This window comes from Oncorhynchus gorbuscha, linkage group LG24 (assembly GCF_021184085.1).
Source record: "Oncorhynchus gorbuscha isolate QuinsamMale2020 ecotype Even-year linkage group LG24, OgorEven_v1.0, whole genome shotgun sequence".
NCBI classification, from domain to species: domain Eukaryota; kingdom Metazoa; phylum Chordata; class Actinopteri; order Salmoniformes; family Salmonidae; genus Oncorhynchus; species Oncorhynchus gorbuscha.
Genome location: NC_060196.1, coordinates 48,839,062 through 48,911,150, shown reverse-complemented (window position 1 = coordinate 48,911,150; position 72,089 = coordinate 48,839,062). Strand labels below are relative to the sequence as shown.

At 43.7% G+C, this 72,089-nt stretch overlaps 3 protein-coding genes across 4 annotated transcripts in view; 1 reads left to right on the top strand and 2 right to left on the bottom strand.

The window, feature by feature from the left end:
- LOC124012938 (protein QNR-71-like) overlaps window positions 1-9,586 on the top strand; it is a 32,075-nt gene extending 22,489 nt beyond the window's left edge. The window contains exons 11-12 of the mRNA XM_046327014.1: window positions 8,734-8,824; window positions 8,948-9,586. Coding sequence (XP_046182970.1) covers window positions 8,734-8,824; window positions 8,948-9,101 — 245 coding nt within the window. The 3' untranslated portion in view covers window positions 9,102-9,586. The remainder of the gene's footprint in view (window positions 1-8,733; window positions 8,825-8,947) is intronic.
- Window positions 9,587-17,902: 8,316 nt separating this feature from the next.
- LOC124012939 (insulin-like growth factor 2 mRNA-binding protein 3) lies at window positions 17,903-55,461 on the bottom strand. Of its 2 annotated transcripts, XM_046327015.1 has the most exons (17): window positions 54,703-55,461; window positions 53,685-53,745; window positions 47,495-47,543; window positions 43,014-43,065; window positions 42,737-42,800; window positions 41,906-42,187; window positions 40,981-41,115; window positions 28,655-28,777; window positions 25,389-25,524; window positions 24,919-25,050; window positions 24,605-24,673; window positions 22,968-23,093; window positions 22,819-22,857; window positions 22,525-22,599; window positions 22,100-22,231; window positions 21,807-21,920; window positions 17,903-21,067 (listed from the first exon to the last, which is right to left on the bottom strand). In XM_046327015.1, the coding sequence occupies exons 1-17, from the start codon at window positions 54,875-54,877 to the stop codon at window positions 20,957-20,959; spliced, it is 1,875 nt and encodes a 624-aa protein (XP_046182971.1). In that variant the 5' UTR covers window positions 54,878-55,461; the 3' UTR covers window positions 17,903-20,956. The 2 variants fall into 2 exon arrangements, with proteins under 2 accessions (XP_046182971.1, XP_046182972.1); XM_046327016.1 differs by lacking the exon at window positions 24,605-24,673 and having other exon boundaries at window positions 54,703-55,460.
- A 9,737-nt stretch (window positions 55,462-65,198) lies between these two features.
- On the bottom strand, window positions 65,199-71,314 carry LOC124012951 (transformer-2 protein homolog alpha-like). Its single transcript, XM_046327047.1, has 9 exons — window positions 71,151-71,314; window positions 69,406-69,533; window positions 69,096-69,240; window positions 68,562-68,621; window positions 68,102-68,290; window positions 66,707-66,822; window positions 66,224-66,418; window positions 65,909-65,979; window positions 65,199-65,795 (listed from the first exon to the last, which is right to left on the bottom strand). The coding sequence occupies exons 1-9, from the start codon at window positions 71,184-71,186 to the stop codon at window positions 65,785-65,787; spliced, it is 951 nt and encodes a 316-aa protein (XP_046183003.1). The 5' UTR covers window positions 71,187-71,314; the 3' UTR covers window positions 65,199-65,784.
- Window positions 71,315-72,089: the final 775 nt, after the last annotated feature.

Sequence of the window (72,089 nt, the reverse complement as noted above, 5' to 3'; positions counted from 1 at the left end):
GGATTTATCAGTGGTGACAGTGTTACCTAGCCTCAGTGCAGTGCAATACGGTTCTTAAATCTCTTTTTAGTGAGCTTTCTAACCACCAATGTAACATTGTGGTCAGTTATGCCAGTTAGTAAGTTACAGTTCTGTTAGTAAACACCAGATACATTTGAGTCTGGGATGACTGTCACTCTGGTTGGACCTTGTATTATTTGATTGAGTCAGGTTGAAATAATCTGTGATTTCTGAGTTTCTTCCTGCAAGTTTTGTTTTCCCAGTTTATATTGAAATTTCCCATGAAGATGATCTCCTTCTTATGATCACATTCTTTAAGCATGGCACTTAGATGGTCATTAAACAAGATATCAGATGTTGGTGGTTGATATGATCCAATAATAGTGATATATATACATATATATATATATATATATATATATATATATACACACAGTGGGGCAAAAAAACTATTTAGTCAGCCACCAATTGTGCAAGTTCTCCCACTTAAAAAATGAGAGAGGCCTGTAATTTTAATCATAGGTACACTTCAACCATGACAGACAAAATGAGAAAAAAATCGCATTGTAGGATTTTTAATGAATTTATTTGCAAATTATGGTGGAAAATAAGTATTTGGTCATCTACACGAAGCAAGATTTCTGGCTCTCACAGACCTGTAACTTCTTCTTTAAGAGGCTCCTCTGTCATCCACTCATTACCTGTATTAATGGCACCTGTTTGAACTTGTTATCAGTATAAAAGACACCTGTCCACAAGCTCAAACAGTCACACTCCAAACTCCACTATGGCCAAGACCAAAGAGCTGTCAAAGTACACCAGAAACAAAATTGTAGACCTGCACCAGGCTGGGAAGACTGAATCTGCAATAGGCAAGCAGCTTGGTTTGAAGAAATCAACTGTGGGAGCAATTATTAGGAAATGGAAGACATACAAGACCTCTGATAATCTCCCTCGATCTGGGACTCCATGCAAGATCTCACCCCGTGGGGTCAAAATCATCACAAGAACGGAGAGCAAAAATCCCAGAACCACACGGGGGGACCTAGTGAATGACCTGCAGAGAGCTGGGACAAAAGTAACAAAGCCTACCATCAGTAACACACTACGTCGCCAGGGACTCAAATCCTGCAGTGCCAGACGTGTCCCCCTGCTTAGGCCAGTACATGTCCAGGCCCGTCTGAAGATTGCTAGAGAGCATTTGGATGATCCAGAAGAAGATTGGGAGAATGTCATATGGTCAGATGAAACCAAAATATAACTTTGGTAAAAACTCAACTCGTCGTGTTTGGAGGAAAAAGAATGCTCAGTTGCATCCAAAGAACACCATGCCTACTGTGAAGCTTGGGGGTGGAAACATCATGCTTTGGGGCTGTTTTTATGCAAAGGGGCCAGAACGACTGATCCGTGTAAAGGAAAGAATGAATGGGGCCATGTATCGTGAGATTTTGAGTGAAAACCTCCTTCCATCAGCAAGGGCATTGAAGATGAAACATGGCTGGGTCTTTCAGCATGACAATGATCCCAAACACACCGCCCGGGCAACGAAGGAGTGGCTTCGTAAGAAGCATTTCAAGGTCCTGGAGTGGCCTAGCCAGTCTCCAGATCTCAACACCATAGAACATCTTTGGAGGGAGTTGAAAGTCAGTGTTGCCCAGCAACAGCCCCAAAACATCACTGCTCTAAAGGAGATCTGCATGGAGGAATGGGCCAAAATACCAGCAACAGTGTGTGAAAACCTTGTGAAGACTTAGAGAAAACGTTTGACCTCTGTCATTGCCAACAAAGGGTATATAACAAAATATTGAGATAAACTTTTGTTATTGACCAAATACTTATTTTCCACCATAATTTGCAAATAAATTCATTGAAAATCCTACAATTTGATTTTATGGATTTTTCTCATTTTGTCTGTCATAGTTGAAGTGTACCTATGAGGAAAATTACAGGCCTCTCTCATCTTTTTAAGTAGGAGAACTTGCACAATTGGTGGCTGACTAAATACTTTTTTGCCCCACTGTATATGAGGGGAGAGGATGACATTCAGCCCCATACATTCAATGTCATTGGCATGTTTCCATATGATACGATTGCATTTAAAGTTTTATTTTTGAAATTATTATTTATAAATGTATTTTTTACCCCTTTTTTTCTCCCCAATTTTGTGGTATTCAATTGGTAGTAGTTACAGTCTTGTCTCATTGCTGCAACTCCTGTACGGACTCGGGAGAGGCGAAGGTCGAGAGCCATGCTTCCTCCGAAACACAACCCAACCAAGCCGCACTGCCTCTTGACACAACGCACATCCAACCCGGAAGCCAGCCGCCCCAATGTGTCAGAGGAAACACCGTACACCTAGTGACCTGCCCGGCCCGCCACAGGAGTCGCTAGTCCGCGATGAGACAAGGATATTCCTGCCGCCCAAACCCTCCCTAACCCGGACGACGCTGGGCCAATTGTGCGACGCCCCATGGACCTCCCGGTCGCGGTTGGCTGCGACAGAGCCTGGGCTCCAACCCAGAATCTCTGGCGATGCAGTGCCTTAGACCACTGCGCCACCCGGGAGTCTTAAAGTTATCTTTCATGTACATAAGCAATCCACCCCCTCTGCCCTCTCCCCTGTCCCTCCTGAATATGGAATATCCAAGGACATTAAAGGCAGAAATAGAAGATTTTTCAGCCATGTCTCAGAGAAACAGAAAAAATCTAGATTAGTCGTTCAATAAATGTTCTACCTGTTCACTCTTAGAAATGTTTTTATTTATTTTTTATTTCACCTTTATTTAACCAGGTAGGCTAGTTGAGAACAAGTTCTCATTTGCAACTGCGACCTGGCCAAGATAAAGCAAAGCAGTGTGACCTGGCCAAGATAAAGCAAAGCAGTGTGACACAGACAACAACAGTTACACATGGAGTAAACCATAAACAAGCCAATAACACAAACAACCTGGCCAAGATAAAGCAAAGCAGTGTGACACAGACCACAACAGTTACACATGGAGTAAACCATAAACAAGCCAATAACACAAACAACCTGGCCAAGATAAAGCAAAGCAGTGTGACACAGACAACAACAGTTACACATGGAGTAAACCATAAACAAGCCAATAACACAAACAACCTGGCCAAGATAAAGCAAAGCAGTGTGACACAGACAACAACAGTTACACATGGAGTAAACCATAAACAAGCCAATAACACAAACAACCTGGCCAAGATAAAGCAAAGCAGTGTGACACAGACAACAACACAGAGTTACACATGGAGTAAACCATAAACAAGCCAATAACACTAACAACCTGGCCAAGATAAAGCAAAGCAGTGTGACACAGACAACAACACAGAGTTACACATGGAGTAAACCATAAACAAGCCAATAACACAAACAACCTGGCCAAGATAAAGCAAGATAAAAGCAGTGTGACACAGACAACAACACAGAGTTACACATGGAGTAAACCATAAACAAGCCAATAACACTAACAACCTGGCCAAGATAAAGCAAAGCAGTGTGACACAGACAACAACACAGAGTTACACATGGAGTAAACCATAAACAAGCCAATAACACAAACAACCTGGCCAAGATAAAGCAAAGCAGTGTGACACAGACAACAACACAGAGTTACACATGGAGTAAACCATAAACAAGCCAATAACACAAACAACCTGGCCAAGATAAAGCAAAGCAGTGTGACACAGACAACAACACAGAGTTACACATGGAGTAAACCATAAACAAGCCAATAACACAAACAACCTGGTCAAGATAAAGCAAAGCAGTGTGACACAGACAACAACAGTTACACATGGAGTAAACCATAAACAAGCCAATAACACAAACAACCTGGCCAAGATAAAGCAAAGCAGTGTGACACAGACAACAACAGTTACACATGGAGTAAACCATAAACAAGCCAATAACACAAACAACCTGGCCAAGATAAAGCAAAGCAGTGTGACACAGACAACAACACAGAGTTACACATGGAGTAAACAATAAACAAGCCAATAACACAAACAAGTCAATGACACAGTAGAGAAAATAAAGTCTACATACAGTTTGTGCAAAAGGCATGAGGAGGTAGGCAATAAATAGGCCATAGGAGCGAATAATTACAATATAGCAGATTAACACTGGAGTGATAAATGAGCTGATGATGATGTGCAAGTAGAGATACTTGTGTGCAAAAGAGCAGAAAAGTAAATAAAATAAAAACAATATGAGGTAGGTAAATTGGGTGGGCTATTTACAGATGGACTATGTACAGCTGCAGTGATCGGTTAGCTGCTCAGATAGTTGATGTTTAAAGTTGGTGAGGGAAATAAAAGTCTCCAACTTCAGCTATTTTGCAATTCGTTCCAGTCACTGGCAGCAGAGAACTGGAAGAAAAGGCGGCCAAATTGGGTGTTGGCTTTGGGGATGACCTGTGAGATATACCTGCTGGAACGTGTGCTACGGGTGGATGTTGTTATCGTGACCAGTGAACTGAGATAAGGCGGAGGTTTACCTAGCATAGACTTATAGATGACCTGGAGCCAGTGGGTCTGGCGACGAATATGTAGCGAGGGCCAGCCGACAAGAGCAACGTTTGCAACATCTGAATATTCGTAAAGCTACGAATATTCAGATGACCTCCCAATATTCCTCTAGGCTTGGAACGAGGGTCCCAGAGCATTTTAGCCTGATTAACGCTTTGACAAAGTTTCATGGTACAATGTTTTCTAATCCCTGGGTTAAGGGAACTGAGCATCTGACTCGAATGTGGGTTTTGTTTGGGACATGTATCAAGAGTTGGCATTCAAATGAAATTATCAGCAGATTGCTCATTCTCTTGAAAAGCCATGTTAGCGACAGAAGTTATGCTCACATACACAGAACGACCTTCTCTGACTCAGATAATATAGGTTACTCAAATATACATTATTTCAATTCTTCATCAATGATTTTGTTCTGGACGGCTAATTAGGGGGACTTTTTTCCACTTCTCCCAGAATGACATCCTCCATATCAGGCTTTTTTCCACTTCTCCCAGAATGACATCCTCCATATTAGGCTTTTTTCCACTTCTCCCAGAATGACATCCTCCATATCAGGCTTTTTTCCACTTCTCCCAGAATGGCATCCTCCATATCAGGCTTTTTGTCTGCAGGTGACCTAACTCCAGACTCTGATGGGGAGCTTGGTACCCCGGGCCGCTTTGGTGTATGTTGATTCCGGTTTGTTTGAATGAAGGCCAGCATCGATGTTTGGCCGCCTACTTTTGTTTTCCCCAGAGAATTGCACCGCCTTTGGGGTCCCCTATTAACCTCCAGGTTTTCTATTGGGTTATGATATTCATTGGTCTCAGTAGCCACTTTCCCAGCTTCATTTTTAATTTACATTTGTAATTTTCTCCCTTTTTCTCCACAATTTCATGGTATCCAATTGTTTTAGTAGCTACTAACTTGTCTCATCGCTACAACTCCTGTACGGGTTCGGGAGAGACGAAGGTTGAAAGTCATGTGTCCTCCGATACACAACCCAACCAAGCCGCACTGCTTCTTAACACAGCGCGCATCCAACCCGGAAGCCAGCAGCACCAATGTGTCGGAGGAAACACCGTGCACCTGGCAACCTTGGTTAGCGCGCACTGCACCCGGCCCGCCACAGGAGTCATTCCTACCGGCCAAGCCCTCCCTAAACCGGACGATTCTAGGCCAATTGTGCGTCGCCCCACGGACCTCCCGGTCGCGGCCGGTTACGACAGAGCCTGGGCGCGAACCCAGAGTCTCTGATGGCACAGCTGGTGCTGCTGTACACTGCCCTTAACCACTGCGCCACCCGGGAGGCCTTCCCAGCTTCATTTTGAGCATTTTCCCTCTTATTATTTTTCTTGGAATGAGAGGTCACTGTTGCAGACTCTAGCTCACCAGGTACCAACTCCAATGTTTCATTCACTCTGTCTTTGTCCTTGGGAGCCGAAAAATTACCATCTTCAACCTCAGTCTCACGTTCAGTCATTTCAGCTGAGATATGTGATATGTCTGCCCTACTCATGGGGACAGGATTGTTCTCCTGCACATAGTGTGAAAAAGTTTCCTCTATGCACCTTATGTTGTCCAGTGTAGTAGGACTGTACTGTACCAGCTCCTTACCCCCTCTAGTGTGGGATTGTGTCAGCCAGTCCTGTCTACACACAGGACCTTGTTCATCATAAAATGTGTGTGAGGGCCCATCCTTACAGACAGTGTTATAGGAATGATGGGTGCTGCTACAACATATACAAAACGATCTCCATTGGTGCTGTTTGTAAATTGACCCTTGTATCTTATCATGCGCCTCATCACTCTCCACATCACCTTACATCCAGCTTTAGCCAGAAACTCAGTCATAACACTATCATCTGCTGATTCAGGTAGTTCTTTAATGTTGACTTGAATGGAGTTCTGGTCAGCCATGCGTGACTTCAAACTGAACAAATTATTCTTTTTGAACAAAAACGTTGCTCTTGCTTCCTTACTGAGAATATACAGTGGGGAGAACAAGTATTTGATACACTGTCGATGTTGCAGGTTTTCCTACTTTCAGAGCATGTAGAGGTCTGTAATTTTTATCATAGGTACACTTCAACTGTGAGAGATGGAACCTAAAACAAAAATCCAGAAAGTCACATTGTATGATTTTTAAGTAATTAATTTGCATTTTATTGCATGACATAAGTATTTGATCACCTACCAACCAGTAAGAATTCCAGCTCTCACAGACCTGTTAGTTTTTCTTTAAGAAGCCCTCCTGTTCTCCACTCATTACCTGTATTAAATGCACCTGTTTGAACTCGTTACCGGTATAAAAGACACCTGACCACACACTCAATCAAACAGACTCCAACCTCTCCACAATGGCCAAGACCAGAGAGCTGTGTAAGGACAGCAGGGATAAAATTGTAGACCTGCACAAGGCTGGGATGGGCTACAGGACAATAGGCAAGAAGCTTGGTGAAAAGGCAACAACTGATGGTGCAATTATTCGAAAATGGAAGAAGTTCAAGATGACGGTCAATCACCCTCGGTCTGGGGCTCCATGCAAGATATCACCTCGTGGGGCATCAATTATGACGAGGAAGGTGAGGGATCAGCCCAGAACTACACGGCAGGACCTGGTCAATGACCTGAAGAGAGCTGGGACCACAGTCTCAAAGAAAACCTTTAGTAACACACTACGCCGCCATGGATTAAAATCCTGCAGCGCACGCAAGGTCCCCCTGCTCAAGCCAGCGCATGTTCAGGCCCGTCTGAAGTTTGTCAATGACCATCTGGATGATCCAGAGGAGGAATGGTAGAAGGTCATGTGGTCTGATGAGACAAAAATAGAGCTTTTTGGTCTAAACTCCACTCGCCGTGTTTGGAGGAAGAAGGATGAATAATATCCGACCAATACCTTTTTTTTTAAATTAAAAATAAAATTTATTTTACCTTTATTTAACTAGGCAAGTCAGTTAAGAACAAATTCTTATTTTCAATGACGGTCTTGGAACTGTGGGTTAACTGCCTGTTCAGGGGCAGAACGGCAGATTTGTACCTTGTCAGCTCGGGGATTTGAACTTGCAACCTGCTCTAACCACGAGGCTACCCTGCCACCCCATGATGAGTACAACCCCAAGAACATAATCCCAACCGTGAAGCATGGAGGTGGAAACATCATTCTTTGGGGATGCTTTTCTGCAAAGGGGACAGGACGACTGCACCGTATTGAGGGGAGGATGGATGGGGCCATGTATCGCGAGATCTTGGCCAACAACCACCTTCCCTCAGTAAGAGCATTGAAGATGGGTCATGGCTAGGTCTTCCAGCATGACAACGACCCGAAACACACAGCCAGGGCAACAAAGGAGTGGCTCCGTAAGAAGCATCTCAAGGTCCTGGAGTGGCCTAGCCAGTCTCCAGTCCTGAACCCAATAGAACATATTTGGAGGGAGCTGAAAGTCCATATTGCCCAGCGACAGCCCCGAAACCTGAAGGATCTGGAGAAGGTCTGTATGGAGGAGTGGGCCAAAATCCCTGCTGCAGTGTGTGCAAACCTGGTCAAGAACTACAGGAAACGTTTAATCTCTGTAATTGAAAACAAAGGTTTCTGTACCTAATATTAAGTTCTGCTTTTCTGATGTATCAAATACTTATGTCATGCAAATGAATTACTTAAAAATCATACAATGTGATTTTCTGGATTTTTGTTTTAGATTCCGTTTCTCACAGTTGAAGTGTACCTATGATACAAATTACAGACCTCTACATGCTTTGTATGTCGGAAAACCTGCAAAATCGGCAGTGTATCAAATACTTGTTTTCCTCACTCTATATACCCCAGAGTGCACATACTCATTTACATTTACATTTACATGTACTGTACTGACCTCAAGTGGTTTGGATGAATTTCCTGTATGAGAGTGTGGTAGAGCTCCTCTTCCTTATGGGGTTGGCTATATCCTCCTCCTTTGTCAGGATTTCTCTCTCCATGATAAAACAGGTAAAACAGTCTCCTCTGGGGCATTTCGACCCAAAGGAGTCTGTCTAGGTTTTGTTTAATAGTACTTGTGCTAAGTTTGCACCTGATACTAAAGTACTTTCCTTCTCTCCTGGTCTCATACCTACATCTCTTCTTTGCACTCCTTTCTACTTTCCCTTCCTCTCCTCGATCCAACTCTCTATCACTGTCCATTTTCCTTTTTTTTCTTACCACCCTCCCTTTTGTAGTGTCTAAAGCTCCTCATGCTGCAGAGGTTGTCCTCTCCTCCAGTGCTATCCTGGTAGCCATCTTTGCCTTCATCGCCTTCATAGTCTACAAGTAAGTCAAGCCACAGTGTTACACACACTCACGTCTATCACCAAGCTTCCCTTACTCATGATCTCTCTCCTCCCTCTCTATGCCATTTCTCTGTCCTCCTCATTCCCTCCCTCTCCCCCCTAGGCGCTATAAGGTCTACAGACCTGTGACGAGGTCCCTGGTGGAGGATGCCAGTGTCCATGTTGAGATTGGGGGTCGTATGGGCCGGCTGAGGGAGATCATATTCCCCACCAACGAGGAGAGTCGCCGCCTGCTGACAGACAGACGCCCCGTTTAGACCCACCGTCCCCGTCGGTACTACAGAAGGGAAGCAGAACGAAATAAAACAAGTAGAACTTACACTCGTCTGTCAGTTAGGATATTGAGTATCTGTTCTACACCATACATTTCTATCTGAATGTTCTGTAACGTTATATAATCCTGAACAGGCGCAAGTGTTTTTACTTAGAGGTTCTTTAGTAACAAATTATACATTTAGCACATTTATAAATGCATCACAAAGAGTATATATATACCAATAACCAAGAGAACTTCTTTACATTTTAGTTTGTCAAAGTAACACTGTTAAAAGGTAAGATGTGCTGAAAAATATGAAAATATGAATCTGTTTAGTTCACTTTGTAGTAGAAAAGTACAAGTACCGTAATTTCCGGACTATAATCCGCTACTTTATTCCCACGCTTTGAACCTCGCGGTTTATACAATGACGCGGCTAATTTATGGATTTTTCCTGCTTTCACAAGATTCATGCCGCCAAAAAACTGAGCACCGTCACATAATGTGATGTAAATCGAGCGCGCTCAAACTTCCCATTATTCTGATTACGGTAGTAATTTTGTCACCCTCATCATGGCAAAGACACAGAGAAATGCATATGATGCAGCTTTCAAGTTGAAGGCGATCGATCTGGCTGTTGGAAAAGGAAATAGAGCTGCTGCATGGTAGCTTGGCCTTAATGAGTCGATGATAAGACGTTGGAAAGCAGCGTGAGGAACTGACTCAGTGCAAAAAGACAACAACAGCTTTCAGAGGGAAGAAAAGCAGATGGCCCAAAGTATTTGCAGCCACTCGACATCAGTGTAAATCGTGCATTTAAGGTGGCGCTCCATGTTCAGTGGGAGGCTTGGATGACAAGTGGGGAGAAATCCTTCACTAAAACGGGCCGCATGCGAAGAGCAACTTATGGTCAAGTCTGCCAGTGGATCCTGACAGGGTGGAGCATTGTAAAAAAATCCACTATCATCAACGGGTTTCGAAAGGCTGGACTGCTGCGTGTTGAAGGGGCAGCATGAGCTCAGCGGGGTATTTGCCTCCGGATGAAAGTGACGAGAGCGAAAATGAAAACGATCCAACATCGGATGAAGCAATTCTGAGAATATTCAACTCCGACACCGAAGGAGATGACTTCAGTGGTTTCAGTGCACAGGAGGAGGAAGATAGTGACCAATGACTTTCTTGGTAGGCCACTGTTGAATTTGTTACAAGCCGTGTTTCGTTTAAAGGCTGTGTAAAGTTAATTTGTTTCAATGTACCGGTAGGCACCTGCGGCTTATAGACATGTGCGACTTATTTATGTACAAAATCCATATTTTTTTTTTAAATAATTCAGTGGGTGCGGTTTATATTCAGGTGCGCTTAATAGTCCAGCAATTACGGTATGTGGAAAATAGCAAGAATTAAGAAAAGTTTGCAATAAAGCTCCGTTTTTTTAAGTTGGGGCAGGGCAGTGTTTAAGGCAGTGCTGGGGTGTATTCATTCCACCGATTCTGTTGCAAAACGTTTCTTAAACAGAACAAAACGGGGCTGGACCTACCTGAATTTGTCCAATAGACACTCGTTTTGCTCTGTTTGCTTCCATTTGGTTCTTAAACTGTAAACAGTTTCTGTAATGAATACACCCCTGGTGTGAGCGTGATAGTAAGGTCCTTTCCCATTTCAATCCCTAGCTTCTTCCCCTAGTCTTTTCAGATCTGTGAACTCCAAAGAGAAATGGGGCTAGGAACTAAAATGGAACTGGGCCAAATGGAACTGCTTTGAAGTTAAACGGGTCTAATGGTTTTGGAAATCAAATTTAGTAAATATCTTTGCAGACTTTCACAAGCCTAACAATGTGTTACTTTTAGAAAATGTTCAAATATGAGATTTATCAGTGTTTAACTGTACATCCCACTGCCCATTCTCTAATGTGCACATTTGTTGCACGAATGTACTGAATTGTAGTCATTTAGTTATTATAAAAGCCATCATTTCAAACCAATCTAAAAATGGAATTTTGTTCTGGAAAGATTCAAATGAAGATTGTGAACTAACCACTCTTTGTGAATATACTGGTAATGTCTGTAGCCTACCGATCTGCATGTGTCTTGGGAGTAGAGGGGGTTACAAGTGATGAAACAAGTAACCCGATTTAAATATAATTTAAAGTTGGATTTTGACACTACTACACTGTTGCAGTAACTGACCACCGAACACAGTTGCACTGGGGCTAAAGTTAGCTGAAGTTTGTACTGGCTTTAGAGAACCGAACTACAGATTCCAGTTCATCATGCTCCATAGACACATGACCAAAAGTATGTGGACACCAGATATGATACAACACTCCAAAGATGGACATGAGGCTGCTGCTCAATCAGTCCAAAATAAACATGCTCCATCCCCCAACGGTGCATACCTTATTCCAGGCATGTGTGGCAGTAGTACGGTGCAGGTGAAGCTCATTATTGTGTGTACTATGTACATACCTTCTTCTAGATTTGTGTGCCTGTAGTATCCTCTGAAGTGAGGTGTGTGACTCGAGTGTACCTGTAGTTTGTGGCGAAGTAACACTCATCGGTGTTGGCGGGGGGCACGGGATCTTGATCGCCACCTCCACCATCAGCTTCACGTTAACTTCGCCGACCGCGCTGTAGGCATGCGTGGCCACGTTGCTATGGGTGACCAGCTGGTTGCCGTTCTTGAAGTCCCAGATGTAGTCGACGGCATCGGCAGTCTTCAGGTAGTTACTGGGGTCATGAACAGACACTGAACACCATGTCCTCGCCACGCACAAACACGCTTTCCGACAGGTTGGCTGCTGCCTTCTGGGAAATAGTCACTGCCAAAGGGATCTTGTCTGTGAAGAGGTAAGGGTCAGTGGTGCTTTTAGCATGTGAACTCTTGGTGGGGCATACTCCCAAAATATGTTTTTATGCATGCCAGCAAAGCCACTACACTAAACAATACAGTGGGGCAAAACAGTATTTTGTCAGCCACCAATTGTGCAAGTTCTCCCACTTAAAACGATGAGAGAGGCCTGTAATTTTCATCATAGGTACACTTCAACTATGACAGACAAAATTAGAAGAGAAAAATCCAGAAAATCACATTGTAGGATTTTTAATGAATTTATTTGCAAATTATGGTGGAAAATAAGTATTTGGTCACCTACAAACAAGCAAGATTTCTGGCTCTCACAGACCTGTAACGTTACCTGTATTAATGGAACCTGTTTGAACTTGTTATCAGTATAAAAGACACCTGTCCACAACCTCAAACAGTCACACTCCAAACTCCAATATGGCCAAGACCAAAGAGCTGTCAAAGGACACCAGAAACAAAATTGTAGACCTGCACCAGGCTGGGAAGACTGAATCTGCAATAAGTAAGCAGCTTGGTTTGAAGAAATCAACTGTGGGAGCAATTATTAGGAAATGGAAGACATACAAGACCGCTGATAATCTCCCTCGATCTGGGGCTCCACGCAAGATCTCACTCCGTGTAAAGGAAAGAATGAATGGGGCCATGTATCGTGAGATTTTGAGTGAAAACCTCCTTCCATCAGCAAGGGCATTGAAGATGAAATGTGGCTGGGTCTTTCAGCATGACAGTGATCCCAAACACATCGCCCGGGCAACGAAGGAGTGGCTTTGTAAGAAGCATTTCAAGGTCCTGGAGTGGCCTAGCCAGTCTCCAGATCTCAACCCCATAGAAAATCTTTGGAGAGAGTTGAAAGTCCGTGTTGCCATCAACAGCCCCAAAACATCACTGCTCTTGAGGAGATCTGCATGGAGGAATGGGCCAAAATACCAGCAACAGTGTGTGAAAACCTTGTGAAGACTTACAGAAAACGTTTGACCTCTGTCATTGCCAACAAAGGGTATATAACAAAGTATTGAGATAAACTTTTGTTGTTAACCAAATACTTATTTTCCACCATAATTTGCAAATAAATTAATTAAAAATCCTACAATGTGATTTTCTGGATTTTTTTTCTCATTTTGTCTGTCATGGTTGAAGTGTACCTATGATGAAAATTACAGGCCTCTCTCATCTTTTTAAGTGGGAGAACGTCCACAATTGGTGGCTGACTAAATACTTTTTTGCTCCACTGTATATTCATTGCACCGTAACGGTGACAAATGGTGCCCACAAACTGTTAGGGCCTACATAAAGCTGTCCCAATTGCAGTTCCAACACCTTACCACTGCTACAGCTAGCTATCAGCGGAGCATTGTCTGGCAGGGAAACAGTTCATTCAGCCTCATTTACTGCCTTTAAAAAATCATAGCTGATATGGCTGACTACCTTAAACAAATATGGTTTCTACTGACAATTGAGATGTAGAAACTATGGCAAAGGGGACGACGAGCGGGTAAGAGGCAATCCGTGATTTCGATTAAGAAATTAATGAACGAGCTCGGATGGACGTAGTAAATAGAACTATTTCTTCAGCACTTCTGAAATGTACAGTGAGAGAATTCAGAACATGGGCCGTTCTTACAGTATTCTCCCTGTATACCAAGTCAGAACCATAGGATAAATGAAGGGGGCATATAAGCAGACAATGAAAGCTCTTACAATATTCAATGAAATTTCTCTAAAACAGGCTTTATAGGCTAAATGTGCACCACCAAGTCAGAACAATAGGCTTACTTATGGGACCAAATTATTAGGGTGAGGCACATGGGCTACTAACAACTTACTACAAAACATACACTTAGTATTACTTTCTTAGCTACAGTAAACATATCTTCCTGTTATATTACGTAATTTATGCAGCAGAATACAATACATTTTTGGACTCACCTTGTTTTGTTGTGCTCACTTGAACAGGAAGGTGGTGTGGCCATCCTTCATGGGCAAATTTTGTCATCAAACTTCGTCATCAAAGTCTGGCATTCTCTGGATTTATGGTGCTTTCAAGACAACTGGGAACTCAGAAAAAAACAGGGTCTAATCGTGATGTCAGTGATCTTCAGGTCGGAGCTCTAGAAAGCGGTCAGAGTTCCCGATTTGGAATTCCGAATTGGATGATAATTTAAAACATATTTTCCCAGTTGGAGCTCATAAAAATAAAATAAAAATATCCGTGCGGCAAACACAGACTCCACTGAATAGCAGTCTAGTGATTGCTTTGTAATGTGACACCAATTCCTTCCAAACCACTCATGGTTGAATCTGCGCTTTTCCACTTTTTATTTTACATTTATTTAACTAGGCAAGTCAGTTAAGAACAACTTCTTATTTTCAATGACAGCTTAGGAACAGTGGGTTAACTGCCTGTTCAGGGGCAGAACAACAGATTTGTACCTTGTCAGCTCGGGGGTTTGAACTTGCAACCTTGTGGTTACTAGTCCAACGCTCTCACCACTAGGCTACCCTGCCGCCCAACACTTTTTGTGTAATGTTTATGTCCAATGACCACCGATACATTTTATCTATAATTTCTCTTCATATGACAAGGATTGAAAATGATTTGCCAGTAGATTGTCGAGATCAAACGACACCGCTGGTTCTGCTCACACTGCACTACCCTGTGCTCTGACCTCTTTCTCCCCTCTCTCTCCAGATGAAATCTCGCGTCTTGTGACGGCCGGCCGCCCAACAACCTGCCCGCTTGACCCTATCCCCTCCTCTCTTCTCCAGACCATTTCCGGAGACCTTCTCCCTTACCTCACCTCGCTCATCAACTCATCCCTGACCGCTGGCTACGTCCCTTCCGTCTTCAAGAGAGCGAGAGTTGCACCCCTTCTGAAAAAACCTACACTCGATCCCTCCGATGTCAACAATTACAGACCAGTATCCCTTCTTTCTTTTCTCTCCAAAACTCTTGAACGTGCCGTCCTTGGCCAGCTCTCCCGCTATCTCTCTCTGAATGACCTTCTTGATCCAAATCAGTCAGGTTTCAAGACTAGTCATTCAACTGAGACTGCTCTCCTCTGTATCACGGAGGCGCTCCGCACTGCTAAAGCTAACTCTCTCTCCTCTGCTCTCATCCTTCTAGATCTATCGGCTGCCTTCGATACTGTGAACCATCAGATCCTCCTCTCCACCCTCTCCGAGTTGGGCATCTCCGGCGCGGCCCACGCTTGGATTGCGTCCTACCTGACAGGTCGCTCCTACCAGGTGGCGTGGCGAGAATCTGTCTCCTCACCACGCGCTCTCACCACTGGTGTCCCCCAGGGCTCTGTTCTTGGCCCTCTCCTATTCTCGCTATACACCAAGTCACTTGGCTCTGTCATAACCTCACATGGTCTCTCTTATCATTGCTATGCAGACGACACACAATTAATCTTCTCCTTTCCCCCTTCTGATGACCAGGTGGCGAATCGCATCTCTGCATGTCTGGCAGACATATCAGTGTGGATGACGGATCACCACCTCAAGCTGAACCTCGGCAAGACGGAGCTGCTCTTCCTCCCGGGGAAGGACTGCCCGTTCCATGATCTCGCCATCACGGTTGACAACTCCATTGTGTCCTCCTCCCAGAGCGCCAAGAACCTTGGCGTGATCCTGGACAACACCCTGTCGTTCTCAACTAACATCAAGGCGGTGGCCCGTTCCTGTAGGTTCATGCTCTACAACATCCGCAGAGTACGACCCTGCCTCACACAGGAAGCGGCGCAGGTCCTAATCCAGGCACTTGTCATCTCCCGTCTGGATTACTGCAACTCGCTGTTGGCTGGGCTCCCTGCCTGTGCCATTAAACCCCTTCAACTCATCCAGAACGCCGCAGCCCGTCTGGTGTTCAACCTTCCCAAGTTCTCTCACGTCACCCCGCTCCTCCGTTCTCTCCACTGGCTTCCAGTTGAAGCTCGCATCCGCTACAAGACCATGGTGCTTGCCTACGGAGCTGTGAGGGGAACGGCACCTCAGTACCTCCAGGCTCTGATCAGGCCCTACACCCAAACAAGGGCACTGCGTTCATCCACCTCTGGCCTGCTCGCCTCCCTACCACTGAGGAAGTACAGCTCCCGCTCAGCCCAGTCAAAACTGTTCGCTGCCCTGGCCCCCCCAATGGTGGAACAAACTCCCTCACGACGCCAGGACAGCGGAGTCAATCACCACCTTCCGGAGACACCTGAAACCCCACCTCTTTAAGGAATACCTAGGATAGGTTAAGTAATCCCTCTCACCCCACCCCCCCCCTAAGTTTTAGATGCACTATTGTTAAGTGACTGTCCCACTGGATGTCATAAGGTGAATGCACCAATTTGTAAGTCGCTCTGGATAAGAGCGTCTGCTAAATGACCTAAATGTAAATGTAATGTAAATGACTTGATTCATGATGACTGCTAGCGAACCCTAACATTTTGAAAGTATGTCGACATCAGTTCAATCAAAGCTAACGTGATTTGACATAATTTTATCTGTGACCTATGACCTTGAGCCTTATTGGATGGGCACTTTAATGTTAATCTATTGCAGCCCCCAAGGGGCTTGCATTTTCAAGCTCTCCCCATAGATTTTGCAGCAATGTTTTGTCCCCATGAGTGACAGAACAATGCAACAATCATGGCGCAACTAGAGTACATTAACCCCTATCCTCCGTATTTTCCACTGGCTGCCCCACCACCACAGAAAGCACTGAGCTAGGCTGAAACGCTTGCATTTTGGAGCTGCCTTACTCCAGAAAGCAAAAGAAGAATGTTTGTATGCCGCTTTATTAACTCAATGATAGTTTTTTTTACATTGTTTGCAAACTGATGTATGGCAAAATAACATGCAAAACAGGCTAACTCCTATTTATTTGTTAAACAGCTGGAGCAGAGCCACTGGTAAAGGTTAATGAGAAACACTCAGACAGGATGCATCCGTTAAGCTTTACATTCTCTTCTGTGTCCCTCTGAGGAAGGACTTGATGTACAAGAGACAGAGATTGCTTCCCTAATAGCACCCTTTTCGCTACTTACACTTTTACTGTGGGGGGAGGAGCTACACATCCACAAGCGCATTAGTGAGGTCGATGACTGATGTTGGACAATTAGGCCTGGCTCAGTCAGCATTCCAATTCATCCCAAAGGTGTTCGATTGGATTGAGGTCAGGGCTCTGTGCAGACTATTCAAGTTCTTCCACTCCAAACTCAACCATTTTTTTGTATCAATCTCGCTTTGTTCACAGAGGCGTTGTCATGCTGCTTACTCCTGGCATCCGCCAAACCCAGATTCGTCTGTCAGCCTGAGAGACAGTGAAATGTGATTAGTTACTCCAGAGAAGGCTTTTCTACTGCTTCAGAGTCCAATGGCGGCGAGCTTTACACCCCTTCAGTCTATGCTTTGCATTGCGCATGGGGATCTTAGACTTGTGCGGCTGCTAGGCCATGAAAACCCATTTCATGAAGCTCCCGAAGAACAGTTGTGCTGATGTTGCTTCCAGAGCCAGTTTGGAACGCTGTAGTGAGTGTTGCAGAAGACAGAATTATGGGAGCTTGTGTGGACTACCACTTCGCAGCTGAGCCGTTGTTGCTCCTAGAGGTTTCCACTTTACAATAACAGCACTTACAGCTGACCGGGTCAGCTCCAGGAGGGCAGAAGTGTGAAGAACTGACTTGTTGAAAAGGTGGCATCCTATGAAGGTGCCATGTTGGAAGTCACTGTGCTCTTCAGTATGGGCTAATCTGCCAAGTTGTGTGGCAGAAATAGCTGAATCCACTCATTTAACTTTTGTATATAGTGTTCTTTCAGGCTGAGGAACCAACTAGCATCAAGTTGTAGAATCCTGAACTTCCCCTTTAACAAAATGTTAAGTTACATTTTATGGCATCTTACAGTAGATTGAAAAACCACGAGGGAAAAAAAAGACGAGTGCAAGACGTGGGAGCCAATTTCATTTTTTGGATTTATTCAGAGGCATTTGACAAGTTGAGCTGTGAGGGGGGTGAAGGGGCAGAAGCATGGTCGCAGGGAGGGGGGGCATCATGCTTAAACCAGAACACTTTTCCAAAAACTGACTCCCAAACCCAGTCCCTCTTTCCCACACAAACATGATTTTCCACATTACACATCCAGGAAATGCTAACCGAACAAATCGTTATCAAATCAGCAGGCCAATGTAGCATCCGTAAAGACATAAAAAGGTAAGAAAGAAGACTGGCTTAGTATTTATTTTTAGTCTCAAACCAGAAACAAAAAGGCAGGTCTTTTTTTAAAACATTTGTTTGTTACTTATTGTCCAGTCATTGAATCCAAAAACTTCAAACCGGTGAATTTGACCTTTTTCTTTTTCACAAAAACCCAGGCAAGAAAGTTGAATACATGGAAGCCACACCATCAAAAAGAAAAGCAGAAAGAAAAGCAAAATCTTGAGGATTTACAATCAATTAAGCTAGAAGAGTGTATATATATATATACACATATACACACACACTGGCAAAGGAAGCATCTGATAACTTTTCCATTATTCGTTCAAATTCTAAAGAGTACATGATTTATTTATTTTCATTAATATCTTGGAAATCAGAAAGGGGACAGTGGGAGAATAACCCTAAATCTAACAAAGAAGTTTGCCTCTAATTCAAATGTATCTAAAGAGGTAGATAAAAAAAATTAACGGGTGGAGAAAGGGAGGGGGAATAATAATTGTCACTTATGCCCCTCGTGGACATCAGCGCGAGGTTGAACCGCGTGAGCACGCACGAGTCCATGCAGAGAAGTGTTCCTGGGGGGGACTGAGGTATCGCAGCGAGCGCGTGGGCACTAGGCGGGGTGAGGGTGCGTGCCACCACAAACCCCCCTCAGCTGAGGTAGACAGCGTTCTACTGTGGAAGCATGGATACACACGAGCACTTTTACCACAATCAAAACATATTTACATTCTGCATGAAAAAAAAGGAAAAACTTGGGTATTTTGTTATCGGTTTTTTAAAACTATTTCTTTTTTTTCTTATGTTTCCCATCCCAATCAAGGTAAATTTAGCACATTTTCTTGTGTGCATCTTGGATTTTAGTGATGAATAACAATTGAAACTCACTTCAAATCAAGATTACAGCTGCTGGTTAAACAAAACTCAACCTTTCGTTAACGTAGCTTCTATAGCAAAATAAGCATCCATCGGTGTGACTCCCCTTACTTTCACCATGCAGTGAATGACACTAACGTAGACCAACTGCAGCTACTGGGGCCACCGCACATGGCCAAGCTTCCTCGATGAAAAAACCCTAGTCAGGCTGTGGACTGCACTTCAGCCTGTCACAAACCTGGGATGACTTCCAAATGGCACCCTATTTCCCCATGTAGTATACAACTTGGAGCACTATAAGGGAAATGGGGTGCCATTTGAGACTAGGATGATGTAATAAAGCAGGTAAGGCCTAAGCAGGTAAAAGAAATACAACAGAACAGACAGTGCTACTCTAACATGTCCATTTCTATGGCGGCTAGAGAGAGAACTCAGTGTTCAAGCCCCTCCATTTGTGTGCTACCCATTGCACTTCCAGGAAGGCAAAAGGAAAAATCATTGTGTGAAAAATGTAACGTACCGTCAACAATAAGAATGTCAGAATCCCAAAACTAAACGGCATTGCTGCAATATGTACGTTTGGCATTATTCAGCATTACTCTAATATATTCGTTGTTTGTAGTTTTCATTAGATGGTGGATACACCTCAGGAAAACTGAGGCAATTTCTTTCTCGATACTCCCGTCAGCAGCCAACAGTTTGGTGCCAACTCTGCCCTGGGCTCTATGTACAGAGACTTTATGAACAGGGCCACCGTCGACATTGTACACGTTGCCGCCGCCGGAGAGCGCTAGAGTTGAAGGCAAGGTCAGTTGGCAGCTGACCAAATTTTTAATTTTCTTAAAAAAATAAAAATGTTCAATAACCATTAGCTTTATAAAGTATACAAAATACCACAAAGCAAAATAAAAAAGAAAGGAACATTTTTTTCATATATATAATTATTTTCTTTTTCTCTTCATCTTCTTGAGGTACTAGAGATCCTGAGGTAGTTCAGTACAATGCATATTAAATTGGTTTTCCTGGCCAACACCATTCAACACGTCCCTTAAGTGTTAATGACAGTGTTATCCTCGCCTCTAAATATATTTTATATATCTATAAAATGCATCCGAATTTATAAAATGCCACTATCAATAGCAGGACAGGGGTGCCCTGTTAGACCACCACCGGGGCCCCTGTCCAATCAAACACCAGAGTATTACCCCGAGCCCCGCCCCTCCATCTAAACCCCTCCCCCTAACCTTTCTCCATCCTACAAGGACTCAGAGCAATGCCTTTTTCTTTCCAAAGAAAATTCAGGAGAGAAAGTTTCAACCAACTAAACAAACTTCATCCAGGGCAAAAAAAAAGGTAAAATAAAAAGGTAAAAACAAAATTAACAGCCGTCATCAACATGTGAGGTGGTTGAGTGTGTTACCACACCAGGGAGGTGACAGGAGGGAGTTCATTATTATTTCTTCTTTGTGTTTTCTAGTGTACCAAAAAAACAACATTAAAACAAATAAGGAACCAATCAGGACCGAGGTGAGGGTGAGTGACAACATTGGAACCCTCAAGTACATTCTCACAGAGATGCAGACAGGTGTGGCGATGGGTTGGGGGGGGGTGTAAGGTCTCTTATCCACGCTGTGGTGTCGGCCGGGGGGGGGGGGTTAGTGTCGGTCGAGGAGGTCGTCGAGAGGGGGTGTAAGGTCGAGAGGGGGTGTAAGGTCGAGGGGGTCGTCGAGAGGGGGTGAGTGTGTAAGGTCGAGGAGGTCGTCGAGAGTGGAGGTGTACAGTTGGGTACCCATGACCCTTATCCCCTGAGATGAGCGCCTTGTCCCTGCCTGTGTTTCCCCTCCGGTCTCTGCTCTGGTCTGTCTTCGGGGGCGGTTCCGTCACTGGCCCCCCTGGGCCACCTGGACGCCCCCCTCTACTTCCGGGAAGGGCGGGGGAGGGGTGGTCCCTCCCCGCGGGGTGAGGGTTTGGGTTGCTGTTGCCGTCTCACCTGGGACAAGATCTCCTGGATCTTCCTCTGGGCCAGCTGGGGAGGGGTAAGAGGGCAGAGGTCAGGACATGTCATCTGACAATGACATGCACACATCCATTGCTTCTAAGGTGATGAGTAGAATTAAGAATTCATCAAGCAGCAAGGTTAACAACGGCTGCAACTGAAATAGCACCCCATTCCCTTTATTACAGAATGGCACCCTATTACTTATAAATACACAGGGTCCTGGTCAAAAGTAGTGCCCTATATAAGGAATAGGGTGCCCCTTCAGATGCAGCCATTGATTAATGCTACAATGAAGTGAAGCAGTATGGTGGACAATCCTTACATAGCAAGCAGACATTGTATACATTTTACACCCCCATTCACCCTACAGTCCACAACCTTACACTCAGCTTCATTCATAATGTGCCTATAGCATGAACCAGCCTTTTGGCTCACTAATCAGAGCTGACTGGGATGAATATGGACTCATTCTCTCTCCGTCAGATAGAACACGGCCTTGCCCAGTGGCAGAGGGGGAGGAACATCCCGTAATCATAGCTCCTCCCATCTGATCCCTTCAGAACCACATGAAGTGCAGAGGGGTAGATATGGAATTGTGCAACAGTATTAGTAGTGTAGTGAAATTATTCCAGACACACATTTTAATTAGTTTTACGCTCCGTTATTTAATTTCCTCATGTTTGTTTTTGATCTACTTACTTTATTGTTTTACTGTAAAGTGAGTTGCAATTTAATTGCACTTTAAAGTTTGATTTGTGTAACATACCTGGCTTGCATAGAAGTGTCCAGTGATTTTGACAATGACCTGGTCGTTCTCGTCAGGTGTCTGGTCTCTGGGGACCACCACCTCAGCACTGGTCAAGTTCTGCAACTCATTCACCTGAGGGGGAGGGAGAGACGGAAGGAAAGCGAGAAACGGAGTACGCGAGCGAGAAATTAACAAATACGTTTTTTATATTATGGCTAAAGTAATAAGTGTTGTTTTTAAACATTCTGCAGTAGAACTTGTACATTTTGCAATAGCAAATTGATCACACACACAGACCGGCCTCTGCGTACCGTTTTGCCTCCCTTGCCGATGACACGTCCAGCAGCGAAAGAGGGCACCTTGATGTGAGCCTCTAGCTTCACCTCCTCCTTCGGCCCAAAGAAGTTCTCTTCCTTTAGCTTCCCAAAGATGCGACCCTGAGCCTGGAACAGGGCAAACATCACACACTGGAGTCAGAGGAAATGACAACCCTTGACTGAAGCTGCAGAAGCATCTTTATCCAACTGTAAATATATGCTTTATTTGAGGTTATTTACTTGACAGGGATGGACAATCAATCAACATTTCTGCAACTGTACCAGAATTTGCCAGATAGCTATATTTTCAATTGTATAGACTACTGTGTTTTTGGGAAAAAGGACAACACTTTTCTCTGGTGCAGTGGGCATTGGACATAAATAGCATGGCTGGAGAGCACAGTCCTGAGGGCTCCTACCTTGAACTGGGCCTCTGGTGGGCCAGCAATGATCACCATCCTCTGCTTGGTGTCCATACCTTCTGGAGGGGCTCCCTGGCGGGAGGAAAATGACACGTGTTAACACATCTGCACACACATTTTACTTGCTCTAATTACTGCCCACTTTCACTTCACCCTGTCAAGGACGCATCACAACAGCCTGAAGGAGGCGCCACCCAATCCCAATCTCAACCCAATTTGCACTGCTGAGATGATTGATGGTATAAGCAACAAGACAAACTCATCTGAATGTTTGAAACAAAAATAAAATACCTGGTTTGCATCTACGACACTGACTTCATCTGCACTGATCTGAAATGTAGGGGGTGGGTGGGGGGGGGTGAAGGAGAACAAATAAGACGAGAAGCTACTTTAAGTTATTGAGATGCAGCTCAAACCCTCCTGTGAGTTAAGTTCCTCACCTTGATGGAGGCTCCGGCGTAGCGCGACAGCTGCTTGATGTGTTGACCCTGTTTTCCGATGATTGCTCCGACCGCCAGCGCCGGGATGAACAGATGGACAGTCTCAGACTCCGGCTGCCCCTGGCCCTGTGGAACAGTAGAGGCCACAAGACAGTAATGAGATCCCAGTCAGACCACAACAGAGCAGTTCTGACCGCAGGGATACCACAATCAGGCCTGGCAAACCGCGATAGCAGCCCAGATAGTGACCAAGCAACAGATGCAGCGGCACAGGAAGAAGGATCTCACAGTGGCTCGCATCCCAAATGGAACCCCATTCCTTATTTAGTGCACTACTTTTGACTATAGCCCTATAAGCCCTGGTCAAAAGTAGTGCACTACACAGGGATTTGGGAGCCATTTGGGGACACAGTCAGGGAGACTAGAAGCAGAGCTGATGGGAAGTTTCCTAAGTGCTTTATTAACAAAGTTGTACCTCATATTTACCAATCAAATCTAGGCCAATTCAAATCCCCTCAGTAGCATAGAGAATCACAATAGCACTGCATAACCATGAAAGAACCGAACATACAGTAATGAAGAGGTTGAACACAACTAATCAAATCGCAACTTCCAATGGAGTGTGTCCCAATTATCTCTCCTTTCTCACCAAGTGAGAACTTGTTCACTTCCTGTTATAAATTAGAAAGAAAAAGACTGATATGGAAATTCCCTCCTGCCCATGACAATACCAATTCAATACTTTTACATTTGTGGGAAGTAGTGATCGAGTGCACATTTCAGGAGGAATGACAGATTATTGGGATGCACCCCGGGCATAAGAGAACCACCCCGACTAGACAGATGCCCAAATCTGTAGCATCCAGTGCCTAGTTCAGGTAAACACAGCATTCCCAGAGGGTTCTCCATTTCTCTGCAGCAACTGAGCACATTAACTAATCCACACAGTATATGGATGTACCACTGATAATCCCTTTCAGAAAGGAGTGAATGCTTGGCTCTGCTCAGTCACTCCTCAGCGCTTCCAAAAAGACACTGTAGAACAGACTGTATTGAAGAGAAGCTGTAGTAAACTGTCTGCTCACTTCACATGGCTGGTGTTAGAGAAAAGTGGGTGAGATCTTTCAGATGAGGGGGCAGGAGGTATTAATGATACATTTAGTGCACACATGGCTCTGGTTGAAAGTAGTGCACTATATAGGGAATAAGGAGACATGTGGGACAGAGCTGCTGGGACTGCTGGTTTTAATCTAGAGGATGTCATCATATCATTACACTTCAGTCATCCAAATCATGGGTCACATTCAGAAGCCTCCAGATGGGAACAAACTTTTTCAAGAGGCAGTTCCAGATGAAACTGTTCAATAGACAGGTGTCCGCTTGAAAACATTTGTGCCCATTTGTAACCTTCTAAACACGCAAAGGTGTTCAATAACTGCTCTTTTGTCAGCTGAAGACTTGAGGGCCCAACTAAACCCAGACACTGGGGCCCCCTTCCCAGCAGGTTTCAGAGTAATGAACTTACACATGTTGTGCCCTCCCTAGAGGTCAAATGTTACTGCGAGCCCTACCTCGTTACCCTATCCGGCAGCGAGCAGCCAGAAGCCGTGCAAAGCACTGTGGGAAGGGAGACTTACAGAGACGGGCTGGCTGCTCCCCGACAGCACAGACGCCCAAAATGGCCCTTCACCCCCGAAGGAGCTGCTCTATAGGAGAGAATAACACGAAACCAAGTCACTGTCGTGCCCCCAAATGGCTGCACTAAGGAGAGAGGAACACAGACAGGGTCACTGAAAGATCCAAAATGGCTTCAGTCAGAGGTTGGTCTGTTTTAGGTTTCTTCTTGCAGAAAGTTCCAGTAAGGAGGGGGCCCATCTTTCAGCGTCACCAAGAGGCCCTGTGGAGTAGACCCAGGGAGGTAGGCGGGGTGGGGAAAGGTCCAGACACTCACCCCGAATGAATAGCCACCCTGGGCACCGGGAGGTGGGACGTTGTGTCCCATGGAGGGACCCATACCTGGAGCACCACCAGGGAACAAACCCAAAGCATTCAGGTTGAGTCCTGGAATCAGGTTCGACTGGAGCTGGGGATAGACAGAGAAGAGAGCGACAGAGAGAGAGATGGACAGAGGAAGAGAGATTTACTACCAGACAAAAGGAACTAGAACAAAAACCGTTCACAGGGAAACCGCTCGAATACATTTAAAGGCTGAGGGACGGCACACGCAGGTCCGTAGCATGCAGTTAAACATCACGTTTCTATACCTTCACTGTCATTTCAGTGATAAGAAACAAATCTCCCAGGTTGCGTTCCAAACGGCGCCCTATATAGTGCACAAAAGTAGAACACTGGAGGGACACTATGGATTCTTTGGTTCCACCAACACAGCGTGCCGTGCCCAGCGTGAGAACAAGGACCTACATTCATAGCGGCCACGTCGTTCTCATACGACTCCCTGACCTTCTTCATGACTTCCTCCTCGGCACGGGAGCAGGCCTCGATAGAACCCTTCACTGTGATGGTCCTCTCAGGGTTGTACAGGGTCAGGTCCTGGAGACTGAAGGAGAAGGACAGCCATTACCACCTTGATCTCTAGTGGATGTGTGTATTGTGATGGGAGACTGACCATGTGTTCGTTACACCTTGGAGTCATGGGGATTTTGTCATTGGTGTGTTAGTGGGATTATTTTAGAGGTGAATTTGACAAGACTAAAATGTACGCGTGTGCCATCCAGTCATTTTGATAACGTGATGACAATGGCTTGTGTGCATCAGTTAAGGGTGTACAATGGCGACCTGTCATTCGGGGCAGGTAGGTCACAGTGTTATAGGTTTGCAAACAATGTAAAAAAAATAAAAAAGATCCTTGAGTTAATAAATCTGCATACAATCATGGTCTCTTAAGGCAGCTCCAAAATGCCTAGCTTAATGCTTTCTGTGGAGGGGCAGCCGCCGAAAATACAGTGCATAGGATTTGGTCATGTTCCCTCGTTGCTCTGTAATTGGCTCAGTGTTGTGTCACTCATGGGGATACTACATCGCCACAGAATCTAGGCAGTTCAAGCCCCCTTGGGTGCAGCCCTAGACTTACATTAGAAGTGGCTATCCAAAAAGGCTCAAGGCCATTGGTCATAGATAAGATTACATCAAATCATGTCGTCTACCATAGCTTTGATTAGACCGATCAGGTCAACATCATACTTTCAAAACCGTAGCTAGCCAAGCAGTCATCATCATGAATCCTTGTCATATGAAGAGAAATTATAAAATCGGTGCTCATTGTAGCTCCGACTGGAAAAATACATTTTGAACGGTCATCGAACACAATTGTTATATAGATCATTAGTATCTCATTTGTCAACGTTGGAATTATAAATTTCTTTGTGTATTATAAAAAGCTCATGTGCTTTTCTCAACGAGGGGAGAATACTATAATGTTGTTGGGTCTGTAACCATGTTTGCCAGTGAGTTCAATAATAGACCCATGTAATTCCAGTTGATATTGCGAGGGTTATTTGTTTTGTACAATGTGCTGTCTATAAAAGTGGATCCTTGTGATTGTATTGTCCTTTTGACCACATAGGCCTAATAAAATACTTAAAAACAGTAAGCTAGGTAAAATTACATTCAGCAAGATGGAGGCCTTATGTGAACGAACACATGAATTTCTGCCCGTGTCCATTTTGAAAGTGCCGAAGGAAGATCTCCCTCATCGCAGCTCGTTTGCTTGAACTTGCTTATAGCCTACTTAAAAGCTAAGTGTTAATGATAAGAATAATCATCATTTACTGAACACAAATGTAATGTTTGTGTATGGTTCAAAAGTCAACTCATGTCAGCATTCGTTATTAAAGGAGAATACAGTTTTATGGTGTTACATAACTCCACAAGGAGTCAGCAGACAACATAATACCCTCTCCGAGTTGGGCATCTCCGGCGCGGCCCACGCTTGGATTGCGTCCTACCTGACAGGTCGCTCCTACCAGGTGGCGTGGCGAGAATCTGTCTCCTCACCACGCGCTCTCACCACTGGTGTCCCCCAGGGCTCTGTTCTAGGCCCTCTCCTATTCTCGCTATAACACCAAGTCACTTGGCTCTGTCATAACCTCACATGGTCTCTCCTATCATTGCTATGCAGACGACACACAATTAATCTTCTCCTTTCCCCCTTCTGATGACCAGGTGGCGAATCGCATCTCTGCATGTCTGGCAGACATATCAGTGTGGATGACGGATCACCACCTCAAGCTGAACTTCGGCAAGACGGAGCTGCTCTTCCTCCCGGGGAAGGACTGCCCGTTCCATGATCTCGCCATCACGGTTGACAACTCCATTGTGTCCTCCTCCCAGAGCGCTAAGAACCTTGGCGTGATCCTGGACAACACTCTGTCGTTCTCAACTAACATCAAGGCGGTGGCCCGTTCCTGTAGGTTCATGCTCTACAACATCCGCAGAGTACGACCCTGCCTCACACAGGAAGCGGCGCAGGTCCTAATCCAGGCACTTGTCATCTCCCGTCTGGATTACTGCAACTCACTGTTGGCTGGGCTCCCTGTCTGTGCCATTAAACCCCTACAACTCATCCAGAACGCCGCAGCCCGTCTAGTGTTCAACCTTCCCAAGTTCTCTCACGTCACCCCGCTCCTCCGCGCTCTCCACTGGCTTCCAGTTGAAGCTCGCATCCGCTACAAGACCATGGTGCTTGCCTACGGAGCTGTGAGGGGAACGGCACCTCAGTACCTCCAGGCTCTGATCAGGCCCTACACCCAAATAAGGGCACTGCGTTCATCCACCTCTGGTCTGCTCGCCTCCCTACCACTGAGGAAGTACAGTTCCCGCTCAGCCCAGTCAAAACTGTTCGCTGCCCTGGCTCCCCAATGGTGGAACAAACTCCCTCACGACGCCAGGACAGCGGAGTCAATCACCACCTTCCGGAGACACCCGAAACCCCACCTCTTTAAGGAATACCTAGGATAGGATAAAGCAATCCTTCTCACCCCCCCCTCCTCCCCCCTTAAAATATTTAGATGCACTATTGTAATTAGTCTCCACTTTTGTGGATTGGGGTGATCAGTCCTTGGTTCCAAATATTGGGGAAGACGCCAGAGCTAAGGATGATGTTAAAGAGTTTAAGTATAGCCAAATGGAATTTGTTGTCTGTATATTTGATAATAAGTGGTTGTTCCACTGGATGTCATAAGGTGAATGCACCAATTTGTAAGTCGCTCTGGATAAGAGCGTCTGCTAAATGACTTAAATGTAAATGTAATGACTTAAATATAATAATTTAAACAAGTCTGCCATATCAGCTATGGAGATATATATATATATATATATATTTTTTTTTTTTTGTAAAGGCAGTAAATGAGGCTAATTGAACTGCTTTGCTGCCAGACAAGGCTCCACTGATACCCAAGTGTAGCGATGTTAAGGATTCCCTCCATGATGCTGAAAGGAAAGCTCTGCTGTTGGGACAGCTTTATGTAGGCCCTAACAGTTTGTGGGCACCGTTTGTCATGGTATAGTACAATTAGTGCATTGTTTAGTGTTGTGGATTCGCTTGCATGCATCAACAACCAAAATTGGTTGAGTTTGCCGCACCAAGATTTACATACTAAACCCGCCATTATTATTTCAGTAGTCCGATAAATGAGAAATTCTGATTCTGGGACATGTGGTCATCTTACGGGGAGATGGTGATCTTGGTCTCTGTGTCCACTTCAATTTTTTTTAGGTTACGTCCTTCCTTCCCGATCAGTCGGCCCACAAAGTTGTTGTGAGCCAGAATCTTCAGTGGAATCTCCTCAGTACTGTTGATAGAGGAGAGCGAGAGAAAGACAAAAGGAGTCAATTGTTCAAGTTGAAGAATAAAAGTGGAACTGATGTTTTAGCAACATGAAATCTTAATCAAATCTGATCATATACTTAGTTAACATTCTGACAAGTGAGCAAATCGTCATTTTCACATTTTCATAAATTCATAGAATGTTTGGGAATTACAGAGAAAGGCATTTGTGAAAATTCCATAGCAATATAGAGGGAAGGCAGCCCTGCGGTTAGACAATGAATAGACACTGCAGTAAATAACACCATCCGTCTTGTCCAGGACCGGAGTCTATCTAGACTGGTAGGCCACAGCCAATCCACATTAGGCCTATATGCAAATAAGCTTTTGCCACACGGGCCTGCCATCCTTCACTTTAAACTGGACTGTGTGTTTACAGGCAGTAGCAACAGCGTGACTTTAGATTAGAACAGTCGCCAAAAACCACAAAATACACCGAATGGATTTTTAAAAGATAAGAGTCCTCTTAAATTTGGGAACTTCACAGTCCTATTGATCAAACAATGAAAAGGTAGTCTCCCTCAGAACAGGTGTTTTTATTTTTAAAGCTGCCCAAAGAGGACATTTATGGGCAGAGGCAACTCATTCCACTCTGAGGTTCCAGTATACAAGACAGTACCTTTCCCAGCATTACTCCTGAACCTGTATAAGCACATATCAGCAACACCTGATCTGGTGCTGTGATTGTGTGCATCCCTAACATGGGGAAGTAATCAGATATCTGGGCACGGAATCATAAATAATTCTGTAAACCAAACCCAGTCTAATCTGGGACACACTGGCCTCAACAGGCAGCCAGTTGAGTTCCTGAAAGCAGCTGTATTTGGAGCTTCAGCTTAGATAAACCCCCAAACCAGGAAGTACTTGCGTAGTCAAAATGGCATAGAATGAAGGCAGTAGCTAGCACTCTCATGGAGTCCTTATCAAGCAGCTTGGACCTTGTAGTCAAAAACGTAGTCCTGGCATTAACCTTCCCCGTCCTACTGCAGCTTCCCTGGCAATGCATGCAAATTGTCCCACGGTTTGACAACTGAATGGGAACTTGCCCGCTCTCCCACTTGATCGATGCGAATACATTTGATTGACCACTGCCAACTCTGGATATGTCGTTCAGGGTCAGCATAGCTACTGTAGATAGCAGTGATTCAGATGTCTTACTAGCAACCCAATTGACACCTGCATCCCTTCCTGTAGCCACCGAAAAACAATGAGGGGGAAAAGTTGGTCACACACCTACTACGTATTTTTTTAGCTTGCTAAATAAATAATGAATGCAAAATTGCTGTATGGTGCACTCAATATCTTGTAGTTGAGTAGCCAACCTACTGTAGTAGCAGGCCTACTGTAGTAGCCAGCCTACTGTAGTAGCCAGCCTACTGCACAAATGCAGCTGTAATATGTAACATGTTTCTCCTTTGCGGTGTTTTGTTGCAGGTCTAGTTCTTTGCTTATTCATCTTTAAGCTATAAAAACTGAAGCCAGGCGGCAACATTTGAATAGCCTAGCAAGGACTGTGGCATGTATCTGTACACCTTACCTCCGCTGCATGCTAGAAACCGGACACACGAAAGCAGCGCAATTGAAGTTGCCGATGAGAGCGAATCAGGCTGTAATTTCATAAAGTATATGACTCAACTGTTGACTAATTTATACTTGCTTATGTGTCGTATTGTCCTTTAGTAGTAATTAAAACTCGCATGTGAATCCTTTATCTTTCAAAGTGTCGGCAACCAATATGAAATGGTTCTGGCTGCATTTTCTGCAGGCTACAGTAGTGACCCTCTGGCACAGAACCTCGTCGTGGACATTTAGCCTACAACACGTTTAAACATTTGGTCCGGTGGAAGAGTCGGTTAGAATCTTCAAAGTAGCCACTCTTTGCCTTGAAAGACAAGATTGAACACTCTTGGAATTCTCTCAGCCAGCTTCATGAGGTAGTCACCTGGAATGCATTTCAATTAACAGATGTGCCATATTAAAATGTTAATTTAAGGAATTTTTATATTTTAATGTGCTTGAGCCAATCAGCAGTGTTGTGACAAGGTAGGGGTGGTATACAGAAAATGGTCCTTTACCATATAGGGCTAAATCCATATTATGGCTAAATCCATATTATGGCAAGAACAGCTCAAATAAGCAAAGACAAACATTTCAGAGTGACTCAGTCTATTAAAAAAAAAGTGGTCAGAGAAAGCAGATACTAAACTACAGGACTGTTTTGCTATCAGACTGGAATATGTTCCGGGATTCTTCCGATGGCATTGAGTACACCACACCAGTCACTTGCTTTATCAATAAGTGCATCGAGGACGTCATCCCCACAGTGACTGTACATACATAACCCAACCAGAAGCCATGAATTACAGGCAACATTCACACTGAGCTAAAGGGTAGAGCTGCCGCTTTCAAGGTGCGGGACTCTAACCCGGAAGCTTACACGAAATCCTGCTATGCCCTGCGACGAACCATCAAACAGGTAAAGTGTCAATACAGGGCTAAGATACTACACAGTCTGCGACGCTCGTCTTATGTGGCAGGGCTTGTAAACAATTACAGACTACAAAGGGAAGCACAGCCGCGAGCTGCCCAGTGACACGAGCCTACCGGACGAGTTAAATCACTTCTATGTTCGCTTTGAGGTAAGCAAAACTGAGGCATGCAATGAGAGCATCAGCTGTTGGACAACTGTGTGATCACGCTCTCTGTAGCCGACGTAAGACCTTTAAACATGTCAACACACAAGGCTGCGGGGCCAGACTAATTACTAGGACGTGTGCTCCGGGCATGTGCTGACAAACTGGCAGGTGTCTTCACTGACATTTTCAACATATCCCTGATTAAGTCTGTAATACCAACATGTTTCAAGCAGACCACCATAGTCCCTGTGCCCAAGAACAAAGGCAACCTGCCTAAATGACTACAGACCGGTAGCACTCACAGTGCTTTGAAAGGCTGGTAATGGCTCACACCCTAGACCCACTTCCAATTTGCATACCGCCCAAACAGATCATGCAATCGCTATTGCACTCCACACTGCCTTTCCCCACCTGGACAAAAGGAACACCTATGTGAGAATGCTATTCATTGACTACAGCTCAGCATTCAACACCATAGTACCTTCAAAGCTAATCACTGGATCCTGGACTTCCTGACGGGCCACCCCCAGGTGGTAAGGGTAGGTAGCAACACATCTGCCACACTGATCCTCAACACTGGAGCCCCCCAGGGGTGCATGCTCAGTCCCCTCCACTCTACTCCCTGTTCACCCACGACTGCATGGCCAGGCACAACTCCAACAACATCATTAAGTTTGCAGACGACACAGTGGTAGACCCGATCACCCGACAACGACGAGACAGCCTATGGGGAGGTGGTCATAGCCTTGGCTGGGTTGTGCCAGAAAAACATCTCCCTCAACGTAACCAAGACTAAGGAGATGATTGTGAACTACAGGAAAAGGGCCGAGCACGCCCCCATTCTCGTCGACGGGGCTGTAGTAGAGCAGTTTGAGAGCTTCAAGTTCCTTGGTGTCCACATCAAACTAGAATGGACCAAACACACCAAGACAGTCGTGAAGAGGGCACGACAAAGCCTATTCCCCCTCAGGAAACGAAAAGGATTTGGCATGGATCTTGAGATCCTCAAAAGGCTCTAAAGCTGCAACTGCAACTGGTTCCAGCACTGCCTGGTACGGCAATTGCTCGGCCTCTGACCGCAAGGCACTACAGAGGGTAGTGCATAAGGCCCAGTATATCACTGGGGCCAAGCTGCCTGCCATCCAGAACCTCTTACCCCAGGCGGTGTCAGAGGAAGGCCCTAAAAATGGTCAAAGACCCCAGCCACCCCAGTCAGACTGTTCACTATACTACAGCATTGCAAGCTGTACCAAGTCTAGGACAAAAAGGCTTCAACAGTTTTTACCCCCAAGCCATAAGACTCCTGAACAGGTCATTCAATGGCTACCCGGACTATTTGCACCTCAATTGGCCCAACCAACCAGTGTCCCCGCACATTGTTTAACCAGGCTATCTGCATTGTGTCCCGCCACCCCCCCCTCTCTGTTCATAATATATGCAGTCACTTTGTATATGTAGATATGGTTATAATACCTCTGCCAGACTGACTAACCGGTGGCTGTAACCTCGCTATCGTTTTTCACAGTTTTATTTCTTTACTTACCCATTGTTCACCTAATACCTTTTTTGCACTATTGGTTAGAGCCTGTAAGTAAGCATTTCACTGTTGTATTCGGCACACGTGACAAATTTGATTACTTGAAGACATGGTCAGTCAATGCGGAAAACTTCAAGATCTTTTAAAGTTGTTTCAAGTCGCAAAAACCATCAAGCACTATTATGAAACTGGTTCTCCGGAGGACTGCCACAGGAAAGGAAGACCCAGAGTTACCTCTGCTGCAGAGGATAAGTTCATTAGAGTTACAAGCCCCAAAAAATGCTTCAGAGTTCAACTCTATGAAATCAGGTCTACATGGTCAAATTGCTGCAATGAAACCACTACTAAAGGACACCAATAAGAAGAGACATGCATGGGCCAAGTAACACGCAATGGACATTAGACCGGCGGAAATCAGTCCTTTGGTCCGAGTCCAAATGAGATTTTCCAACCGCCGTGTCTTTGTGAGATGTAGAGTAGGTGAAAGGATCATCTCTGCATGTGTGGTTCCCTCTGTGAAGCATGGAGGTGGTGTGATGGTGCTTTGCTGTTAACACAGTCCAATCTAAAAAAATATTCAAGGCACACTTAACCAGCATGGCTACCACAGCATTCTGCAGCGATACACCATCCTATCTGGTTTGTGCTTACTGGGACCATCATTTGCTTTTAAACAGGACAATGACCCAGCAGACCTCCAGGCTGTAAGGGCTAGTCGACCAAGGAGGAGAGTGATTGAGTGCTGCATCAGTTCACCCGACCTCAACCCAATTGAGATGGTTTGGACTGCAGTGAAGGAAAATCAGCCAACAAGTGCTCAGCATATGTGTGAACTCCTTCAAGAATGTTGGAAAAGCATTCCAGGTGAAGCTGTTTAAGAGAATGTCAAGAGTGTGCACAGCTGTCATTGGGACACAAGGTGGCTTCTTTGAAGAATCTCAAATATAAAATATATTTCCATTTAACACTTTTTGGGGTACTACGTGAATCAATGTGTATTATTTCATAGTTTTGATGTCTTCACTATTATTCTACAATGTAGTAATTAGTTTAAAAAATAAAGACAAAGCCTTGAAATCCTAGTTATTTAGTTATTATCCTAGTTGTTTAAACGTTTCACTGGTATGGCATATTAATCATGCATTTAACTGCATCCATCTATTCTATCTACCAAGAATGCCTGATAATTTTTTAAAAACTCTTATGAAGTAGGTTTTGAAGCATCAACTGGAATTTGATATTTTTGACAGTGGGGAAAGTAGTCAGAACCTTTGACTTTCTCCACATTTTGTTAGATTATAGCTTTAATCTAATTTATTTATTAATTATTTTAAATCCCCTCAATCTACACACAATGAAAAAGCTAAAAACAGGTGGATATTTTTTTTAAAAAGCAACCACATTCAAATAAAATTTTATTAGTCACATGCACCAAATACAGTGAAATGCTTACTTACGAGCCCCTAACCGACAGTGCAGTTTAAAAATACAGACAAGAATAAGATGAGTAACAAATCATTAAAGAGAAGCAGTAAAAAAAAATAACATACAGGGGGGTGCCGGTAAAGAGTCAATGTGCGGGGGCACTGGTTAGTCGAGGTAGTATGTACATGTACGTAGAGTTAATTAAAGGGACTATGCATAGATCACAACAAAAAAAAGAGTGGCAGTGGTGTGGGGGGGTGGACCCGTGTGAATAGTCTGGGTAGCAATTTGACTAGATGTTCGAGAGTCTTCTGGCTTGGGGGTAGAAGCTGTTTAGAAGCCTCTTGGGACCTAGACTTGGCACTTCGGGACCGCTTGCCGTGTGGTAGCAAAGAAAACAGTCCATAACTAGGATAGCTGGAGTCTAGCAATTTTCAGGACCTTCCTGATACCGCCTGGTATAGAGGTCCTGGATGGCAGGAAGCTTGGCCCCAGTGATGTACTGGGCCGTACGCACTACTCTCTGTAGTGCCTTGTTGTCAGAGGCCGAGCAGTTGCCATACCAGGCAGTGATGCAACCAATCAGTATGCTCTCGATGTTGCAGCTGTAGAACCTTTTAAGGATCTCAGGACCCATGTCAAATCTTCAGTCTCCTGAGGGGGAATTACGTTCGGTCATGCCCGCTTCACCACTGTCTTGGTGTGTTTGGACCACGTTTGTTGGTGATGTGGACACCAAGGAACTTGAAGCTCTCAACCTACTCCACTGCAGCCCAGTCAATGAGAATGGAGGCGTGGTCGGTCCTCTTTTTCCTGTAGTCCCCAATCATCTCCTTAGTCTTGATCATGTTGAGGGAGAGGTTGTTGTCGGTGAGCAGGCCTACCACTGCTATCTCAACTGCACATTTAATGGTGTTGGAGTCGTGCAGTCATGAGTGAAGAGGAAGTACAGGAGGGGGCTGAGCATGCACCCCAGAGGGGCCCGTTGAGGATCAGCGTGGCGGATGCGTTACCTACTCTTACCACCTGGGGACGGCCCATCAGGAAGTCCAGAATCCAGTTGCAGAGGGAGGTGTGTAGTCCCAGGACCCTTAGCTTATTGATGAGCTTTGAGGGCACTATGGTGTTGAATACTGCGCTATAGTCAATGAATAGCATTCACATAGGTGTTCCTTCTGTCCAGGTGGGAAAGGGCAGTGTGGACCGCAATAGAGACCGCATCTGTGGATCTGTTGGGGTGGTATGCAAATTGGAGTGGGTCTAGGGTTTTTGGGATGATGGTGTTGATGTGAGCCATGACCAGCCTTTCAAAGCACTTAATGGCTACAGACGTGAGTGCTACGGGTCGGTAGTCATTTAGGCAGGTTACCTTTGTGTTCTTGGGCACTACGGTGGTCTGCTTAAAACATGTTGGTATTACAGACTCGGACAGAGAGAGGTTGAAAATGTCAGTGAACACTTGCTAGTTGGTCAGCGCATGTTCGCAGCACACGTCCCTCTGGGCCCTGCAAATGTCGACTTGTTTAAAGGTCTTCCATTGGCTGCGGAGAGCGTGATCCCAGTCTTCCGGTACGGCTTGTGCGCACATGCATGTTTGTGTTATTTGCCTTGGAGTATATAAGTAGTTTAGCTCGTCCAGTAGGCTGGTGTCACTGAGCAGCTCTCAGCTGTGCTTCCCTTTGTTGTCTAATGGTCTGCAGGCCCTGCCACATCCGACGAAAGTCAGAGCCGGTGTAGTACGACTCAATCTTAGTCCAGTCTTCATGCTTTGCCTGTTCGATGGTTCGGAGGGCATAGAAGCATTTCTTATAAATTCCCGGGTTAAAGTTCCACACCTTGAAAGCGGCAGCTCAAGCCTTTAGCTCAGCACGGACGCTGCCTGTGATCCATGGTTTCTTGTTGGGGTATGTATGTACGGTCACTGTGGGGACGACATCGTCGATGCACTTATGGATGAAGCCAATGACTGATGTGGTGTACTCCTCAATGCCATTGGAGGAACCCCGGAACATATTAGTCTGTGCTAGCAAAAAAAAAAAAAAGTCCTTTAGCTTAGAATCTGCTTCATCTGACCACTTTTTATTGATCTAGTCAGGTGCTTCCTGCTTTAATGTTTGCTTGTATGCAGGAATGAGGATAGAATTATGGTAAGATTTGCCAAATGGAGGCCAAGGGAGTTCTTTTCCCTCTGGTTGCATTTACATAAGTATTCAGACCCTTTACTCAGTACATTATTGAAGCAAATTTGGCAGCGATTAGTCTTCTTGGCACACCTGTATTTGGGGAGATTCTCCCATTCTTCTCTGCAGAGCCTCATGCTCTGTAGGGTTGGATGTGAGCGTTGCTGCACAGCTATTTTCAGGTTTCTCCAGAGATGTTCAATTGGGTTCAAGTCCGGGCTCTGGCTGGGCCACTTAAGGACATTGAGACTTGTCCCAAAGCCACTCCTGCATGGTCTTGGCTGTGAGCTAGGGTCCTTTCCTGTTGGAAGGTGAACTTATCCCCCAGTCTGAGGTCCTGAGAGCTCTGGAGCAGATTTTCATCAAGGCTCTCTATACTTTACACTGTTCATCTTTCCCTCGGCCCTGACAAGCCTCACAGTCCCTGCCACTGGAAAAACATCCCCACAGCATGATGCTGCCACCACCATGTTTCACAGTAGGGATGGTGCCAGGTTTCCTCCAGATGTGACGCTTGGCATTCAGGGCAATGACTTCAATCTTGGTTTCATCAGACCAGCGAGACTCTAAAGGTTCCTTTTGGCAAACTCCTAGAAGGCTGTCATGTGCCTTTTACTGAAGAGGCTTCCGTCTGGCCACACTACCACAAGGGCCTGATTGGTGGAGTGATCCATTTAAGAATGATGAAGGCCACTATGCTCTTGGGGACATTCAAAGCTGCAGACATTTTTTGGTACCCTTTCTCAGATCTGTGCTTTGACACAATCCTGTATCGGAGCTCAACGAACAATTCCTTCGACATCATGGCTTGGTTTGTGCTCCGATGTACACAGGCAACAGTGGGACATTAGACAGGTGTGAGTCTTTCCAAATCATGTCCAATCAATTGAATTTACCACAGGGGGACTCCAAGTTGTAGAAACATCAGGGATGATCAATGGAAACAGGACACACCAGAGCTCAATAAGGCTCCATATGGATTGACTAGGAATTGAAAAACTATGGTTGACAAGGGGCAAAAGGAGTGGCTAATAAGTCTGGCTGCATATCGAGATGTAGCTAACAAAACAAAAATAATAAAATATGAAGCCAAGATCAATGATAATGGAACAAAAAAAACTTACCTACTTTAAATGAAATGCGCAAAAAGACTAATTCAACTCCATCTTTCATCGAAACAGATGGCTTATTCATTACAAAACCATTTGATGTTGCCTATTATTTTAATGATTACTTCATTGGCAAAGTGGGCAAATGTAGGCAGGAAATGCCAACGAACAGTGAGCCATCGTATTCATGCATTAAAAAAAGAATGAAAGAAAATCATTGAAAGTTTGAATTTTGTAAAGTTAGTGTGGGAGAGTTGGAAAAATTATCAATAATAACAAACCTCCTGGCATTGACAACTGAGACAGAAAGCTACTGAGAATGGTAACTGACTATAGCCACTCCGGTCACATCTTTAATCTGAGCCTAGAGGAAAGTCTTTGTCCTCAGGCCTGGAGGGAAGCCAAAGTAAATCCAGTTATCCTAGAGTGGTAAAGCGGCCTTTACTCGTTCTAACAGCAGACCTATAAAGCTTCCTGCCAGCTCTTAGCAAACTGTTAGAACAAAAAAAATGTTTGGACCAAATAAACCCGGCAAAAAAAGAAACGTCCCCTTTTCAGGACCCCATCTTCCAAAGAATTGGTGAAAATCAAAATAACTTCAGAGCTTCGTTGTAAGGTTTAAACACTGTTTCCCATGCTTGTTCAATTAACCATAAACAATGAACATGCACCTGTGGAACAGTCATTAAGACACTAACAGCTTACAGACGGTAGGCAATTAAGGTCACAGTTATGAAAACTTACTACACTAAGAGAGGCCTTTCTACTGACTCTGAAAAACACCAAAAGAAAGATGCCCAGGGTCTCTGCTCATCTGCGTGAATGTGCCTTAGGCATGCTGCAAGGAGGCATGAGGACTGCAGATATGGCCAGGGAAATAAATTGCAAGGTCCGTCTTGTGAGACGCCTAAAACAGCACTACAGGGAGACAGGACGGACAGCTGATCGTCCTCGCAATGGCAGACCACGTGTAACAACTGCACAGGATTGGTACATCCAAAAATCACACATGCGGGACAGGTACAGGATGGCAACAACTACCCAAGTTACACCAGAAACGTACAATATCTCCATCAGTGCTCAGACTGTCCGCAATAGGCTGAGAGGCTGGACTGAGGGCTTGTAGGCCTGTTGTAAGGCAGGTTCTCACCAGACATAACTGGCAACAATATCGTCTATTGGCACAAACCCATTCTCTGACTGGCAAAATGTGCTCTTCACCGACGAGTTGCGGGTTTGTCTCACCAGGGGTGATGGTCAGATTTGAGTTTATTATCGAAGGAATGAGAGTTACACCGAGGCCTGAACTCTGGAGCAGGATCGATTTGGAGGTGGATGGTCATGGTCTGGGGCGGTGTGTCACAGCATCATCGCACCGAGCTTGTCATTGCAGGCAATCTCAACGCTGTGCGTTACAGGGAAGACATCCTCCTCCCTCATGTGCTACCCTTCCTGCAGGCTCATCCTGACATGACCCGCCAGCATGACAATGTAACCAGCCATACTGCTAGTTCTGTGCGTGATTTCCTGCAAGGCAGGAATGTCAGTGTTCTGCCATGACCAGCGAAGAGCCGAGATCTCAATCCCATTGAGCACGTCTGGGACCTGTTGGATCAGCGGGTGAGGGCTTCTCCCCAGAAATGTCCGGGAACTTGCAGGTTCCTTGGTGGTAGAGTGGGATAACATCTACAGCAAGAACTGGTAAATCTGGGGCCATCCATGAGGAGATGCATTGCAGTACTTAATGCAGTTGGTGGCCAAACCAGATACTGACTGACTTTTGATTTTGACCCCCCCTTTGTTCAGGGACACATTGTTCCATTTCTGCTAGTCAAACGTCTGTGGAACTTGTTCAGTTCATGTCTCAGATGTTGAATCTTATGTTCATACAAATATATTTTTCTTTTTTTTGCAGAGTTCGCAATGCTATTTCTCTGGAAACAAATGAACAGAGACTTTCAGCATGCCTATAAAGAAGGGAACTCAACATGTACTGCACTGACAAATGACTGATTGGTTGAAAGAAATTGATATGAAGATTGTGGGAGCTGTACTGTACTGTTAGATTTTATAATATTGATTAGAATATTCCGCAACAGTACCGCCGGGCAGCTCTCTCGGCCCTAAACTCTTTTCACCATTGACCTGCCACTGGCCATGTGTGCTTCAACCATATACGCATCAGCAACCACAAGAGCTGGTCAGTTTTGGAATGGGTGGCCAGTAATAAACTGGTCCTGAACATCTCTAAAACTAAGACATTGGATTTGGTACAAATCATAATTTAAGTTCTAGACCTCAGCTGAATCTGGTAATGAATGGTGTGGCTGTTGAACGAGTTGAGGAGACTAAATTACTTGGCGTTACCTTATATTGCAAATGGTCATTGTCAAAACACACAGATTCAATGGTTGTAAAGATGGGGAGAGGTCTGTCCATAATAAAGACATGCTCTGCTTTTTTGACACCACACTACAAAAAGCTCAGAAGGCTCTGGTTTTGTATCATCTTGATACTTGTCCAGTCGTGTGGTAGAGTGCTGCAAGGAAAGATCTAGTTACACTACAGCTGGCCCAGAACAGAGCGACAGAACAGAGCTCTTCATTGAAATAAGGCTATTAAACACCATGCATGTCAGTCTCTTTTGGCTAAGAGTTGAGGAGAGCCTGACTGCATCACTTCTTTTTAGAAATCCCAAATTGTTTGCATTGACATCTTTCTCTGACACACTTACCCCAACCAGATATGCCACCAGGGGTCTTTTCAGAACAATTTCAACAGAGTACAGTATTATATAGAGCCCTTTTTGCACGGAACTCTGTTCCATTTCATAGCTCAAATAAACAAACTTTAAAAAAAAAACCCAGATAAAGCACCACCTCACATCACAATGCCTCTCCCCTATTTGACCTAGATAGTTTGTTTGCAGTTCTGTCCTCAAGCAGTTCTTGTCTATTAATGTTCTGTATAATGTCATGTTTCATGTTTTGTGTGAACCCCAGGAGTAGCTGCTGCCTTTACAGCTAATGGGGATCCTAATAAAATCCCCAAAATGTTGAGTCTGAATAACCGTTTTCGCTTTGTCAATATGGGGTAGTGCGTGTAGAATAATAAGTCATTCTTTGTATTAAAAAAATCAGTTTTAGAACAAGACTGTAAATAAACAAAATGTGGATAAAGTTAAAGAGTCTGAATACTTTCCGAATACACTGAATTATGATTGTTTCATATCGCCAAAGTAATTACAAGACTGTCACGTGTCTATGCATGTGTGAACTTACAACTTGGTGTCGAGGGCCTCCTTTTGCATGATCTCCATGATGGTTCTGCAAGCGTTGGAGCAGCCCTCTGGGGTGGAGTGGACCGTGATGGGTTTCTCTGCTGCTCCCGCATTCTCCTTCCTGTGGATGTCGATCCTGGTGAGGTGCAAGAGAAAGAGGAGGAACTAGGCAAGTCAGTTAACAGATTCTTTTTTACAATGACGGCCTACCTCAGCCAAACCCAGATGACGCTGGGCCAAATGTACACCGCCCTATGGGACTCCAATCACGGCCGGATGTGATACAGCCTGGATTCGAACCAGGGACTGCAGTGACGCCTGTTGCACTGACATGCAGTGCCTTAGACTGCTGCGTCACTCGGGAGCCCAAGTTTAGAAGGGAAGAAACACATTGTTTTTGTCACCTTCTAAACAGCTAGAGTGTGCACAGCCCGTCTGCCTGTTATGATACCAGCTGGTCTCATACTATTCCCTACCAGAGATTGGGGTTCAATCCCAGCGTCCACCCTTCCTACTGGCTTAATCCCACAGAATCACTGAAGATGGGTGAAACTGATAAAGTCACTCTTTTTCAACTTGAGATGCCTTAAGAGGGTCACATCAATTGGTAGGCTGAGCCTAAATCAATATAGTATGATTATTTCTGAGAGAGTGAGCTTTATATTGCCAAGCCAAGGGAATCATAAAATGTATTTACATATGGTCATAAATCAGGGCCAAGTTCAGTAGCCAAATATTGTGGAGAGTTGCAGATAGAAATGTATTGAATAGTGCCAACATAATTCCTAATTCTACATGTAAAAGAGGGGTGTTTGACCTAAATGCTGTATTTCTATCTGAACATTGCACAACATTGTGTCCTGCGGAACGCACCCCAGCATACTGTTGGGTGTATACTTTATACATGATCAGGGACGTAGTCCTACTTTGAGTGTGTCTGTTTGGTGATGTTGCGAATGGTGGCTCCCTCCTTGCCGATGATGGCTCCTACAAACTGCGTTGGGACGAGTATCCGCAAGGGAACTTCCGACTGCAGTTTGGGGCGCGCCCCCAGGCCCGGAGAACCTGAGCGGGGAGGGCCACGGGGGACAAAGCCCCTCCTACCCCCTCCCAGAGGTGGGGCGTCAGCGGTGGCCATCTCGTCGGGGATGTACGACACCTTCAGGGCAAAGTTCTCCATCAGGAAGCCATTCAGCTTCTCCATCGCCCTGGCAATCACAAAGAAACAGCAGTCAGTCACTGTCACAGCATTGATAATAGAAAGCTTTCCGTCACAGAAAAGGAGAAACTTACTTGGCCCCTGTAGATACTGATGCAAGTTTGAGATTTTATTTTCTCTCTATACCACTACTGAAACAAGATCTTGATTAAGGCATTACAAAAACCAGGTGTATTATTGCAGGGCTGGAACAAAACTTGCTCTACAAGGACAGGACTGACTGTTCTGCGAACTGCTCTGAAGGGTCGTATTAATTTTCATACACCGGCCACGCCCACTTTTTCAGGAAAGGCCGGCGTTCCACACACACCAGAGGGCAGCAGTGAGCTAGCATCTCTCAGCCAGCACGTTACTCCTATATCAGCAACTAATTAGGCGTGACTGCTTTAGAGGGTGAGGAATCAGGTGAACTAACAAAAAGGGAATCAATACAAATGCAGCGTGGGGAAATAGTGTAAACCACTCAATACAAATTTAGTTTGACTGCACTTGCAGAATGACAAAGAAAAGGAGGGTAGGTATGTAGGTGTGTGCTTACTGTCTAGCCTGGTCCTTAGCACCATATCTGACGTTGACCACTGCAGTGTCTGTGTCTGTATTTACTGTAAGGAGAGAAAGCATAGAGTCAACACCCAAAAACACACAAGGCGATACAACTTTATACACGAAACAATCCTACTTGAACAAATACCTACTAGTCACATGCGCTCACACACACTGCAGACAGAAGACAAACAGACATGCTAAGGAGTGTGTGAGTGTGTGTGCGTACGCACGTACGTACGTGTTGTGTGTGCGTTTACATGTGCGCGTACCTTGCTCACAGTTCTCCACTGTGCCATATTGGGCCAACATGCCATCCAGAACCTGACCCAGAACCACAGGAAAGAGTGATTAGAACCAGAGCAGAGTTTTGTTAGTGTCTTTTTCACACCATCACAGAGGCCCAAACTGGCTTTCTGGTGAGTACAGTTCAGAAAGTAAATAAGAGATGGTTACATACACCGGATAGGTGCAGTGAAATGTGTTGTTTTACAGTGTCAGCCAATGGTACGGCACCCAAGAAGAAAATTAGGGTAAGTGCCTTGCTCAAGGGCACAGATTTTTCACCTTGTTGGCTGGGGGTATTTGATCCAGCGACCTTTCACGTACTGACAATGCTGTAAACGCCAGGCAACCTGTCGCTCTTGTCCAAGCCAGGACAGCCAATAGGGCAGGAGCCTCTCAGTTTTCTGTAGCGTGAGGCAACTTGATGCCCAAGTGGCCAGGAAACAGCAAAGCAACGGACAGCCGTCCTATCATCTCTGACCAGAACATCGGCCGTCAATTTCAGTTAACTTCTACATGTTGAATCACCACCGTTAGTGATCACCTGCTGGGTGTTGACCAACACACACCCTGGAGTGAACTTTTCCATAGGTACAGATCTAGGGTCAGATTCCCCAATCCTAACCATTAGTGGGGGGAAAACAAAGTGACCCAATATCCGTGTCTAGGGACAATCTCACTCCAACACACCACATCCCAATGGACAGCCCATGGGTCCATCATGATCATTCACCAGAGGGTTTTACCTAAAGCAACTCACAAAGGGCAATTCCACAGTAACAGATTGATGCAGAGAATAAAACGTGTCAAGCAAAAACGATTGCAAAGGTAAACAAACCATACAACCTTTAACAAGCATTTTACAAAAACATTTACTTAGAGTGCAGATGCAAAGTTAGTTAACAGAATAGCAGTTGGTGTCATTCTGTTACCAAACTTTGCAAGTAAACTGTTCCAACACCTGGTGTCATTGGTCCTGTGATTCAACTAACTGGCCCATCAATACCACTCAACCAGAGACCTGGGGCTATACGCATCAAGCATCTCAATAAGAGCGCTGATTTAGGATCAGTGTAACCTTTAGATCAATGAATACGATTACATGGACAGGAGGTACTTGATCCTACATCAGCACAACTTCCTCAGATGCAAGGCCATCCAATTACATTCTCAAACAGGAGAAAGAACATCCTAAATTGTGTTCATGATATTTGATTTCCCCACATAAATCAAGCTGAACAACTGATCTTTATTCACTTGTGAGTACATAGAAAAAGTTGGGGGGGGATTGATTTGCTTTTTATTAGAGGGCCAAAATCAATGTCAGAGCCAAACCAAATCTGGCAACCTGCCCAAATCTGGCAACCTGCCCAAATCTGGCAACCTGCCCAAATCTGGCAAGCACAGGATTTGAATTCTACAACGAGATAAAATGTTCTCCTCTTCCAAGTGCAGTCATGAGGGAGGGAACGAGAGGGCGAGGCATCCAAATGCAGCATACAGACTGAGGACATCCAATCATGCCCAGGCTTACTGGAAGCCACACCCACAAGAGCTCAACCCCCCTTTCTGACCAATCAGCCTCCCTCCTGGTCCTCTTTTTCTCCCAACCCATATATCCCCTTCCCACCCGCCCCTGAGCCATCTCAAAGTCCTTCCATTGGCTGTTCCCAGCACTGATACAGCTCCATGCTCACTGGCTGCCACATCTGTCTGTCTCCAGGGTCCAGCCAATGAGAATCCAGGCCATTCAGGAAAGGGTGGAGTGCATTCCTGCAGGAAGCTGTGGTTGGATTGGGGGAGGGGCGGAACAGGAGTAATGCTACACATTCTGTGAGTGTCTGTCCGTGGCACATGTAGGCGAAACAGAGCAGGCCCACCCACCCAAAGCAGGCTAGAGCTAGCCTAGTAAACATGCTACCATTGTTCTCTGCCTGCATGGCTTTGTGCTGAGGCACACGTTATCTCCCTAATAAGATACAAGGTCTCCTTTACATCAGACTTTGTTCGGTGTCCCCCCTCCATTCCAACCCTACCACAACCGTAGGTTGACGTTCATTGTCATGATTCTTGTCTTGGAGGCAGAACAGAGCAATTTCCCCTTAGAAAGGTCAGCTGCGAAGTCAAAATTGGCTAGATTGTAAAAATATGTGAACTACAATTAGCTTTTTGGGCTTAATTTAAAGGTTAGATCAGCATTTGGGTTAGCAGTGAGGTTAAGGATAACATCTGATTGAGTTTGTGGCCGTCTCAGCCAGTGACCACTATATACAGAGCTGCCTCCAGAACAAGATTCGTGACAGAAAAATCTAACCTGCACCCTAACCCCCTCTGGTCCAAAAGCCATCAGCTAGCCAGCATGCTATATACACATGCTACCAACCACAAAAGGTTCAGTCTTTTTGTTGTTGAAATCAGTCATACTTTAGCCTATATACTGAGTTTTGAAAGTTAGAATAGCCTTTGTACATCAACAGCCCTTTGCTAAAGTAGATTTTGTCCGTGACACAGGCCCACTCCTTAGAGGGGTTAGGTTAAATGCCGAAGACATTGCAGTTGTTCAACTGACTAGGTATGCCCTTTCCCTTTTTTAGATGGCAAGCAGAAAGGATCAAGGATTACGAGGTCAATAACTGATAAGACTCACTATGAATGTGGCGGCTTGCTAGATTTTTTTTGTGTTCTCTCCAAACAAGACAATTGAAGGCTAATTTAAATCCCATTCTGAAGGCACTATTGCAGGTCATCTTATATTATCCAATGGACACATTGAAAATGAATGGGGTGCAAGTGGTGGCCATGTAATACAATCACAGCATATCTGTATCGTTCCCATGTCCGGCAGAGTACATTCCTGTTGTTGTTGTAAGTGCCCTTTAATGTCGCAGCCTTCCATCTACTTTGCATTCCATTCAAACATCCCCTCTACCCTGTCTAGTGTACCTATGTGACAGAGGTATTGTAAAATTGGCCATGAAAATCATAATCAATCCCATGTGTTAAAACAATGAGTTCATGCTCACTGACTGTGCTTATATAATAGCATCCCACCAATACTTTTGGGATATTCATGCATTTGTAATTGATCAACATTCGATCCTGTTGATTTGTGAATACTGTACATGCTTGCATGGCTATTCATGTCTCTTCCAGAAGATGGCAAATAAAGGGCAGCACAGCATCTGTAGGGACCTTTCTCCTGACATTATCAGGTATGTCATGGGCTGCAGTTCACTAGTAGGTCACTGGCCTAAAAGGCAATCCTCTGGAGTAACACCGACTATCACAGCTCCATTGATTACATACATACCATGACAACCAACATGTCTCTAGCAATGAAACAGATTTGAGCTTTAAAGCCTGTCCTATGCTTGCTTTATGAAGGTACTCGCTCACTCCCTTAATGAGTTGTTCTGAGCAAAATTGTCATTTAGCAGTCGATTTTTAAGGGGACTAACGGTAGACTATACTGAACAAAAATATAAAATGCAAGATGCAACAACTTCAAAGTTTTCTGAGTTAGTTCATGTAAGAAAATCAGTCAATTGAAATAAACTCATTAGGCTCTAATCTATGCATTTCACATGACTGGGCATAGGCCCACCCACTGGGGAGCCAGGCCCAGCCAAGCAGACGATCCCGCAGGTGAAGCCAGATGTGTAGGTCCTGGGCTGGCGTGGTTACACGTGGTCTGCGGTTGTGAGGCCAGCTGGACATACTGTCAAATTCCCTAAAACGATGTTGGCGGCTTATAGTAGAGCGATGAACATTCAAATCCATTGACAGCTCCGCTGGACATTTATGCAGTCAGCATGTTAATTGCACGCTCCCTCAAAACTTCAGACATCTGTGGCATTGTGTTGTGACAAAACTGCACATTTTAGAGTGGCCTTCTATTGTCCCCAGCACAAGGTGCACCTGTGTAATGATCGTGCTGTTTAAATAGCTTCTTGATATGCCACACCTGTCAGGTGAATAGATTATCTTGGCAAAAAATAAATGCTCCCTAACAGGGATTTCTCACAATTTCAGAGAAATAAGCTTTGTGCATATGGAACATTTCTGGGATCTTTTATTTCAACTCATGAAACCAACACTTTTACATGTTACGATTATATTTTTGTTCAGTATAAATTTGTGTCCTAAATGGCACCCTATGTAACTCTTCAAATGTAGTGCACTATAAAGGGCCATTTGGGGCGCACCCTAACTAAAGTACCATAATGAGACTGCCAGGAGAAAACTGAGACCTGCAATATCAGCCTCTGTTCTTAAGAACTAACTAGCGGATACAAAACTAAAAATGGACCCAAAGGTGGCAAAGAACCTGTTCAGTGGACTTGTTTACACCCAGTAAAAAGGCTTCCTGTTTCAAGGCATAAAAAAAAAAAAAAAGTTTGTTCCTATTGAACAGGACCCAGTATAGTGAGAGAGCCAAAGCTTTACCAATGGACCAATTAACACTTACCTCCCACTGCATATGAGGCGGGATGTTCCTGATCTGCAGCTTACAGCTCCTGCATGATGGGAGAGAAACACGGAGATAAAGCGAGACAGTTAGCATCAGTTGGTTGGGCTAAAGGACAAGGTGGTCCGTTGGAAAAAGCCAGCAGGCTAGTAGGTGCCTCCTTCCATCACCCTGTGCTCTGAGAGGAGTACAAGCTGTGGGCATGACTGATATTTAATACCACTCCCAAAACCAGCAGGTGTGCACCAGAGGGAGGGAAGCAGTTCAATTGTTGGATGGGTAGCTCGATGTGGAGAAAATGGTATGATCTTGTTTGAAAATTAAAATATATGAGACGGTTTGGGACAGAGGGAGCGCATGGCAAGGAGAGGTAGGGAGGAAGGTAAAGAAAGAGACAGGACAGAGGTGAGAAAAGGGAGAGGGCGGAAGAGCGAGGAACAGAAAGGAAAGGAGATAGGAGAAGGACCGAGAACGAGGAGAGAGAAAAGGTGAAAGGCAGAGGAGAGCCTAAAGGAAGAGAGTGAGTGAGCGCAGAAAAGGGAGGGATGCCATGCCCAGGGAAGAGGGAACCTCCACTTGTGGTATTTTAGCAGAGCGAACAGATGACGGGGATTCAGAGTAGAAGGAGCGCTGACATCAGGCAACAGCAGCACAGACTCACTGCTACCAATTACTGCACTGTAAAACTCTGGTTAAAGGCACAGCCAAACTGGCCTGTTGAATGTATCCGTATTTCCTATGCCTTCTGAATGGGAGTCGTACGCTGACAGTCCATATCCATACAATTTCCATCCACGCACAAAAAGAACAGACGAGTTTAACTTTTGATGGGCCGATGGAAAAGAGGAGCACACGCACAGACCAAAATTAATCCGTTCTAATTTGGTGTCCCTTCTCCAGGGATCAGTCTGGCCAAAGCCTTGGCATGCAGAATGCCCTGCATTTCAAACTCCATAGAGTCAATTGTTTTCACATTTTGAAGACTTTCGGATCCACAATGAAACATTGTGAATATCAAGGACCCAAATGTTTTAAGAACTCAAATGCTTGGTTGGACTTGTGAATCGTAACACACTAACTAGTCTGTGGACATACACACTTCAAGACTAATTTGGTGTACTTGTGACATGTTCCATTAAGGTGTTGGTTTAGACCTGGGAGATTATATAAATGGGAAAAGTGGCCAGGAAAAGTGGGAAAAGTGGCCAGGCTGTTCCAAAGTCCACTGCCTATTTACACACACACAATGTACATGCAGCTGGGAGATCCAGTGCAAACTATGACCCCTACACACACACACACACAGCGTCTACTGAACGCACTCCGAACATAAACCTAACCCTTTCTGGAAACTTCCCCAACAAACATCTGCATGAGAGATAATCTACACCACAAAACACAACTAACCCCTTCCACTAGGAGCAGTCAGTGGGTTAAAGCACAATGTTGACCGGGAAATGAAGACGTGGGATGATTTAACAGGAGATGTTAGAAACCGTTTGACCTGACGAAGACTTCGGTGGAAGTGGAAACATTGTGTTTTTGGGGTCAGGACTAAAGCATTGCGGCCCATCAACCTTCCTGTTAAATAGACTATACATTTGAAATACAATGATTTTACATTCAAATTGAGCACAAGCTCTTCAACTTCAAGAGCTGAAAATTAACTGGCAGCCATTTATGCTGTGCAAGTCAATGGCCTTTTTCGCCATTAGATTCCCTCAACTTCTGTATCCTCTGGCTTGTTGAGGGAAAGTGGACGAAAATGCATCAATTGTGCAAAATGACTCCTTGAAATCACACTGTCAGGCAAAGGACATTTACAGGGAGGAATCCCAAAATAAATGTAGAAAGTGATCCAAAATAATTTGCTAGTTGTGCAAGACATTTTATAGATAAAAGGATAGTAGCATAATGTTTTTAAAGTTACTGCTTTTCTCCTTTGAGTAAACATCTGATTAAAAAGAGGGTGTAGCAGATAAAACTTCCATGAAGTACTTGGGTAAGATACACTTCTGCTTTCTAGCCAAAAGAGGCTATAAAGGGGAGGACCGTCTTGTTTGCCTACTAACAAATTGACACTCCTTGACCACTTACCCGTTTCCGGGTCATGGAGGACAGACTTTCTCCCAAATTAGGAAAGGCCAATCAGTGAGACTAGTGTCTGCATTTTGAACAGGCTGGTTTGTCTCAGGTGCCAAAGAGCATCCTTAAATATAATTTCTCAGCCCACCACCCACACGCAGACATAGTCCAGCTCATACCAAGGCCAGCAATGCACATGTTGCTCATTCTATACACCTGACCGAGAGTGAACGCACGCTTAACATTGGAGCATATTAAAAATAAAAAAGTCTGATAGCTCAAAAAACACACATCTGCAGGTTAGGTGTGAGCTTCCATGCATGCAGCACTAGCCTGCAGTGAAAACACATAGTAGGGGAAAGTTCAATGACATTTACACATTCTTTAACACCTACACTCGGTCTGGAGGACCTTTCAACATGGTCACGATATCCCGGCCTCAAATGAATTGTATTAATTTATTTGGACCATAACGATATTAATACATTCTAAAATGGTGAATAAAATAAAAACAATCCCAAAGAGCTTCCGAGAGGAATTCCAGCCCTTTCCGGTCTACTGTGCCATTCCTGGTTGATCCGGCCTCTTTCTCCCTGTGTGTTTCGCTCTGCAATGCAGCGGGAACTCCGTGCTAAATGTGCAAATGCACCAAGCACTTCCAGACGGATTAACCTATAGCTCCACACATGGAGGAAGTCGGCCAGGGTATGGAGAAGAGGGGGGAGAGGGGGTGGGGTGCATTCCCCGGTCCCCGCCTTAGATTTAGGAAGGGGGGGGTTGTAGGGGAAGTAGCCCTGTTACAGGGAAGGGTAACAAGGGCCCTTCTCTGCCCTGTGGGGGTGGGGCTCCCGTTGCCATGGACACAAAGTCCACTGACAGAAATATGGAGGGGGAGGGGATAAGGGAGGGGGACCATGAGGGCTGGGTTGGCTTGTCATGTGACAGAGGCGGCCAAGGTTCCTTATTTACTTTTAAATTCAACTAACATTCTACACATTCAACGGCTCCATCCCCCTCCGAATGATCACATCCCAGCTGAGATCTATGGGCCTCTGCACCACCGTAGTGTGTAAAGCCCATAGGAGTAATCCCATGTCGAGCAACATGAGACTGCACCACATTCATGCTCATTCACGTCACTACACCCCCCTCCCCCCCAGAACCCATCTTATCATCATACAATACTCAACAGAAACACTGACATCCAGACTAAAAACCCATCCATGCCAGCACACACACTCCCAGGGCTGTGTTCAACACCCATCCATCCACACACACACATTGACTTCAGTATGCAGGGGTTCTGAATGACTGAACTCAAAGCTACTCTTTCCGCTGCACTCTTATATAGAGCCTCACATAGCAGAGTCCATTTTGCAGCAAATATTGCTCTGATGTATAAGTAGCTTAAAACACACAAAATTGGTTCACTCAAGACATTTAAAAATTTGAATCTGAAATCTTCCACATGTAAAAAAGCTTAATCTCTCTACAGCATGCTATCCAACGGTTCTCTAGGAAAATAAGTCCACACTACCAGTGAGCGAGTTGAGACATCTATTACTGCAAGCTAGATGGGACAAGGGGCCACATTGAGAATTTCAGGCAACCCCATGCTTCCACCCAAAATCCGTTCTTTACAGGTTAGGCCCCACAATGACCCCCTGGCCCCAAATTCTTTAATAAGAGCTGGGAGGTACTTCTCTTCACAAAGCCACAGTTATGGGTTAGAATGGCCACGGAAGCAAGCTTTGCTTTTACAACTACAAGTTTTTTGGGCTGTTAAAGGGAGAGCATTGGATGTATTTTTAGTTTAAATGACAATGTTTAGGATTTCTTGACCTACCCCCTCCCCATTTGGTGAGGAGAATATTGCAAGTTTAGAACGTGTAAAAAAGATTGTGCCAAATAACTTCAGATTTTTTTTGTCTGGTGTAAAAAAAAATGTATATAAAAGGTCCCAAGACTAATAGTAAACTAGGTTCAAGTTAAATCATCTTCAAAAGCCAGACTGAGTTTAAATGTAATTAACCCTGATGCATCAAGAAAACTTCCAGCAGCTTCCTCCTCGGCCCTCGACCTGCCCGATTTCCCCCCCATCCCCCACACACCAGAGTTCAAGCACAAACTTTGACCGCTACACACACACACACTTCTTTAGTGTGCTTACATACAAAATTACACCGATTGGCAGACTTGGACCACCTCTCAAACCATATTTTATACAGATTTGGGGGGGCACTCACTAGTGCGGCTAAGAGTTAAACATGAAGACTCAGTAAATATATGCAATTAGTGCGCCGATTATAAATAGACAAAATATACCTATAGCCTACATGTCGCAGGCCCGACAATAATTACTCCCTTTTCAACTCGTCATGATCAAGCTACCATTTTTACAATATGTAGGCCAAAGATGAATGCAGAAGTAGTACTATAATGCAAATGGCACACTTGCACTAAAGCCTAGCCCTCTCCCACCATCTGCACCCCACCCCCCACCCTGTGGAGGACTCTGGGAGCCTCTGCCTCCCTGCTCACACTTCCCCCTCCAGTTCAAAGGTTAAGTCGTGGTGATGGCCGAGCCTCCAGCTGATACTCAGCAGGCTGGAATGTAAAGACGGGCCCCAGTGGACAACCCAGTGTGTGTAATGGACAGGATACTGTTCCCAGTTGCGCCTATAACCTTTCCTGTGGCAAAAAGGGGGACATCACCTTTATGTCCCCCCCCACTCACCGTTTTTTGTAGGTGGAGGCTTATGGTGAAATGTAAGACCTACTACTAAAAAAATAATTTTGCCAGTGTGTGTAAACCTACACATGTCAAAGACTAATAATTTAGCAGAAAATAACTAGCACCACTTTGGGAAGAGAAAGGTCAGCAAATTGACCAGAGTGATTTGATTTTTATTTTACTTTTAATACCGCCATGATGATTCCATGCCAATAACGAGCACACTAAAGGCATTCAATGCATTCAGGTGAAGGCCCTTGTCCAACATCAATAGGCCTAACCTCGACAATTCAATGCATGGTGATTTCAAACCACCCACTATAATAAATTATAGAATGTCAAATATGTTCAGCCATTTTGTGCAGAACGTCAATAAAACCTATTATTTGAATTTAGCAGGCCTAAATGGTCATATTGGCAATTATAAAAATCAATTCACTCAAACCTCACATCCATTGTTCATTTTTGAAACGTGGTTATCACATGCTTCATTCTAATTCCATACCAACCTAGCAGTGGCCACTATGGACTGCATATAGCCCACTAACTAATTAAAATGCATATTAATTTAGAACTCATTAAAGTGCAATTTGGCGCCAAATCATCTTCCTCCAAATTACACTAATTTAATTACTCATTTCAAATGATTGCAATTAAAATCTAAGAAGTTTAATAAATGGCCAAAATGTGTAAAGTGGCGGAAATCCTACACTCCACGCCAAATTGTTGCATTTCTTGTCCCGCTTCCACGTAATTCAGCACAGTATAATCCGTTCGACTGTGTACATGGAGCTACGTGTTTTTTTTATCAGACCGTTTTTTTTCTTCCGTGACTGGGACGCAAACCGCCCATTCCTATCGCGTTTGGGAGTCCATCTCGTGCACAACCTCAATACTCGAGCGAAGGAGGGCGGAAGCATGGGGCAGGCAGAGAATGACGGGCAGATCCTTCTCAAATGGACGACTCCTGAGTGCCTACCCCTCAGCTCACACATCCACATCTAAGGAGGCCCAGTAGGCCATTGCTGCATAAATAGCACAACGTGTGTAAAATATATATTTTTTAAGTGGCATCATTTTAGGTTGCCATAGGCGTGACGAGGTGACATCCCTCATGCCCTTATAACTCAACCCCTACACACTCAGCCTATTAATTTCTGCTTTTTCCACAAAAGAACAGACATTCCGCCCCTTCACTTCCTGCTGACGCTCCAAACCCACTGACTACACAATCACAAGACACAATCAGACGACCTCAATCAAATAACGTTAACAAGTTTCCATAAAAGGGTCATGGAAATAAGTACAATTGAGGACAGCAGCAGCATAAATTAACAATTTGGACATTGGGAGATAATAATCAGAATTTACCTTTGACGTTTAGGGACAGAGTGTTCCACCTCTAGGAGTTTTCCATGTAGGTCAACTTTACCTATAGTGAGGAGAATGAAAGCAATTTTAGTTCACAATTATTTTATTGCTCTTCAACTGTTCTCACAGGCAGCCAAAAGTAGGCCTCAACTAGCCTAGTTAATGTCCAAAAAGTCCTTGCACGTAATTTCTTTAAAATGAAATCGGTGGCACAATTGTATGACCATAAAAATTACAAATGTTCACTAACTTAATATCAGCCAACGTGAAAGCCAATTTTAAAGAGGTTAAATATGGTAACTGTGACAAGTCCACGACACCTGAGCTAAATACGATTACATTTCGTAAAATGTTAATTTATTTCTAGAATGTGGCCTGCAGAATACCAATGTTTCCTCTCACATTTCGTACAGTTGTAGTTTCTAAATGTTACATATAACGTAGTTTGGCAATGGTCTTACATTTCGTTGGCCTACATTTTACCAATACACAATGAAACCACCTGGTGTGTCAGTATACGCAAATGCACTGTGTTGTGTGCTACAATTTAACAAGTTAGGCCCTACTTCCAGTGCAACTTTGTTACTTGGTTCGTCATCGGAGAACGTGCAAGTTCAAAGGCGGCGACAGAAGTAACAATACAACAGTTATATTTAGTTAATTTAACCTAAGTGATCCATGTTACACACAAGCCTACATTGAGCGGCCAATGCCTGTGCGCCCCATTGCTCTGAATGGCGCTACAATGGATAGGGGTTCTCTTCCTTCGTTCAGAAACACGTTTCTTCACCGTTTTTGTACTAGATTAAATTAGTGGTAACACTCTGAATTAATCAAAGACATGGACTTTCCTTATACGGTGTCAGGTGCCAAGTGAGAGGCAAGACCAGCCTGGATGCATGGAGCCCAATTGGACGGAGGTGTATCCATCTAAAGGAGGTTAAAGCAAACCCGTAGCAATTTCCACAATTAAAGCACCCTTTACGCACCGCTCGAACGGCTTTTTAAAATGTCTCACCTGAAAGAATGTCGATGGCCTTCATTGCAGTCTTTTCATCGGGGCAATCCACGAACGCATAACCAGTTTTGACGAGAAACGGACCACTGTGCGGAATCTTCCACTGCTCAAATATAGTTTCCAAGTCCTCCACACTCGCCTCTTCACTCACGTTTCCAATGTACAGCTTGTTCATGTTCTGCGCTGAAATTGACAACCTTTACGCAGAAGGTTAACCGTTATTTAATATATCGGGTGCGCAGTGTTTGGAGTCGCCAAAATCGCCTTACTACTAAACGGAGTGGCGGTGGCGTGCTTCCCCCGGTCGTTCTAGCCACAGATATATTTGACGGGCTACCTCGTCGGTGTTTGCGCTTCCTCGCCCCTCTATTGCGTACAAAAAATAATTCTTAATTATTTATCCCTTCTCTCCAAAACGATGGCTGGGTGAAAAGAAAGAAACTACTTTTTTGTCTTCATCAAAACCCCTTGGCCTACAGAATGTCACACGTTAAGGTTCGCACCCGCCTCTGAATAAAACCAAGAAAGAGAAGAGGTTAGAAAAAAACGGATATTCCGGCTAATTTGAATGAGCCACGTGTTCAAACTACAAATCAACCACGCACGTGAAGAATCTCAGTTGCTCAATTAAGTGTTGTATTGGAAAAATGTCACGGGAATCCGGGGTGGGGACCATGGAGAGGGTAAGAGTGGATTGGTGTTGGGGGAAAACCTGGCGAGCTACGTGCGTTAAGGGATTCCGTGAGAACCCAGTGTATCTTTTACTAGAATCACATTTGTGTGCCTTTCTCTGTAAACGCTCGCTTCCCATTGGTCGCTGGTCGAAATAGTAAAACGGCAGTGGGCTCACGCACGCCCATAGCAAGGGAACAGCAGTGTTGCGGGGGCTTGCGCGCACGCATGGGAGCCTGTGGTGGGTGTCGGCCTACTGTATGGAACAAGTATCTTGGGGGAGGTGCCATTCATAAATTATATCGTACGATGTTGTTACAATGTATGCATGTGAAACACATTGGATTGAATCAATGAAAGTCTAGAATGCGTCCACCCCTACTATAGGCCCATGGCCCGGTCAACATGGGAATGACACGTTTCCTACCATCCACATGACGGCATCCATCTTCTCTACGAAGATTGAAGTGGTTCACTGCTCTACAATACAGTGACATGCCTGATCTGTCCATGTCCACATTAAATGGCAGAGAGGGGAATAAGGTGTCTGGGGCAAGATTGCTTGTTTTCGAAAATACTTCTCTGGAGAAGAAACCTATAGAAGAACTAGAAATATTCAGCTTGCTACTACCAAGATAGTGAATAAATGAAGATAGTTCACTCAAGCTTTTTACCATAGAAAAGAAACCGTCCGTTCCAGTCTACTTGACCGGGTGTGTCTCCCATAGACACCAATGCAATAGCAGCTGGGTCTGGTCTACTTAGTTAATTAATTGACATTCATTGAACCAGAAAAAAACCAGCGAGTTGGGTGTCTCGCTTCCTCTTCCGTCTCTGTCATTACTGCATATGGTGAACCTGTTATTACATTTTTGGCGTGGGTATATAGGCAACGATTACCATTATATATTGACAAGATAGAGTGACCGGTCTAACAATGGAAACACGTGCTCAATGATTGAAAGCAGGCGAGATCAGGTGGGACCATTCTAGCCAATAAGAGGGCAAACACAGGTGTGAACAAAAGGCACAATTAAGTTGTGTTTCTTAAAGTTGACAGAATGCCACGTGCATCCACTTATATCAGTACATTTGTAACAGCCTAAACATTACGAAACTTCAATTTGATCAAATAAGCTTTACGTAATTCGACACTCACGCTCATAGACCTCCAAACAAAAAGGGACTTATCTAATGTGGACAGATTTTAGGAGGAGTAAATCCTCTCGCTTCGCCTCTTCCTCTCTGATATAGGCAACATACAGCGAGGGAGGGGTATCTTCATAGAGAAGTGACCCTACCGAACTGGCGACAAATGTAACAAGCAAGCAAGTTTCAGGCCTGGCTGGGCCTAGCACATGTTTTCAGACAATTAAACTTGTCAATATGTATTGTGTAAAATTATTGTAGTTTCGGCTAGATGAAATTCACACAGTTAAAACATGATGGGACTCATTCCCAAGCAGTTTTACTAAATTAGTATGCTACATTTAGCATAGCCTAGGGATGATCTCAGCCCCTTATCCATTCTGATAGCCATACTTCGTTAATTTGTTACTTCATTGGTCCCCGGAGAGTTCAAAGGCGCCAACAAAAGTAGCAATACAACGTTATTTAGTTAAGTTAATTGAATCGAAGTGATCCATGTTACACACAAGCCTACAATGTGCGACCACTGCCCATGCGCCTAGTTGCTCTGAATGGTGCTACAATGGATAGACTTCTATTCCTTCCTAAAAACGTTCTGAAACAAGTTTATTCTCCATTTGTGTTCTAGATTCAATTAGTGTTCATTCCTCAAAAGCATGGACTTTCATTTTATGGTGAAAATAAAAAAGGTATGAAGAAATTTGAATGGAATAATAATAGAATGAAAGTGTAATCCATTAAATTTAATTTGAAACACATGGATGGCCACTGTTGAATAGTGTCTTGCACACACATACCAGAGCAGGATAGCCCATCATTTAACCCATATCTATACCATTTGTGCATGCATATAGTTTATTCAACTTGTAAATCGTGTTTAGGCATTGCCAACACTCATGGCATACTGCTAAAACACCTTCTTCAAATGTAGAACTGCAGGAAAAGTTACTTACTCGTTTCTAGACAACATAAGAACAATTGAGTTTCATGGACATGTTCATGTTAGGCAAAAAGAAGCGAACTGGAATTGCCAGTTAGGTAGGCCCTCTGTTTTGGCACTGGCAGCACCTTAAATTGACATACTCTATGCTGGCCAAACATAGAGTGCGCTCCTATTGGTTGGAAAGACTGACCAATCAGAGAGCTCATTCTCGCTCTCTACTACTCGTGCTGGATCGAGCTCAGCGTGTTCATTCATTGGCTCCTCTGTACGGCTGTTCTATATGAATCAGCGCGCGAAAAAAATGTTTTTTCACTGTTTATGGAAAAAGATAATAGCACGTTCCTAATCTAACGAAATAATTAAAATGCGACTAGATACATGTTAGGCTACTCCACAAGAACAGTCCCATTATTTGTGTTGGTCAATGAGAAAGTTGGAGATAGAAATGATCTTATATAAAAGAAAAAGGTAAAATGGGTAAATTAGATGGTTTCAAACACCTCTATTAGGCCTACATGTTCTTCTGTTTCGCAAATTCACCTGTAATGTATTAAATGGTAAAAATAAGGATGTCATCTTTTCCTCAACATAAAAGTCTACTTGCCTTTCAACAAACAATAAACAACCGTGTAATTAATTCGTTTAGTTCAATAGTCTAGCCTATTCGTTCAGTAAACCCGCACAATTTAGTCGATTTATTCAATGAGCCCAACTCTAATTTTGTTTGTTGTGAAATAACACAATGTTTATATAAGACACTTTTCTGGAAATGTGAAATATACTATGTGTTCATATAGATAAAATATTGGACTATCAGTGTGACTTAGATTCTATACTTTGTTTACGTCCAACCAATGTACGCAGTCCTTCTCTTCGCTACCATTCCAGGCTTGTACAATGAGCTCAGAAACTGCAAAGTGGTGAATATATTCGTGAAGAATGTACAGAAAAAGACCCCGCCCACATTCTTTGAGGAAAACTTTATTCCTTAGGGCTAAACAGGCTTAAATAAAGAAAGATCCATATACCAAAGACTACATCTTGCATGGAATGATTTGAGATTTTTAAGAATGGAAAGCACACGGGGACCATCGGTGAGATTTTAAGACCAAATACGATTATATTTAATTCCATAATGACGAATGTTTAAGTTTAAACAATAGGCTATGTATTTCTGTGTCGTGATGTGGAGGATAAATGTCTCATTCGTTCCCGTCTTTTAGTGAAAAAGGGGAACCGTTTCTATTTATTTATACTTCAGTCGAATATCTCGAAACATCTCTTGTAAGTCTCAATGCATTCCATTGGCTGACTGCTTAAGCTAGAATGTATGGTGCATTCTTGTCGTGAACGCCATGTTGTACTGAATATTGAAAAAACGTGTGTGAGAACTATTCTCCAAAGATTTATGTAATCGATATGGTACGGATAAATAACTTATTGCGCCTTACATTTTAACGTTTTTTCGAAATAGATTTGGTCTTTTCCCCTGTGAGGTCACCCTATAGACTTTCACTAATGTCTTCTGCATAGAAAATGGCGGTGTTCTGCCTAGGTCTACTTCAATGATCATTCTAAAAACAATATATATTATTGATAACGAAAGGTTCTAAGTGAATGACAAATTAAAATAAATAAACATGTAAGTTCAGAACAATGTTTGTGCCCTTTATATAGTTCTTTATCAAACGTTTTATGTTGAAGACATTTTTGCTTTGGATTCTATCCATTCAAATTGTTGTTCAAGACCCTTTTTGCCAGTCTCTGGATCTAGGCCTATTTTATGTGAATGTCAGTGTGATCTTTTCAATTAGTGAAGCATAGTATAGCTGGTGAAGATGTTCACCAATGTTTATTGTCATAAACTTACAAATAGCTTAGGAAATGTGACTTTTAGGAATGTTATAAGAATTCAATATTTGTTTGATAACAGCAGTTAACTTGTTGTTAGAAACCTGTCCAGAAAATAGTATTTCAGACACTGTACAATATTACATGAAACAACAAATCAACTGATTTTATTTATATGTCAGCTAATTTTCTTGATAGAAATGATTTCTAGTATCAAGTTGCAGTATATCGTCATTTCATGGTAGATTTTCTTTACTCCAATTCAATACAGAAAACACATTTATGAACGAAACCCTCAGAGAATATTATGCATATTCATTTAATTTCGGTTCAAGTAACCTCATGAGTTGAAAATTAATATTGTTTATTAATTAAATTATATCAAATGAGTTCCTGAACTGACCTAAACTCTGATGCAAACTACACTTCAAGTCACTTAATCTGAACACTTCCAAGCATACATTACTTATATATTACAATAGGCTATGTTCATTTATTCACTCATTTCCAGTTCATTTTGGAATTGACATATAATTCATTTGTGATCCATGTTTGATTTGTATTTTGAAACAGTTATTTATTGGTGTTGTATTAAACAACTGTACCTAGTGCCTCTTCTAAAATGTACTATAAAACACACACATTAATTTATAAGAAGAGAACACAAAAAACTTCAGAGAGATAGTTTTCTGAACTTCAGACCAAGCCTCTGCATGCTAAGTTTGAAAAGCAAACATATTGAAACACATCTCACCAATAAAACCAATCCTGGCCTGCACGCTGGTAATTCTTGTTTATTAACAATAAGTGGAAACTTAGCAGAGTGCAACATTCAGAATGTTGCAGATAGAAGTGTGATGAATAGAGTGTAATAACTTACGTGTTGCATGATAGTGGATCATGTCTGTTCTATATTCTAGAATGTACATCATGTTTTAAACTGACATGGTGTGAAATTTGCACCCAGAATCAAAATCACGTTTATTGTCCTACAAGAGTAAAATCTTGAATTGGCCTTTGGTAATTGGAAAATGGATATTGTCTGATTAATTTAGGTACTACATAATCATACTGAATAATAACACTGAGTAAAAGTACATAGTTCTTTGGTGTTTACAGATCTGAAAGAGACAGATAGGTTTAAGCAATATGGCAGAGAATACATTAGATTGCTTTCACCATGTTGCTTACACCTTTCAAATGTGAAAACACAGAAGCGGTAGGAACTTGGGTAGTTTTGGAACCAGACAGAACTACTCATTAGGAATGCACTATATAGGTATTATGGCTGCTCTTTGAGACCTAATGTATGCCTCTGACCATGAGGTCAGGGAATAGCCTATCAACTCATCTTGACTGTGAGGCAGAGGCAAATATGGTGGATAAATATAGATAGTTCACTCAGGCTGTTTGCCATTGGAAACAAATGGTCAGTTCCAGCCTACTTAACTGGGTGTCTCCCATAGACACCAATGCAATAGCAGCTGGGTCTGGTCTACTTCATTGACTTTCACCTTCTGTCTATAGTAGAGGTTATCCTTGCTCCACTGTTTCTCCTTGCAGACATATTTACCTTTATTTAACCAGGCAAGTCAGTTAAGAACAAATCCTTACTGCCTGTTCAGGGGCAGAACAACAGATTTATACCTTGTCAGCTCAGGGGTTTGAACTTGCAACCTTCCGGTTACTAGTCCAACGCTCTAACCACTAGACTACCCTGCCGCCCCAGGGTAACAGAGATAGCCGTGCAGTTATTGGGGTTCAATAACCAAATAAGGCCAACGTATTTGGTTTCCACTCATGTTAAAGTAACTTTTACATTTCCTTAAACAACTTTGTTTTATTGATTATTGTTTGATTCACCAGTGTTTGGATATGATTTAATTGGCTATGATGTTTCCCCAGTCTCATCCAGTGATGCCTTTACCACCCTGCAGGTAAAACTTACTCTTCTGTCTGCATTTGTCCCCTATAATGATTGTTCAACCATGTTTGCATTACTATTCACCAGCAGATGGTGGTGCTGATAAAGGCGGTCAAAGAAAGGTGAGAGTGGTCTTATGACATGTGTTTACCCTCTTTCAAACATGTGCAACTCTACTGTAATTCAACTATTTATTTTCAAAGATAGCCTCAAAATATTACCTAATTCCCTGTAGCCATTCCCTTTGCAAGGGGAAGATGAAACTCTATTGGTCAACATAAACTAGTAGGGCTGGTCAGTTTATTACTATTTTCCCTTGTAACTGTATCTTGGATTAAAAATAATTTGCTCTTAAAACAAACTATAGCATTATTTTCTAATGTTTATTTTCCTGACCCTATAGTAACCACAGTGTCGTCAGTGGTGTGATGGTAGTCATTACCCACTTCAGTGGACTCCGGTATCATTAGTTTCAAGGTCTCCCGATACTCCAGATAAACGTTGTGGTTTCCACCCCACCCCTCTGTCACAGCTTCTGATCAGTCAACTAGCCTGCCTGAATAACAAATGCTCTTCATTTGCACATCTTCTTTACCCTTCCTCCTCTCCATACCAATATGTGTGTTAATTAGATTGATGGTCCCCCCAACTGATCACACAATTGACTGTGTGGATCACACCCATTCCGTTGAGCATTTTCTCAGACAAGGTGTGTCACTCTCTGTCTGATTGGATTATTCAGCGTGGCAGATAGAAATGCAATTCATAGAGCTGAGCTGAAACACAATCCCTGTGGTCTATTCTACATGACAGAGAAATGATCTGTTTCACACCACGTATTTTAATCTGAATTTCCTGTAGTTGTGCCCTCTTGAGGGTTGAAGAAAGAAAACTGAAAATAGAGCAGTAATTTCCATTTTATGTGGACAACAGATTATTTCTGTGGAGTGTATTGCATAGATACATAGGTGTCTGGTTAGACTGTAAAATCTCCTTCCAGGATCACATTAAGCATCTCCAATCCAAAATTACATGTAGAATTGGCTTCCTATACCGCAACAAAGCCACCTTCACTCATGCTGCCAAACATACCCTCATAAAACTGACCATCCTACCGATCCTTGACTTTGGTGATGTCATCTATAAAAATGCCTCCAACACTCTACTCAACAAACTGGAGGCAGTCTATCACAGTGCCATCTGTTTTGTCACCAAAGCCCCATACACTACCCACCATTGCGACGCTCTCGTTGGTTGGCCCTCGCTTCATAATCGTCGCCAAACCCACTGGCTACAGGTTATCTACAAGTCTCTGCTAGGTAAAGCCCCGCCTTATCTCAGCTCACTGGTCACCATAGCAGCACCCACTCGTAGCACGCACTCCAGCAGGTACAGTGGGGCAAAAAAGTATTTAGTCAGCCTCCAATTGTGCAAGTTCTCCCGCTTAAAAAGATAAGAGAGGCCTGAAATTTTCATCATAGGTACACTTCAACTATGACAGACAAAATGAGAAAAAAAATCCAGAAAATCACATTGTAGGATTTTTAATGAATTTATTTGCAAATTATGGTGGAAAATAAGTATTTGGTCACCTTGCTCTTGCAAGATTTCTGGCTCTCACAGACCTGTAACTTCTTCTTTAAGAGGCCCTTCTGTCCTCCACTCGATACCTGTATTAATGGAACCTGTTTGAACTTGTTATCAGTATAAAAGACACCTGTCCACAACCTCAAACAGTCACACTCCAAACTCCACTATGGCCAAGACCAAAGAGCTGTCAAAGGACACCAGAAACAAAATTGTAGACCTGCACCAGGCTGGGAAGACTGAATCTGCAATAGGCAAGCAGCTTGGTTTGAAGAAATCAACTGTGGGAGCAATTATTAGGAAATGGAAGACATACAAGACCTCTGATAATCTCCCTCGATCTGGGACTCCATGCAAGATCTCACCCCGTGGGGTCAAAATCATCACAAGAACGGTGAGCAAAAATCCCAGAACCACACGGGGAGACCTAGTGGATGACCTGCAGAGAGCTGGAACCAAAGTAACAAAGCCTACCATCAGTAACACACTACGCCGCCAGGGATCCTGCAGTGCCAGACGTGTCCCCCTGCTTAAGCCAGTACATGTCCAGACTTACAGAAAACATTTGACCTCTGTCATTGCCAACAAAGGGTATATAACAAAGTATTGAGATAAACTTTTGTTATTGACCAAGTACTTATTTCCCACCATAATTTGTAAATAAATTCATTAAAAATCCTACAATGTGATTTTCTGGATTTTTTTCTCTCATATTGTGTGTCATAGTTGAAGTGTACCTATGATGACAATTACAGGCCTCTCTCGTCTTTTTAAGTGGGAGAACATGCACAATTGGTGGCTGACTAAATACTATATACCACTGTATATCTCAGTGGTCACCCCCAAAGCCAATTCCTCCTTTGGTCGTCTTTCCTTCCAATTCTCTGCTGCCATTGACTGGAATGAACTGCAAAAATCTCTGAAGCTGGAGACTCATATCTCCCTCACTAACTTTAAGCGCCAGCTGTCAGAGCAGCTCACAGATCACTGCAATGGAAACATAGCCCATCTGTAAACAGCCCATCTACCTACCTCATCCCCATACAGTATTTTTTTTTATCTTGCTCCTTTGCATCCCAGTATCTCTACTTGCACATCCATCTTCTGCACATCTACCATTCCAGTGTTTTAATTTAATACTTTGCCACCATTGCCTTTTTATTCCCTAATTCCCTTATCTTACCTCATTTCTACTCACTGTATATAGACTTGTTTTCTTTTGTTCTACTGTATTATTGACCATGTTTTGTTTATTCCATGTGTAACTCTGTGTTCTTTTATGTGTCAAATTGCTATGCTTTATCTTGGCAGTAGCCTACCTGGTTAAATAAAAAAAAGAGCAGACTAATGCCCCAAAAAGTTTTAAAATGGCCAGCACCATTGAGAACTTTCACAAATTTGAAGTAATCAGCTGGGGAGTCTTGCTATGGGTTAAGGAAGGATCACATAATTCCATCCAGGTCATCAGTAGGTATCAGCCAATGAAGTCTACTCATGAGGCAACATTCCATAACTGCAGGTAGCAGTAAATCACCAACCTTTACCTATTCAAACACACTCCAGGTGGCAGTATGCACCCTTTGTTTACCAACTCAGAATTTAAGAGACTTGACTACTTCTGAAATGGAGATGGCCTCAATGGCACCATAATGGGGCACAAACAATGATGTGTCCTCTATCTGAAGTGTTGTGAATGCTTCACAGTGCTGAACACATCCTAAAAAAGGAGTTGGACTAGTGTATCATTACATAGTAAAACAAAGGGGCAAATAGGAAGTGTGATTTTTCACTTGTTTGATCAGAGATTTTTTTTTAACTAGGCAAGTCAGTAAGAACAAATTCTTAATTTCAATGACGGCCTAGGAACAATGCCTGTTCAGGGGCAGAACGACAGATTTGTCGTTCTTGTCAGCTCGGGGATTTGAACTTGCAACCTTCCAGTTACTAGTCCAACTGCTCTAACCACTAGGTTACTCTGCCGCTGAATACAATGGAAAACAGGAAAGAGGATATAAGCTTGAGAAGTAGGTATATTTCAGTAAAATGATTCATGTCTGAAAAGCAATGGCCACATTTATCAATGATGAGCAGCACAAATGTTTGTACCATTCTTATGAGCATTTCTTTCGCATGTTATCACATTTGTTGCTCCAACAGGAAAACCGAAGTCTTGTGTGGGTTTTGGTATTTCTCCACAGAAGAGATTTGAAATTGTATGCATGTTGATTAGGATGTGCATTGTGGTCTAGAAGTTCTTAATATCAATATAAACAAAACATCTGTAATGACTAATGCATATCTATGAGACATTTTGTGGTACCCCAACAGCTTCACTTTCATATCAGAATCAAGCTCAATCATCATCACACATCAAGATTTGGGTTTTTATTTTCATAAAAAGAAAAAAAAATCATACATCCAAATAAAAATCTCCGGAGGTATCCCGACAATAAACAACCAACTCAAAAACGAAGACCCTTCTCAATCCTCTGATTCATTTCACATTTCCTCTTACTAAAACCAAAAAGCCTGTTTGAATACTTTGAATATTAAATGCATCTTTCCTTCCCTTGAGGTAATCACTGATCTGTCAAGGCTGGATTGGTGAAAGCAATAAAATGTATACCATGCTTCCACTTATACAGTCACTTACAGATCAGGGATGGAGAAGGGTACGTTTTAAAGACACTCAAAACAGGCTCAATTAGTTTCATTACCACCCTCTAGGTCTTTAGCAAACACTACATGGATGCATCGAAAAGTTTTAAAAAATGAAGACATCTAAAGCACGTAAACAAACGACTGACTCCCTGTCCGAACTCTGACTTTCGTGCTAGGTCACAGAGGAGATTTTGTCTGTTGATAAACACTTTAGTGAGCTTGACAAAGCTCCCAAACGGCTCCGTTCCAATGTGGGTCACGAAGAAAAGGAAAACTTAATCTTGATGGAAGTCTGTTAGTATCGTCCTGCAAAGAGACAATGACGCATGTTAGTGTCTAAGGCTCTCTCAGACATCAAACACCAGAGTATGGTTTAAAAAGTTTACAAAAACTGTTGAGGTGTTTGTGTGTGTACTTACGTGGGCTGTATGAGCGAGACCTGGAGCGTGACCTGTATCGACTGTAGTAGGGAGAGGGAGAGCGCCTGCGACTGTAAGAGGGAGCGAGAGAACAAAAAGATGTACAATAGCGTAAGAAGGAATAACTCACAATATTAGCCAGCATTGGACAAGTAACCCCATTCATCCCCTCAAATTTAACATGAAAACCAGCAATGTTGAGTTAGCCCTGGTGGAAAAAATATAATATTTTTATTCCAAATATATTTGTAGATACTTAAGGTTATCTCCAATGTGAATCTCTTGAATAAAGTCAACATCCTGAGTATAACTCACCTGTACTTGTCGTACTCGTCATATCTGTCATATCCCCGGTCTCCACCTCGGTCTCCCCGATCGTATCCACGGTCATATCCACGGTCGTAGCCACCGCCCCGTCGATCATCATATCGGTCGTACGAGTCCCGGCCCCTCCTCCCTCCACCACTGCTGCCACTGTTTCGCTCTCCTCCTCCTCCACCACCACCATTACTGAAGAAGGGACAAGTTCATGTTTATTGAGCGTTACAAGATTCCCTAAAACAATCCTTGTCTGCATCCGATATGGCACCAGGTTCCCTATAAGGGACAGGGCGCCATTTCAGACACAACCCATAACTACCAATAAGCTAAGTAATACTATCCCCCAGTATCACTACTTCACACAACGACATCCAAGAAAGAAAAAACAGACACACAAAACCCACAGGAGACAGAACACTGGCAGCAAGACATCTGTAAAATCACACAATGAGCAGAGATTAACCATCCCATACTTACTGTGTGGGTCGGCCCATGTAGATGCCAGGCGTAGGGGTGTGGGCCCTCTTGGTGATGGAGAAGTCCACTCTGATACGTCTCCCGTCCAGCTCCATACCGTTGGCACGCTCCATCGCCTAGAAAAAAAAGAGACGAGGAACCAAATAATAGGAGTTTAAAATCAGTTACTCTGAAAATGAGCTTCTCTCCATCTCAACTCTGGGTTCTACTTGCCCAGGGAGTGTTTTGGGGTGAAGGGTAAAGACACGGTTTAATGTGTGCGCATACTGAGCACGACTTGCACTGACCCATTTAGCCAGCACAGGCGTTGAGACTGCTTCTCCGATAGAAATCCCAGATCACGCTTGTAGACGATGTCATGGTGACGTTGGCTAGCTAAGCTCATATGCAGAAACACATCATTGGGTCTAATGTATCACACCGAAACTGAGCATGTGCAGGCCTTCAAATTAAATGCATTCCTTCGATATACAGTTGTCACTGTCACGAGGTTTGAGTAACATTTTCAGTTACTTAAGACATTGGCGCAAATCCAAGCTGTGCCTTTAGATTTCAAGAAAATGAAGGAAGAATGACTTCTCAAACCGCAAACCCCGTCTACAGTCTGCTTCGCAAGCAATCCTCAAAGTCTTGCGACGATGGGCCTCTGGGTTTAGAACCTTCATCACAGTGAAGAGTTCCATGTGACTGGTACCACAGCGAACTTGGAGTGGCAGGCCTGACACCTGCTGGTGCTTATGAGTAGTCACACCTAACACAACAGATACAATATGAAAGCTAATGGATAGACTAGTCCGCGTACAATATCAATTGTTCAAGATGAATTAGCAAATTAACAGGATTTTGAACCTTTTAGATATTCAAGGATTGAGGAATAAGGCGTTTGACACCACAAGTTACCGTCGCCTCTTAGGTATTACTGTATTCCCCAATGATTAACAGCACTTCTTATGACGATAAAATTGGTTCTGAATAAGACATCTTTTCCCCCAAACTCTCTCTCAATGAATCTTTCCTAGATTCCCATTTCCTTTCATCTTTATTAAAACCCATTGGACAAGAAGGTTTGAGGGCAGGGACTTAGACCTCTCCACTCCAATAGGGGCGTCAGGTAGCCTAGTGGTTAGAGTGTTGGGCCAGTAACCGAAAGGTTGCTAGATCGAATCCCCAAGCGGACACAGTATAATTCTGTATTTCTGCCCCTGAACAAGGCAGTTAACCCACTGTTCCTAGGCCGTCATTGTGAATAATAATTTGTTCTCAACTGACTTGCCTAGTTAAATAAAGGTTCATTAAAAACATTTTTAAATAGTTTGAGGAGCAAGGAGAGAGGATGCAATAATCAAGGATAGACAAATTGCGAAAGAGGTCCAGACTGCGACATTTGTTCCATACCTCCTTGGAGTCGTCGATCCTCTCAAAGTAGACAAAGGCAAAGCCGCGGGAGCGCCCGGTGCGCTGGTCATACACCACATTAACCCCGGCCAGTGGGCCATACCGACCAAACACTTCCCTCAGGTCCTTCTCCGTGGTGTACAGGCTCAGCCCAAACACCCCCAGGCACTGGTTGGGGTCAGGGTTCGCCTAGAGGTCAAAGGGGTCAGATTTCAAAGCAGCTGATAGGAAGAAGTAGATTACCAGCCACTGGGAGTAGCATGCGAGTTACCTGTAAATCACTCATCGTCTCAGTCCCTCTCGCTCACTTACACACAACCCCCGATCTGAGTCATACATGGGACGGTATTCAGGAGCGTTACTGCTAGACCACAGGATTTGCATGTTGAGGTCCCCTTCACATTAAAATACTCCAGTGCTCTTCTAATGTAGAAGATAAAAGGTAAGAATGTTTACATACCCTGGCATCCTCATCACCTCCTGCTCCCTGACCAAATGTCTCTTTTCTGAAGTCATGGCTCTATTGACATAGAGGGAGGGTTAAATAAAAGGGTTATTAATTAAGTCACAGCATTCTGTTTCCTGTAACAGACAATACAGCTTTGGTATTTTCTATACCATACTGAGCTGTAAATTAACACTACCTACAATTAACTATGTACACACATCCTAATAAAGTTCCACAATTACATAAAGCAGCTGCAAGCCCTTAAATGTGACAATTTGGTATTTTCTACACCCTACTGAGCTGTTCCTCCACCACAGGGTTTCCCAACCCTCTTCTTGGTAACAGTCATGTTTCACATACTAAAAACTGGAACACTTGCTGTAACTAGACCACTAATAATCAAGCCCACGACTAGTTGAACCAGATGTGACAATTTAGGATTACAATAAATGTGAAACGTCTGGTGGTTACCAAGGAGAGAGTTGCGAAGTACTGCTCTACTCATTCAGCAGTCAGACCCTGACCTGTCAGCAATGTGATACTCACTCTGCTGCTGGTATGGCGGCGGTTAGGTGACTCGCTTTGGCTCTTCTTCTTCCGGTATTCCGGGCTGTAGGAACGGGACTTCTTCCGGTTGGAGGGGGAGCGAGAGTGGCTGTACCTGCGGTTGGAGTGCCTCCGAGAGCGAGACCTGGAGAGGTTGGAGGAGAGAGGGCCATAGGAAGGAATGAGGGAAAGGGGAGAGCAAGAGAATTGTCAGCTTGACCCACAGCACATTGAGACATCACTCTCCACAAATAGAATGGAAATCATTGAGTAATTTCTGCTAAGAGAAATAACAGGAGGACAGACTCACCTGGACTTAGAGCGGGACCGAGACTCTGAGTGTTTGGCGGCCCTGGATGGGCTCGCGGAGCCGGATCTGCTCTCTGACTTGACCCGGACAGGACTGCCACGGTCCAATTTGGATGGGAAGCGAGAGCCCTAATGTTACAGTAACCTCGTGTTAAAGAGGCCCCCTCTTATACTTAAAACACACATTACTCAGAAGGAACACACACAAGCAACTTTTCAAAGCCAGACATAAACCACTAGAGCTCATACACTGTGGAGGAAAGGGTTAGCGCTCCAACACGTCTATTACATATGAGAGAAGATTAACAAAAAAAAAACCTTTAAAAATCCTTCACTTGGATTAATAATATGTTAGAACCCTGTCAATGTTAACATATCCCGTGTCTCATTTCTTCTACCTGGGTCAAACTAAAGTCAACATGCATTTTTAAACTATAGAAATGGAGCATAGAAGTGTAAAGACACTTGGAACATATACTGTACATTTACTTAACCTAGGGATACATTCATTCTTTCTTCCAGATTCTTTATATACTCTACTTCCTTCTCTCAGGAATTCTACTGTTCTTCGTCGTTCTTCTTTTTTCCATTTTCATTTTCTGATTCCGGGTTCTCTTCCCCAAATAGAAACCATTTTCACCTTTAGCCATACACACTGCAAGCGCTTCTATATCTGACCACCAATCTTCCAGTTTCATTCATTTTCCCCTTCCCACTTCTATGTTCTGCTCTGTAACTGTTTTTCAAAAAAGCCTTCGTTTATTCTTGGATATTTTCTTCCACATTCTTGGATAAAACTCTTCACATCCTTCACGATCAATAACCTTAATGAAAAAAGAACATTCAATATAATTAAAGATCATGAATTTATAGAAAAATAAAAAATATTTCGTGAAATAATGAATATCTACAGCATCTCTAGTATATAGCAGGACAAACTATACTTGCAAAAATGGTTTAGTTATTACCCATCATCTCATAAGGGTTTAGTGATGAGTACAACTTTTCAATAGGGCAACATTGTAATACATTGTTCACTTACTCAGTGTTGTGCTGCAACATTGCGAGAGGACTTTAGAAAACGTTTTCACTCTCACAATTAGCTACGATGTGGGATGTTACGTTACTTTGACCGCTAATTTATTTAGCTACAATATTATAATTTAAAGATTGCTGTAAACAGGAAAGGTAGAGCGGCTTGAAGCTCAGATTGCCTGACTGCAACTGGTACGACAAAGGCACCAAACTTACCTCTTATAGCGAACTCGCTCATTTCTGTGTCATGTGCATAAAGTTACGTTTATGCTACCGATAGCATCATGTACGATAACCAAAGATAGCGATAACATTAGCCAGTTAGCTAGCTAGAAACGTCACCTAGCTAGCTTGCGACGTAGCTAGTATTGTATTGTTCGGCTGGCAACTAGCGAAAGGTAACGTTACGTAGCTACTACTATACTAGCTAACAGTAACGAACCAGTGTATCCTAGTAAGATTCAATAGTGTGCCGAACATTTTGTTTCTGTCTTACTACCTTTTTTAAGTTGCGAATTTTGTTGCGTTAATTAACGTTAGCTGCTCAAACCGCTAATTAGCCTACTAAGCTAGCTTGCCAGAACGTTGCTAACAAAGATAGCATATTATTAACTTAGCCTGTTAGTTAGCTAGCTAGCTAGAATACTGTATATAAGCAAGGGAGGAAAGATAGGACATTGTTTTGGGTTCCGTTGCAACGCTAATACTTACTCGTCCATCGAAGTTTCCATCCTCAATGTCACTCATTTTGCAAAGAGATTAACGATATAGCTAGTGAGCTAGCTAACGTTTCCAGACAAAATACAGTGTCCTCCTTTGCGCTTCTCTGCTCTTTCTCGTGGTGGAAGATGGCGGAGGAGGACGGAAGTTTTTAGTTTGTTTATCAACTGCAAATTTTGTGCTGACGTCATCTTGATTCCTGTCACGCCTGCTTTATACTACGGTTCCATAGTCCATCCATTTATTGATTCAATTCAAATGCGGATCTTGTAGGCCTATGTCTGAATAACAAACTAAGATTCTTGACCAGATGTAGCTACGGTATTACAATAGTGTTCCTGGCCATTTCTGTATGACCCAGAGGGTCCCCAAACATGTGTAAGCCATTGTAACTCTACTCATTTGCCATATGAACATTGTTGGATACTGACCACCCATACCCAGCCATGGCTATTTGTCTCTTAGTTGATCAACTGCCTTGTGAATACAGAACCCATGAAATAGGAAAATATTATCTACGATAATCGATAACTTCAATGATCGATTATCCTTCACCCAAATCCAGACAGCTGATGTTCTGAAAGAGCTGCAAAATCTGGATCCTAGACAATCAGGACCCTCTCTTTCTAAAATTATCCGCAGAAATGGTTGCAATCCCTATTACTAGCCTATTCAACCTCTTTCATATTGTCTGAGATCCCCAAAGATTGGAAAGCTGCCGCGGTCATCCCCCTCTTCTAAGGGGGAGACACTCTAGACCCAAACTGTTATAGATCTATATCCATTCTGCCCTGCCTTTCTAAAATATGAAAGCCAAGTTAATAAACAGATCACTGACCATTTCGAATCCAACCGTACCTTCTCCACTATGCCATCTGGTTCCGAGCTAGTCATGGGTGCACCTCTGCTACGCTCAAGGTCCTAAACGAT

Coding starts and splice junctions, on each gene's coding strand:
- LOC124012939 (XM_046327015.1), bottom strand. CDS start 54,877: ATGAACAAGCTGTACATTGGAAACGTGAGTGAAGAGGCGAGTGTGGAG. Junction 41,116..41,905: donor ACCAAACAGACACACTCAAA/GTAGGACTACGT, acceptor GCACCTCACCAG/GATCGACATCCACAGGAAGG. Junction 24,674..24,918: donor AGGGTGGCTATTCATTCGGG/GTGAGTGTCTGG, acceptor TCTCTCCTATAG/AGCAGCTCCTTCGGGGGTGA.
- LOC124012951 (XM_046327047.1), bottom strand. CDS start 71,186: ATGAGTGACATTGAGGATGGAAACTTCGATGGACGA. Junction 68,622..69,095: donor GCCGCCATACCAGCAGCAGA/GTGAGTATCACA, acceptor CTATGTCAATAG/AGCCATGACTTCAGAAAAGA. Junction 68,291..68,561: donor GAGGTGATGAGGATGCCAGG/GTATGTAAACAT, acceptor TTTGACCTCTAG/GCGAACCCTGACCCCAACCA.